Source organism: Corylus avellana, chromosome 6 (assembly GCF_965113065.1).
Source record: "Corylus avellana chromosome 6, dhCorAvel1.hap1.2, whole genome shotgun sequence".
NCBI lineage: Eukaryota > Viridiplantae > Streptophyta > Magnoliopsida > Fagales > Betulaceae > Corylus > Corylus avellana.
The window spans coordinates 12,187,006-12,248,678 of NC_142495.1; the positions used below are offsets into that span (position 1 = coordinate 12,187,006).

General features: G+C 36.4%; 1 protein-coding gene and 5 pseudogenes across 2 annotated transcripts; 3 read left to right on the forward strand and 3 right to left on the reverse strand.

Annotated features, from left to right (window-relative positions):
- Positions 1-12,234: 12,234 nt before the first annotated feature.
- Positions 12,235-15,917, reverse strand: LOC132188608 (coniferyl alcohol acyltransferase-like). Its single transcript, XM_059603119.2, has 2 exons — positions 15,495-15,917; positions 12,235-13,200 (listed from the first exon to the last, which is right to left on the reverse strand). Exons 1-2 carry the CDS (start codon positions 15,915-15,917, stop codon positions 12,235-12,237), a joined length of 1,389 nt encoding a protein of 462 aa, XP_059459102.2.
- Positions 15,918-20,852: 4,935 nt separating this feature from the next.
- LOC148584887 (receptor-like protein 54) lies at positions 20,853-22,198 on the forward strand (annotated as a pseudogene).
- A 7,638-nt stretch (positions 22,199-29,836) lies between these two features.
- LOC148584888 (receptor-like protein 43) lies at positions 29,837-31,769 on the forward strand (annotated as a pseudogene).
- A 914-nt stretch (positions 31,770-32,683) lies between these two features.
- Positions 32,684-43,141, forward strand: LOC148584889 (receptor-like protein 54; annotated as a pseudogene).
- A 6,985-nt stretch (positions 43,142-50,126) lies between these two features.
- LOC132187880 (coniferyl alcohol acyltransferase pseudogene) lies at positions 50,127-53,546 on the reverse strand (annotated as a pseudogene). Its single transcript, XR_015912685.1, has 2 exons — positions 53,124-53,546; positions 50,127-51,089 (listed from the first exon to the last, which is right to left on the reverse strand). The product of XR_015912685.1 is annotated as a coniferyl alcohol acyltransferase pseudogene (transcript).
- A 428-nt stretch (positions 53,547-53,974) lies between these two features.
- Positions 53,975-59,107, reverse strand: LOC132187881 (coniferyl alcohol acyltransferase pseudogene; annotated as a pseudogene).
- Positions 59,108-61,673: the final 2,566 nt, after the last annotated feature.

A 61,673-nucleotide genomic window follows, 5' to 3' on the forward strand; every position in this document is an offset into this window, starting at 1 on the left:
TTAGCAATTTAGTGATACGTGGAAGGTGACGTTTTTAGCCCAAAAAACGTCATTATTGAATTAGTAACATTCGAATAGTAACTTAAAAAGAAAAAAAAAGAAAAAAAAAGACTATTTATAAAGATTGGATTCCAAAATATTGCAGACGTGTGAATAGTAAAAATGTCGCTAAAAGACGACATTTTTGCCCACACGTCACCTTTTAGAAGGTGGCATTTTCACTATTCACATGTCACCTTTGAGAATGTGACATGTGAACAGTGCATGTCACCTTCTAGAACGTGGAAGGTGACGTTTTCACTATTCACAAGTCGCTACCATTTAAAAAATTATATAAAAAAATAATTTTTACAAAAAAAAAAAAAAATTATAATATACATATATATGAAACAAGAAAATCAAATTAATTTTATTTTATTTTTAAAAAAAAATTCAAAAAAAAAATTAAATAAAAAAATTAGAGCCTCATTGGGGGCGGGGGGTGGCCAGAAAGTGTAATACTCCGACTTTTTAAATCGTTTTAAAAAGAGTTTTAATCCCTTAGTCAACGAGCTAATAGCCTTAGAAATCAGCCTTAAACAAAAAACCCTAAGCCATCTCAGCATAACCCATAGCGCTCACACTAAGCCATAAAGCCTTGAAGTGAAACCCAAACCTATTATTTCTGACTGTACGTACGCCCAAGGAACCGGACGTACGCTCTTGTTTTTAGTAGAGGACATACGCCAGGGTTACTGGATGTATGCTACTGTTTTTAGTAGAGGACATACGCAGGGGGACCACTCGGACGTATACTTACAATAGTATAATGGGGACCACCTGGATGTACGATGACAATAGTACAATAGGGACCACCCAGATGTACGCTGCTTTTTGGAAAACCCTTGGATAATACCTGGTCATACGATGAACCCTTTTACCCAATATGTAATAGTACCGGATGTACGTCCCAATAGTACCGAACGTCCGCTACTTTTCAAAGTAGTTGGTAGCGTCCTCAGCTTTTCTAGCCTATAAATACCGACCCCCTTCAACCCATTCTTACACCCCAGACTCTCTAAGAAACCTCTTTGTGAGAGATTTGTGAGTTTGACTTGAGAGAGAGAAGGAAGAAGATTGGTGTTCTTGCCCCCTCCCGAGGTAAACCCTTACCCGTTTTACACTCTCAATATCGTTCTTATTGCTTTATTAGTGTTGTGAGTTTTCAAAATATGTCATTTCCTTACAAAACAAGAAATGTTTTGAAAATAGTTTCAAAAGCTTCTTTGATTCTTTATATTGCATGATGTTGAGTTTTCTTACGTTGCATGTGTCTGTTTATTAGCCTAGGAGGAGATGTAGAAGCCTATAGATTTTATAGAAGCCCTAAAATACAATTTGAATCTTATTGCCGAATTTCCTAAACTCACTGATCGGACGTACGCTCTCGAGCCCGTACATACGGTCAGGAAACCAGGCATCTGTCCTTAAGCATCACTCTCGTGTATTTTCAAGTATAGCGATCCTTTTAATGGATAAAGCTTAGTATCTTACTCTTAAGGGTCCTCTAGAACTGTGCATGACGACATGTCGTATTTCGTTATAGCATGATTTAGCTATGTTGGAGGATTCGAGCGAGCGTACGAGGTAAGTAAACACTTACGAATACCATCTTAAAAATGTGGGATATATCAGTTGACTGATACGAGTATTAGTAGCCCATTTCTGCGTTATAAGTAAGAGAACGGTTTTGTTTGTTAAAACTCTCTTCTTTCTGTTTTTTATTTTTCATTTTCAAAATAAAAATGGAAAAAATACACTTTAGCTCCCCAAAGTTTTACCCGATTTTCAATTTAGCTTCCAATGTTTAAAACTTAGCAATGTACCTCAACAAAATATAAAACATTCATAATATGGACCATCCGTTAGTAATTTGCATATAATTTGATGGAAAATTTCTCAACTTCGAGGTATATGCATTTTTTTATCTAAACTTTCCAAAATTGCCACTTTTTTTTTGAAAGAATTCCCAAAATGCCCCCAATTAAATAAACCAAAATCTTAAATAAATAAATAAATAAAATTGGTGTTGGCCATAGCCACCGTTTTGGCCGTTTGGGGGTGGCCAGGCTATGGCCACCCCCCATGGCCTATGGGGGTGGTTTAGCCACCCGCAAGAGGCTAAATAGGAGTGGTCGAAACTACTCCCAAATGGCCAAAGGGGTGGCCGAAAGGCCGGATTGGGGGTGGTTTGGTCACCCGCAAGGGACCAAATGGGGTTGCTCAGCCACCCCTAAATGGCCCAAGGCCAAGGGGATGGCTTTTGGTTTTTTATTTTATTTTATTTTTCCTTAAAAAATACTTTCAATAATTTTCCTAAGAGAAAACAAAATTATTGATGGATGGGACACATTGCGAATTTTTTTTTTTATATATATATTTTGTTGGGGTACATTGCAAATTTTTAGCCATTGGAGGCTAAATTGAAAATCAGGTAAAACTTTTGGGGGGTATAGTGTAATTTTTCCAAATAAAAAAATTAACCAACAACTCAAAATACAAAAAAGATCACAGAAAATTTAAAACTGTTTTCATTTTTATGTCACATCATAAAAAATACATTAATTCTATGTTTTTTTTCGTTGTAGAATATTTTTTGAAAAATGTTTTCTCTATTTTTTGGTGTTTTGTATGAGCGAAAATCCTGGTCAAACCGAAAAATTTCTAGTTGACCTAGAAAACCTTCTTTAAGCTGTGTAAAATGGTTTTCACTTTTTTTTTTTTTGTAAACTATTTTCCTAGTTTGAGCTTGTCTGTAACACATCGCCTTTAAGTAACAAGGCATAAGTGAAAATATCTAATTTTACACGTGATGTTACTGTTGGGGATTGTGCCATAAATCCTAATGATTTTATATTGACATTCAAATGTTTGTAATGAATATATGTTTTATTCATTGATTAAATGATTTGAGCATATGTTATATGAAATGTCTTTTATATGCCTATTACTAGAAGGTTTATCATATATATATATATATTGATGAAAATAAGATCTCATTTCATAGCTTAAAAGTTGGCCCCTCAACCCAAATTTGCCTATCTGGAATAGATAACGCTAACGTAGCAATTCTATGTGCAACGACATTGGCCTCTTGTGGGATGTGATCAACCCTCCATTCTTGCATTGTCTGCAACTTCTGTGTGGTATCATTCAACACATGTCTCAGCCTACCCCCATGACATTTTCCCTTATGTAAGGACCGAACCACCATGAGGGCATCTCTCTCCAATATCACATTCCGCAAGCCCAGATAGTGGCACAGATCTGTTGCATAACAAGTCGCAAGCGTCTCCGCCCCCTCTGGATCAGTTGTTGCGACCTTGGAGTCAGAGAGCACAGCTACCACCCTTCCTGCATGGTCCCGAGCCACCACCCCTATGCCCACTCTACTTTTTCGTGCATTAAGAGATGCATCCCAATTAACCTTAATGTAATCGACATGAGGTTTCTTCCATGCGGATGCTGCCCGTGTACAACTCTAAGCCTTGTAAGGTTGCGTACACAATGTCATAGCCGTTTCAAAATAGTCTATTTTCTCTTTAACACATATGATCACCATACAAGGATGAGTTAACTCACCCCCATAAACCACCATATTCCTCTGGAGCCAAAGTTGTCTCGCCACAATTGCACACATTTGCACTCCTGTTTCGGTTAGAGTGTTTAGGATGTTTCCAAAGATACTTAAGAAATGATCCTCGGCACTTGGCAGCTTTTGGACTCTTCTACCGCATTCCAACCACACATCTTTAGCTGAAGGGCCGGTCCGCAGTATGTGGCCAGGGGTTTCTTCTTCTCTCCCGCAAAGAGGACACAATGAATCCGTAGAAACTTGTCTTTTAAAGAGATTAGCTTTTGTGGGCAGTATGTTTTGGCATGCCTTCCACACAAAAGTTGACTGGATTTGGACCCCTTAAATTCTAAACCTTCTGCCATACATCCTTAACCAGCTTTCCACTCGAACATGAACCTTTGTTCCTGTCCCAAAGGTTGACCGCTAGGTGGTATGCGCTGCGAACGGAGAACTTCCCATTCCGTGTACCCTACCATATAATGGTATCTAATTGTGCACGAGGACTTGGAATTAGGCTACAAATTTTCTCAACTTCTTCGAGGCTAAATAATTCTCTGGGTAATGGCACCTTCCACCATTTAAGATCCTCATCCATGAGACTACTCACTCTGGCGTCAGTTGGAAGAGAGATGTTAGGAGTTTGGATCATAAAAGTTGATGGAGAGGGGATCCACCGATCGCCCTATATCTTGATATCTTGCCCATTCCCAACTATCCACTTAATACATTCTTTAAGGAGCTCTTTAGCCTTCAACAAATTCCGCCAGGCATATGAGGGTCGGTGGCCCAAAGAAGAATCTAAAAAAGAGCCATTAGGGTAGTACTTTGCCTTCAAGATTTTCGCCATAAGAGTGTTAGGGTTCCTTCGTAACGTCCAACCTTGTTTTGCTAATATCGCTTAATTGAAACACTCGATGTCCCGAAACCCTAAACCTCATTTCCCATTAGCCAACCCCATTCGGTTCCACCCCATCCAAGCTATCCTGGAAAGATTATCCTTATGCCCCCACCAAAACCTTGACATCATAGAGTTAATCTTTTGACACAAAGTTTTTGGCAATTGAAAAATACTCATAGCATAGGTGGGAATAGCCTGTACAATTTCTTTGATGAGAATCTCCTTCCCCGCTTGAGACAGGAATTTCTCCTTCCATCCGCTCAATCGATCCTAATTCCTCCCTTCAATGTGCTTGAACGTTGATTTTTTGATGAACCTACCAACACCGGGAGCCCAAGATATTTTTCATACGACTGAGGAGAATTCACACCCACCACTGTTTTGATATATTCCCTAGTCTCACGGGTAGTGTTTTTATTAAAAAAGAGTGAGATTTTCTCCTTATTTAGTTTTTGCCTTGATGCTTTTTCATAAAATTTTAGAATCTCCTGCAACCGGGTCCACTCCTCTACGTTTGCCCTGCAAAAAAAAAAAAAAAAACTGTCATCTGCAAAAAATAGATGACTGAGTCGATCTCCTCCCCTTGAGATAGATAACCATGTAATCTTCTTTTTCGCCTCCGCCAAACTCAACATATGACTTAGGCCTTCTGCACATATAATGAATAAATAGGGGGATAGTGGGTCGCCTTGATGAATTCCCCTTGGTGGAATAATGTTCCTGTGAGGTTGCCCGTTGACCAAAACTGAATAAGAAACCGTTTGGACATAAGTCATAGTCAACTCAATCCATCGATCTGCAAACCCCAACCGACGCATTATCCTCTCAAGAAAACTCCCCTTCACCCTATCATTCGCCTTGCTCATATCAAGCTTAAGTGCCATAAATCCCTTCCATTCTTTCGTCCGCCCATTCATCAAATGTAATGCCTCAAACGCCACCGAGATGTTATCCAAAATGAGCCTACTTGGAATGAAAGCACTTTGGAAATGAGATATAATGGAAGGCAACACCCTCTTAAGTTTGTTAGCTGCCTCTTTTGCAATTATTTTATACAACACATTACAAAGGCTTATAGGGCAAAAATCAGAGACAATGCTATGTTTTTTCCTCTTGGAAATAAGAGTGATATAAGTACTATTTATGCCAGAATGAAAAACCTCATCATTGAGAAATCCCAACACTGCGTTACTAACCTTAGAGCAGATCGTTGTTCAAGAGGTTAGGAAAAAGCTTGCTGCAAATCCATTTGGTCTTGGAGATTTTAGCAGAGCCATTTGGGCTAGTGCTAATTCAATTTTGTCCACCGTGAAAACAACCACTAAGGCTGCATTCATATCTTCAGTCACCTTAGGTTGGAAACCTTCCAGACATTCCTCAATACCCTCCAAACCATCCGACATAAATAAGTGTTGAAAATATTGGACAAAAGCCTGGCTAACCGCCTCCTCGTCTCTCCATGCTACCCCTGCAGTATCTGTTATCACGTCAATTCTGTTTGAACTTCGTCTCTGGCTAGCCCATGCGTGGAAGAATGGTGTGTTTCAATCCCCTTTGTCATACCAATTAATCTTGGCCATTTGCTTCTATTTTAGATCTTCTTGTTCAAGTAAAGAATCAATCTCTTGTTGGATTCCTCTGATCATTGCTATGTTCCCTGGATTTTCGTTATGTTGGTGAAATTCAAGCTGGGAGGTTTTTTGCTTTAAGAGTTGAGTATGATTGCCGAACTTGCCCCTACTCTACTTGGTAAGCATGCTTCCACAATTCCTCAATTTTACCTGAACCAACGTCAAACTGTTTGTATTACAGTCCATTGTCTTCCATGCTTCACTTACGATTTGAGGATATTCGGCATCTACCAACCAACTTGCTTCAATCTTGAATCCCCTTTGGTGAGCACCTTTGTCCGTCCATGTCTCAGCAAATTGGATTACAAGAGGTTATAATCAGAGGAGTAGGCTACTTGGACCTGCACTTCCACCTCCTTAAACTTCGCACACCATTGTTTGTTGGCATGTGCCCTATCAAGCCTCTCTTTTGTGAAACCAACGTCTTCCCTTGAGTTTGACCAAGTATATCTAGACCCAGTGAAACCAAGATCTCCTAGTTGGCACACCTCAAGCACTTCTCTGAATTTTGCCATTTGACCCTCCCATCTCACTGCACCGCCCCATTTTTTCGAAGCTGTGACCACCTTGTTGAAGTCTCCCATGCAGAGCCATGGGGCTGGGGAAACATTTTTTAGATGTTTCAATAAGTCCTATGCTTCTTGTCTCTTTTTCGTTTTAAGATGCCCATAGAAGCATGTTAGCTTCCACTCAAAACCCCCATTCAAGGATAGAACTCTTGCGTTTATCTGACGTCTGGTAAAATTTTGAACATGAAGATCACACTCCTCCTTCCAAAATAGGGCTAATCCACCACTTCTACCAACGAGATCAACCGTAAATAATCCATGAAAACCAAGTGTTATTCTCAATTTTTCCATTTTATTATGTTGACTTTTTGTTTGAATGAGAAACAGAAAGTTGGGCTTCTCTTCCTTCATAAGAATTTGTAGGTCATGAACTGCCTTCGGGTTCCCAAGCCCTTGGCAATTCCAACTGATAAGAATCATGACTGTTGGCAGGGCTGCTTCGCAGCCTCCACCAATCCCATGCTTTTCGGTGCATGCAACCCATCCTCTAGTCGAACCTTCTTCTGCCTATCCTCCAAGCCTCTAGTTTCCATCCTTGGGCTAACTGCTTCCCTAAGACTGTTACGTGCTTTTCTTTTCCAGGTGCGAATATTGTTCCTTTCCTGTCGATTAGCCATAGTCATGATACTATGCCCCACATCAGTTTTGGCACTCTAGTTTTTTCTTTTTCAGCCCACTTCCCAGCTCGCATTGACCAGTCCTTGTTTGTATGTGCTTCTTGCATCAATGGGCCCCTTTCCATCTCTATGTGCATGGGCCTTTTGGGGACCTTTAAATTTCACATTGGACTTATTGCCAACTTGCGCTAGCTTTCTCTTCTGTCCTTCAACTTTTCCTTCTTGAGACACCTCTTCCTTTACAGCCTTCTTTCCACTATTAGTTCTGACCATTACATTCGCATCATCATTCAACGGATTTGCCATATTCTTTCCATTTGTTTTCCACTCTAGATTGGCTGAAAAAGATTCCTCAGTATCCCATTCCTTTTGTTATTATGCATGTAAAATGTCCTAGGATAATATTGAATATGCCTGTGGGTGTGAGTAACATGGTTGTTACACAAGGTCTTAATCCATAATTTTTGTAATCCTTAAACCTATAACGTTCGCAATTGTTAAATGGAACTGGGGCATTTCATTTTGAAAAAGATTATTACATATCGAATCTTGGTGATCTATCTTGATCAAGTGAATCAGTGACTTCAGATTGAGGTGTTAACACCCTAACGGTGTGTTTGGCAAAGGGCTTGAAAAAGGAAGTGAGCCGGAACTGTAGCAGATTTGATTGATGTGAGAGAAAAAGTAAGAATGTTTTGTGTGAAAAAGTGAAAAAAATTTGTTTTGTAGTGATTTTTTTTTATTTTAATAATAATAAAAAGTGATTGATATGATGTAAAAAGTAAGAATGTTAGGGTTGATTTTGAGATGATTTTTTTAGATTTTTGGGTCCGGTTCGGCCCACTCCTTTGCCAAACACAGCCTAAGGTACTGAACAGACCAATGAGTTGTCTTTCTTCAAAGATACTGTTTATAAGAAAAAGAGGTAGACAAGTAAGTGGCAATATCCTTGGCCTTAATTTTGCTATGAAATATTTCATGGAAGGATCATAAGTCAATGTTAAGTAAGTCAAAATGATTAATTGTTTAATCAAAAATATTTATTGGAGTGCAGTTACAATTATTTAGTGGAATTAATTGTGATTAAAATATTGTTGCATAAAAAATGTCATGAAGACTTGGTTACATGCATATTTAATCCAATAATATTTTTTCCTTTAGGTCCCTCACTAGGCTGATGTAATTTAACCAAAGTTAGGTTTTCTTATTTATTTGGTACATGTTTTAATTATTTAAAACATGGGTTAGAGAGATATAGTGCATTAATGCATATATATATATATATATATATATATATATATATATATCTGAGAATTGGGCTTTAGATAAAACTCAAAGGTCCAAGGAGTTATTGGAACACATAAAGCCGAAGAAAATTCCCTTACTCTATGTGTTGGTGGCTAGAGGGATTGTGCTGGGATAAAACCTATGGCCCAAATCCCTACGGGAGACACATGAGGCCAAGGAAAATATCCATGGCCCCATGCGTCACTTATAGCTTGAGGGGAGGCTAGGGTTTTTTCCCCCTAGCCGTCCCCCTCTCCTAGTTTGACTAGGATTTGCTTTTCCCTAGTTCTAATTAAATTAGAACTACCACTTGTCCTACATTGGTTATTTCTACACCTCTACTAGCATGCTAAGCCTATAAATAAAGAAGATGCTAAGCTATCAAATGACTCATCAAGTTCCCTTGATAACTAATTTTCAAAAACACTATGAGAATTATTAGTTTTTGTGTTAACTCACAAAGAACAAAAGTTTAAAATTTGGAAAGCCAAGTAAGAGTCTACACTCTCTTTGTTATTATCAGTCATTGGTGAGACGATCTAGAGGTCTCATGATCCCTAAGATCTATCGTGCTCTTGGAGAAAGCAGGAATAACTTGTTATTGGAGAAAGAAGAATCAAAATTATTTTGCCCAAATCTAGGTGTGACTGTTGTTATCCAAGTAAGTGTTCTCCACTCTTGTGATTTAATTTTAAATAGTAACGGTTCTTCACATGTTCTTCATAAAGAGTTTGTGGGCATGAGAATTTGATTTTTTCACTGCACAAATATCCGATTTGCAATCCTATTTCCAGTAATTACTACATCAGAGATAATAGATCTTGCAGCGATGTAATTTTTTTCTTTAAAAATGTGTATCTCTCACCTAACACTTAAGAGCTGGTGTATAAAATTTTATTTAAATAAATATTAACATTGTGCTCTTACATGATAAATGTATACTAGCGCATTAAGTAAGCATATGTGTTACAGGTAGCACATTAGCAAATATATATAAACAAATAATTTTTTTTTTTTTTTTTTTAAAAAGAAAAACATAACATTTCATTCAATAATACCACGAGCATAAAAATCTTACTTCATAAAGCAAAGTTCTGAAGCAACCATAGCATAAAGCTACAAGATTATCAGGTTTAATACAAGATTCGAGACCATGACTAAAATCAGATTTAATACTAGATTTGTGATAGAGAGACTCGACCAAATGCATGGATAGCAATTATTCCTCGACCCTGAGGACAGAAAGACTATCATGCCGAAACTCTTCCTCCTCGACCCGAAGGTTAGGATAATGATCACATCCACAACCCAAAGGTCTGGCCAAACTAATTAACCCGAAGGCTACATAGATCGAGTGAGAGAGGAAAGAGCCTTATTACAAGCCAAACAAAACAGGGAAATTAAACAATACAGGGAAAAAACACATGCCAAAACACAAATACATCTTAAAGAAGCTACAAAACAGAGAAATAAAATAAGAAAAGATATATCACACTCCGATCACGCACATGCCAGGAACTGAAAACCAAAGGGGCGTTGGAAGCTCATTGCGGCGGGGACGCGTCGACAAGCCCAACAGTGGACGGTGGGCGGGGAACAGGCGCGGAGAAGACCGGCAAAGCAAGACCTGAAAACAACCACAAACAAGAAAAAAAAAGTGAAAAAATAAGAAGGAACCACCAAAACAAGGAAAAAACAAGAAAAATGAGCACAAAGTGGGAAGACGGTAGCCGGAAGGGAACCGGACTTGTGCAACCTGGAAACCGCTGCATAAGGGGAGTGGGAGCTCGACGCAGTGGTGACGCATGAAAGAAAACCCTAATAGCGGGCAGCGAAGTGGCGACACAGGTCGGCGGCGACCATAGACAAAATCCGAACCCACAAAGAGCCAAAACAAGGCCAAGGAGCCCACTGCAGGAAATGAAGGCGGGGAAGAAAAGCAGCCGGGAAGGGGCAAAACGGAGAAAAACAGAGGGGGAAAGGAGCGGCAAGGAAGGGAAAGAGAGGAGGCACCGGGGCTAGGGCATCAGGTAAATAACTAGTACCGGAGCGATGAGGACAAGGGGAGGAGGGAGGCAGCCAAACAGCTAACCCTTCTCCTCTGTGTGGTTGAAGGGTTTCGCTTTTCTCTCTGGCAGCTGGAGAGAAAAGAGACGGCTAGGGTTTCTTACTTAATTTTTACATAACAATGAAAGAAAATACATTGTAAAGGAAACACATATACATAGCAAAAGATATACTAAACAGTAAACATGGTTGTCTATCAAAAAAAGGAGGCAATATTCTCAAAAAAAAAAAAAAAAGGAGGCAATAAGCAGGATCGGCATTTGGATCCCGTAACACCTATGCAGTGCCAATTAGGCAATTGCTTAATGCCCCCAATAAAAATAAGGCCCCAAATAACTATTGTATAATTAAGTTTCCTTTTATAGTAATAATAATAATAATAATTAGAGCCTCAATTATGATAAAAAGTTAGTCATTTGTCTTTAATTAAGGCCTTAATTATGGTAAGAAAATAATATTATGACAAAAAAGTTAGTAAGTGCTCTTTAATTAAGGCCTTAATTACGGTAAACATAAATGTAAAGAATTAAATTCCAAGATATTAAGACTTTAAAGGAAAGAGAAAATTGGAAAGTTACATTAATTGCACTCCTAAAACAGTTACTAGGCTCATAGTTTTAGAATAAAGTAAATTTCATTTTTGCAAATTAAATTTTACACTAAAAAAAAAAAATTATATGTAGCTCAACACAAATATGACATCTGTTGAAATTAAATGTCTTCTAACAAATGAATTTTGCAAGTCATTTGGCAAAAAAAGAAAAAAAAAATTAAGGGCAAAAGTAAAAAAAAAAAAGAGATTTAAAATTAAAACTATTTAATTAAATATTTAAATGAAAAAAGGTTCTACGTAAATTTGTTGCCTAAAGTCTCAAAATCTATTAAGTCGACTCTACCCTGTGTGATTGCTAGATTAGAATAGGCAGATAGATAGATGAGTTCACAGTTCAATAAGTATAAAAATCACCGAGTTACACAAAAACATCCTTAAAGATATCTTTATGGTAACGTCTACGTCAAAAAAAAAAAAAAAAAAACGTAGTGACCCCAAAGCAGAAGAGAGTCGCTCCATGGAAGGGAAGGCTTTTTTGTACTTGCCCATAGTAAGATATTCGCATATAAAGGAAAGAGCAAAAAATGGGAACTATTAATTCCATTTGTGATACCCTTATTTTTAAGGTTGGACACATGTAAATAGTGACTTGTTACTAAACTTTAGTCTGGAGGCATGACATGTCAAAAATGTTTGGTCAAGAAGAAAGGAATTTTTTGTAGTGTACAGTGAATAGTTACAAAACTATTCACCTAGCCAATTTAGGTAGAATAGAAGCCTATTTATATTCAACATGGTCCTCTTATAAATAAGAGTATGTTATATTGTAATATTACTCAAATAAATAAGAACTTAATCTAGTCTTATGGCTTGATCTTGTGGAGGTAGATAATAGACCGAACCACGTAAATTTATATGTCACTATCCGCTTTATTATTTCCACATTATTATTTCTTTCATAATACACAATGATCGACATAGGCATCCAGTTTGGATTTAATCAAAGTTGAGATAAGTAGATGTCAAGGGTCTAAGAAAATGGGCAGCCTCAGCCTCTATCAACTCCACCTGCCCTTTCAACAGGTGCATGTACACCACCCAGTCTCCATTCCCGGTCGGGCTCGGCATCGGCATCACATACCCGGCGTCGCCGCCCCAAGGAAAATGGTACGACCCAAAACCCGGCATACCCCACCCAAAATCCACCTTACACATCGGGAACCTCTGCCCGGACGACACCACAAAAGCCGGTCCATCTTCGCTCCCGTTACAATATATCTTTGCCAAACCAGGCACCGGACGGTGAGCCTCCACCCAATCTATGAGCCCCAAGAAATGCTCCTTCGTCACCGCACCTTCCAAGAATTCATGAACTTTATCCGCCACCCACTCCAATGGCTTTTCATTAAGCTCATCCACCTGCTTGGCGCCGTAGGGTATGGAGAGCACATTTCCAAAGTAAGAGCCTAAGAGTGAAGCTTTATGTTCATCTCCATCGGTCAACCTTGTCCTGCCGTCAACAACAACGCCCATTTTAGTTATCTTTTTGTCTGCATTTTGAGTAACAGCCCACTTGGCAACCATCTTCCACAAGAATGCACTGAAAGACTCTAGTTTGGTCCGCCTCCGGCAGCCCTTGGTGCTGGCTAGAGATTGCAGCCGTCTGAGTTGTTCGGCCGTAATATAGTATATGCGGCTGATGAGATGGTCGGAATCAGGTTCTGGATGTTTGAGAGGTGGCAGTATGGTTACGGGGACGTACATATCGTCCAAAGAGGGATGAACGGAGACGGGGCGTCGTGGGTTGAGTAAAGATCGACGAAAAGAAGGTGGAGTAGAGATTAGCTTTGAATGAGCCATCTCAGCCCATGAGACAAGAAACATGTTGGCTGAGTAGGCGTCTGCTACTCGGTGGTCAAACGAGCACGCCACAACCAACCCACCACATCTGAGCTCAGTAGCCTGCAAAATGTTTCATACATCATGATCAGGAAAAAAAAAAAAAAAATGGAACGTAGGTTTGGTGGGTGCCATAATTGTTAACCAATTATAAATGTCGTTATAAATTAGTTGTTATTGTAATATTGAGCTTTTCATCTAATTATAACTAACGGTGTATATAGTTTCAAAAACAAAAAAAAGCAAAACAAAAAAAGCAAAAAAAACTAACGGTTTATAGGATTTAAAGTAGTCCATCATGCTCGAAAATCGAAATAACGAAAAACGATTTGGGTGAAAAAAAAAAAAAAAAAAAAATTAAAACAAAACAATATGTATGTGGCCCCACCTTCTTTTTCCATTTGTTGTTCTTTTCTATTAATTTTCGCTATATGTCAAGAAGTAAAAAGGATCTTCTGAAGTTTAGGGGCACTATAGTCATTTTGATTTCTTGTGTGTGAACATGGATCAACAATTCCTATCAGCTACCCCCACTTTCGGATTATATTTTTATTTTCATACAAAATTTAATAAATTATTTTTGATGTGAAAGAATTTTTAATAAATTATTGAAAAAACTACACTTTACCCCTCAAGGTTTTACCCGATTTGCAATTTGACCTTAAATATTTAAAAATTTATAATGTACCCCAATAAAGTATTAAAAATTTGTAATGTAACAATTCCGTTAACCATTTCTGTCCAATTTCACGGAAAATTGCTCAAGTGTAAGGCACTTGCATTTTTTAGTTTAAAATTGCCCTCATGTATTTTAAGAAATTTAAAAAATGCCTCCAATTCAATAAGCTAAAATCAAGAAAAAAAAAAAATAATAATTAGGGGTGATTTCAGCCACCCTCATTTGGCCCCATAAAAATGATCGGCCACCCCCCATGGGCCAAGGAGTGGCTTGCCACCCCCAATTCGGCGATTTAGGGTGGTCGAGTCACCCCCTTTGGCCAACTAGGGGTGGTCAAGCCACCCCCTTTGACCATCTGGGGGGTGGTTTTGGCCACCCCCATTTGACCACTTGGAGTGGTCGGCCACTGCAATCCAGCTGTTTGGGGGTGGTTGACCCATTCCCTTTGGCCAAAGTGTTTGCGAGTGGCCAAAGCAACCCTTATTTGGCCCCTTAAGGCTGGTTAGCCACCCCCCATGAGGTGTGGGGGTGGCTTGATCACCAAGCCACACACAATCCGGTCTAACCATTTATTTAATTAAGGTCATTTTAGTTTAATAATAACTATTTATTTTCTTAAAGAAATACTAATTCCACAAACTAAACTAAGCATAAAAATATGGAACTATAGAAAACGAGAAAACGCTTATACTAAGCTATTTTACAAGAAACATGGCCTCTTTTGCGAATGCATTTATTTTATGAAATAATTTAGGAAAAATTACACTTTATCCCTACGAAGTTTCACCCAATTTTTAATTTGACCTCTAATGTTTAAAAATTTGTAATGTACTCCAACAAAGTATCAAAAATTTATAATGTGACCCATCCATTAATAATTTCCATTTTCTTTTATGGAAATGATGAAAAATACTTAATTGCCCCTATATTTTTTTAAAAAAATAAAAAAAAAAAAACAAAAAACTTTACTATTAATAAATACTTATTACTAAATAAATAGTTATTTCTTTAAGAATTGGTATTTTTGTCTTATTATTATGCACCCCCATGGCCCTTTGGCGGTGGCTCGACCACCCCCAGACCGGCCACCCCTAAGGTCAAACTAAGTGTGGCCGGCTACCCCCTGGGGGTGGTTTGGCCACGCCCATAGAATTTTTCAAATTGGAAGTGGTGATTCGGTTTTTTTCAAAATCTGAGGTATTAGTTTTATCATGTTTTAAAACCTACGGAGAAAATTAAAAAACCTCAAAATCCAGTACCAAAAAAGTTATTAGCCCTATATTTTGTGATAATAAATAAAATATTAATTTTAAAAAAAATTAAAACATATCCTGATAAATTGGTTTTTCTTTTTAGTTTTTTTTTTTCAAACTAAACGGGACCTTATCTTGTTGTCAATGTCAACGATACTTTAGTTTGCGTGCAAAACCCTGATGCAAGATATTCTACAAACAATTCTTTCTACTCTCTACTACTAATGTTTCTGTCCATAACTCCGTTTCTTGCGTCTCTATCATAGGACATAGGATGCACATATGGTCTACCATCTACACCAAAAAAAAAACAAAAAACAAAAAACAAAACAAAACTAGAGGGAGATTTTGTGTTTGTGTGGCACATGATGAAATATATATATATATATATATATATATATAGTGTGTGTGTGTCTGTGTCAGACCTGGACAGCGAAAACTCCGTGCTTCTTCTTTGGCACAAACTTGCCTTCAATGGTGTCATCAGGGTTATACAAGTTGATGTCTCTAAGCTCTACCTCTGCAAAAGCTTCGACAAAGTCCACCCCATGGTTGTTGCAGAGAATCTCAGGCTCACCAACAGAGTTGTGCACCACCTCACCAGCAAACACATAATGGGATACCAGAACTTGTGCCAAGGCCTTCTTCAGAACGCCAGCCATGGAATCAAACGCCAGGTTGTGCACGTTTTTCTTGTAACAGAAAAACACACCCACATCCACAGGAGGAAGAAGCAAGTCGAGGTTGGATAGTGGAAGCCAATGCCCTTGCAATGGAAACACCGCAGTCACCACCTCCCTCTTGCTGACACTCACGATGAACTGGTCTCTCCCTCCTCCTTCACCCATTGTTTTGTTAACTATATGATTCAAGTTTTAGTGGATGTTTGAGAGAAAGTTAGAGGGAGTAATTGATATATATGTGCATGTGTTAGATATGGGGAAGTGTATATATAATAATAGGCGCAAATATGAGTTTTACTTTTCTTTTTTTTTTTTTTTTTTTTTTTTTTTTTTTTTTTTTTTTTCGAGTGAGGAGAGAGGAAAGTGAAATTACAAGACAAATGATAAAATGGGTCAAATAAATGATCTGACCTATCAAGCGAATCGGTACGGCTAAAGGACTGTTAAATATGGCAACGTTTTGTAAATTGAACAAAACCTCAAAGGGTTGCTAATACGACCATCAGTAGTCGATAAACAAGAACAGACCCAACCAACAATAATTGAAAAAGAGAGAGAAAATACTCTGTCAAAAATGGAAAAGGAGGCCAACACAAAAAATTAGCCAAAAAAATGAAACAGAGAACAAAAAATTACAAGAAAAAAAATAAAGAGACAATAAATAATGGGACAGTAGCACTGACGGTATACAAGGTGGAGGAAGGCGGCCTGACTCAATGTGTTAAAGATATAGTTGCAACAACCCCTAGTAAAGGTTAGCCTGTGAACTTTTTTTCTCTCCTATTAAATTACATAATTGGGTAGAGGAATGCCACCCGTATAAAATATTTTACCAAAAATGTTAAGGGTAATTACCTTTTGCACTCATGAACTACACCTTGGCACTTTCTCCCTATAAACTACTAACTATGACCTTTGACTCCATCAAACTACCATCTTATGACAAAAAGTCCTATTCTGTTAGTTAAAGGGGTTAAAATTGATGGTTAACGGTCATGTGCAAGTTATGTGCCATTTTAAATTTTTTTCTTCCACTTTTGCCCTCACTTCCAACCGAGAAAATGACGCTTATACCCTCTTAAACATATTTACTTTATTTGAAGTGAGGGCAAAAGTGGAAGAAAAAATTTTTAAATGGCATATGACTTGCACATAACCGTTGACTGTCAATTTTAACCCTTTTGACTGACGGAATGTGGCTCTTTGTCATAAGATGATAGTTTGATGGGATCAGGTGTCATAGTTGGTAGTTTATGGGGAAAAAATGTTAAGGCACTGTAATTCATAGGGGCAAAAGGTAATTACTCCAAAATGTTAAACATTTCCTCTTGGCATTCTCCCATTTTTTTCATACCTTTTTTTTAAAAATTAATAAAACAAAACAAAATGTATGTGCCCACGTCCTTTTCCAATTTTCCTTTTGCTCCTTTCTCTTAATATAAGACGAAATAAAAGGGATATTCTGTAGTTTAGGGGCACTATAGTCATTTAGATTTCTTGTGGGTGAGCATCGGTCAACGTCCAATCACCTACCCCATTTTCGGATTATCTGAGTTTTCATTAAACATGTTTCTTACATGCCAAATATTTGTGTTTGGGAGTCACGTGAAACATACGTGAAATGCTTGTATTTTTGAGGCGTAGATATTATATAAGACATATGTGTTTTTAGGGAAAGATATTTGTATTTGTGTATCACATGAAACATATGTAGTGAATATATTTGTGAAGCGTAGTGATGCAAGAGAATAATAATATGTGGATTTATTATTTATACTTTAGTTTTCATTTTTTAATAAGGATTAACTTTTTCTTTTCCTATTAGGATTTATTCTCATATAGAAAAAATTAGGTTTGGTTTTTCTTTTTCTTGTTAATTTAGGAGCTGCTTAGCCTATATTAATGCATCTAGTTTTTGTTATTTTTCAGTCGAGTTTGAACTATCAATTAAATTTAAGTCTTTGAGAGTTATTTCTCTGTTTGCTTATTTGAAACAATTAGAATGTTTCTCTTCCCTATTTGTTATTTCTCTCTCCTTTTTTTTTTTTTTTTTTTTTTTTTTTTTTGAATTCCCTTTTTCAATATTCAATTCTTAGTTTTTGCTCATATCATAAGCTGTCAGAACAATCTCAATTATGTCCTGTGTAACGTAAGTATACTATCTAAGAGATATTTTTTCAAGAGAAAAAGAAAATTAGAGGAAGATATTTGTGTTTGCGTGTCGCATGAAACATATGTACGGGATGTATTTGTAATGCGTATGTATACTACTGATAATAGCTTAAAAGTGTTAATTTTCTCTTTTAAAGAAAGTATTATCAAACATTATTTTATACTTAACTCTTGTATTTTATACCTAATTGTGAAATATTTGTTAATCACTAATCTTGAGCTTAAACGAAGTATTAATACAAGAAATTATCTATAGTAAGAATTCTTAATATTTCTAGGAAAAGGAATGATTGAAAAAAAAAAAAAAAAAAAAAAAGTGAGAGACAGAAGGGTGAATTCTAAAGTCAACAAATAAGTGGGCCAACCTTTCTGATATTTCGAGGAGGAGTATAGCAAGGGTTTTGGGTCCAAGAGGAGGTTGGGTTTATCATGGATGTGGCCGACTTTCTATGAAAAAAACAAAAAATTCGGCCCCAGTTACAAGAAGAAAAGGAAGAAGCGCCGCGGAAGACAGATGGAGAAAAATTGACGTCCGGAGAGCCTTTTCTGAACTTTTGGGTACAGTTTGTCTTCAGAGTTTTCGTTTTTCTTTCAGGGTAGCAACAGACAATCTGCTAGTTTTTATTTATTTACTTTTAATTATTATTTTAATGCACACTTTAATTATAAAATAGATTATAAATCTCTAGTTAGAGTTAGAAGTCAAGCCTATTATTTTTATTACGTGTTCTTTAGACTATTTATTGTTTTTCATAAATTAATAATTGAATGTTAGAGATAATTTTAATTTGAAAGTAACTTCATGAGAACAATTATTATTATTATTTTTTAATTTGTTATTATTTTTGATCTGGTCAGGGCAACCATGGATGTTCGATCACAACTAGGCCAATAAACGAGCTGAGCTGAGCTCGGTATTGGAAATCCAAGATCGGCTCGCTTTAGAAGGCATATAAATGAGCCGAGCTCGAGCTAAGTTGGGAAACCCTTGCTCGAACTTGGCTCGTTGGGAAGGTTTAGCAGCTTGGGATCACCACAAGGTTAGTTTCGAGTCAAGCTGAGCCCTTGAGTGGCTCGAGCTCGAGTTATAAAAGAGAATTTCAAGAAGTTGATTTCGAGCCCGAGCCCGAGCTCAGTTAACAAGCCATGCAAGCTATAAACAAGTAGCTCAACTCGATTAAGGCTCATTAAGATTGATATTGATAAAATCACTAAATCAGGTAACTTAAAATTATAGTTGATTGACAACAATTGCAGAAAAACCTAAAATTACATACTTTAAGGACAATTATACCAGGGCCATGATTCTTGAAGCATTTACAAATTACAAGCAACTTCAAATTAAAGAAAAAAACTTAAGGAAAAAAATATAAAAAAAAAGGCCTTCAAACTAACAGCCGTTTGCAATAGAGCTCCATAATATTCAAAAGGTACTAAAGTAGCCCATTAAACTACTAAAGTGTGTCAAAAAAGTCCAATCTTTTTTTTTTTTTTTTTTTATTCCTATAATATGCCTAATCTTTTAAAAACTAAAAATAATAATAATAATAAAGAGGAAAATACACTTTACCCCCATAAACTATTCACCCATTTGTACTTTAACGTCCAATGTTTAAAAAATGACACTTGACCCCCTCAAAGTTTAACACAGTGACAAAAAAACTCATTCGTTTATTTTGGCCGTCACTTTGGACAGAAACATAGTCATGTGCGTGGCATGTGACACTTTTCAACCAAAAAGTTCGAAAATGCCTTCTGGGGATAAAGTGTAAACATAAATTACTTCAGGGGGGTAAAGTGTAAACATAAAAAACGAAAAACAAAAAACCAAAAAAAAAATAATACTTAAAATAAAAAATAATATTTTAATATATTTTAATAGGTGGGACATGTGGTATGAGGATAGCCCTAGGGACGGTTTGGGGTGGCCGAAACCACTCCTAAAGGACAAAATGGGGTGGCCTAGCCACCCCATAATTTTTTCAATTTTTTTAGGGTTTATGTTTTTTGACTGTTTTTTTAATTAATTTTATTTTTTTAGGACATGTGGTGCCAAATTGGCATTTTTTTATGACATGTGGTGCCAGATATTTTTAGGACATGTGGCATTTTTTTGGGGGTGACACGTGGCAGTCCGTTAGTTTGAGCTAACAGAATGTGAAAGAAGTATCAAGTTGGTCTTTTCCCGTAACTCAGGTACCATCTGTTGTACGATTTGTAATATAGGTGAGAAAAAAAAAAAAAAAAGTGCGAACCTTAGTACTAAAAAGGTAATTAACTCGAGTTTTTTTTTTTTTTTTGTTTTAGTTTAGCTTTTCTTTTCATTTTTTAAAGAAGCTTCTATTTTTTAATTTTTTAATTTATTTTTTTGTTTTTTATGTTTACACTCTACTCCCTCGAAGTAATTTATGTTTACATTTTACCCCCTGAGGGCATTTTCGAACTTTTTGGTTGAAAAGTGTCACGTGCCCACACACATGACTAGATTTCCGTCCAAAGTGACAGTCAAAATAAATAGATGGGTTTTTTTGTTGCAGCTTAATGTGATTCCGACCATGAGAAAACTTATATTTCCCGATCTTCCCCACAACAGCTTGGCTTCTAGCAAGTTGAAAACATTTCCTCACTTCTAGATAAATGAATCCATATTATCAAATCTAGACCTTTCAGACAACCAACTTGATGGAGAGATACCCAATTGGATTTGGGAACTTCCTTATCTTAACTTTTTGAATCTTTCTTATAACTACCTGGAGACTCTAGATTTTCATTTACTCAACATGTCTTTTGTGAGTAGCATAGACCTTCACTCCAACCAACTCTAAAGGCAACTCTCAGTTTTTCCAAAAGGTGCTCAATACATAGATTTCTCAATGAATAATTTCAGCTTAGTAATACCAGTTAGTATTGGTTTCCCTTCTTTCCCTGGATCAATATGCAATGCTACAAATCTTATTGCTCTAGATTTGTCTCACAGTTTCTTGAGTGGCACGGTTCCCCAGTGTTTAATTGAGATGAGTAAGACTGTAGGGGTGCTGAATTTAAGGAGAAACAACCTCACTAGCACAATTCCTAATATGTTTCCAAGCAATTGTAGCTTACAAACTATAAAACTCAATGAAAACCAACTAGAAGGAAAGCTACCAAAATCTCTGGCAAATTGCATCTTTGGAATTTTTAGACCTTGGGAACAACCAAATCAAGGATGCCTTCCCATGTTACTTGAAGAACATATCCATGTTACACGTCCTTATTTTGTGATCTAACAAATTTTATGGGCCCATTGATTGTCCAGGACCTAATGCCTCTTGGCCGATGCTTCAAATTGTAGACATAGCTTCAAACAATTTCACTAGTATGCTTCCAATAAAATACTTATCTAATTGGAAGGCAATAACAGATGATAAAAGTGATGCTCAATCTCAACTCAAAACAAACTCAATCTCAGCTCGATCACCTTGTTTTGAAGGTGATACATCAGCCATGTATATTTGAAGAGGAATATATATTTCTTATCAAGATGTTGTAACTATTACGATGAAAGATCTAGAGGTGGAGCTGGCGAAGATCCTAACTATCTTCACCTCCCTTGACTTTTCATGCAACAATTTTGATGGACATATACCTGAAGAAGTGGGAGAACTCAAATTATTATATATCCTCAACTTGTCTCATAATGCTTTCACGGGCCAAATCCCAGGATCTTTAAGAAAATTGACTTATCTTGAGTCACTAGACTTGTCAAGCAACGAGCTTTCTGGTGAGATTCCTGACCAACTTGCAGATGGTTTGATTTTCCTATCAGTTCTTAACCTTTCGTTCAATCAATAGGTGGGAAAGATTCCACATGTCAAGCAATTTGCTACATTCTTTGAAAATTCCTATGAAGGAAACATAGGATTATGTGGCTTTCCTTTAAAAGAAAAATGCACGCATGAAGAGCCAAGATCATCACCTCCGACATCTAAAGAATCTCATTTGAATTCTAGGAATGCAATTGATTGGAACTTCTTAAGTGTTGAATTGGGATTTGTTTTTGGCTTTGGGATTTTTATTGGGCCTCTTATGTTTTGGAAGAAGTGGAGGATATGCTACTATAAACATGATGATGACATTTTTTTCAAGATGTTCCCTCAGTTATACATTAGAATAGAAAATCACCAAAGACGAGCACACAGGAATCAAGGACAGCGAGCACATAGAAATCAAGGACGGAGGCATTAGTGATTGATATGAGGAGCAATGCAGTCATGTTTGATTCTTTCTTTTTTGTTTCAATATAAAGTTATATATATATATATATATATATATATATATATATATATATATATATATATATGTTGTTACCGTGCACAACAATGATGAATAATATAAAATCGAAAAGAAAGAGATCAAGAGAGAGTTGAGACATAGATTTATATGATTCGGCAATGTGCCTACGTCCACAGGAGAGAGTGCGGCTATATTTTTCTATTAAATGATTTAGGGTTACAATATAACATATTTATAGGAAAACCCTAACTATAAGTACTTTGAAAAATCCCAAAATACCCCCCACAACTTATTTGTCCCCAGGCCCACATAAACTAATTACACCCAATGGGCCAGTAGTAGAATATGAGCCACTTCTTCCAACAATCTCCACCTTGGCAAGTATTCACCTCTTTGAAGATAATCAAGTATTGGGCCTAAGCCTGGAACTAATAGGTTTGGGGATACCGCCTTCTCTCCTCTCCTTTCTAGCACTTAGAGACATTTGTCAAGTCCAAGCAGTGCTTGAACTTGTATGCGGTAACATGCTTCGTCAACCTGTCCGTTGCATTCTCAGAATTGTGAATCTTCTCAAGTAACAATTCACCTGTAGTAACCAATTCCCTAATCTTGTGAAACCTCACATCAATGTGTTTGGTTCTAGCATAATACACTTGGTTCTTTGCCAAGTAAATGGCACTCTGACTGTCACAATACAGCGGAACTCCACCTTGCTGAATACCCAGCTCCTTGACTAACACTGTAAGCCACAGAGCTTCCTTTGCAACCTCAGCCGCCGCCATGTACTCCATCTCAGTCGTTGACATCGCAACCGTAGATTGGATCATAGACCTCCAACATATGGGTCCTCCTACAAGAGTGAACACATACCTCGTGGTCGACCTCCTATCATCCAAATCCCTTGCTTAATCTGCATCCACATATCCGATAACTGACAAATCACTTTTCTGTCTGACAAAAGTGATGCCATACTTTGTAGTACCTTTCAAGTATCTTAAAATCCATTTGACTGCATCCCAGTGCTGTCTCCCTGGATTCGCCATGTACTTGCTCACCACACTAGTTGCATGAGCCAAATCTGACCTGGTACATACCATAGCATACATTAGACACCCCACTGCACTGGCATATGGGACCTTAGACATGCCTTCAGTTTCTTCAACTATCTTTGGACACTGTGAGGTAGACAAACGGAAATGATTCGCCAAAGGTGTGCTTACCGGTTTCTCATTCTCCATGCTAAACCTCTCCAACACCTTCTTCACATAGCCGGCTTGAGATAGCCACCCAAGAATCTCCATCCCAAGAATTTTCTTGGCTGCGCCCAAATCCTTCATGTCAAATTCTCTACTCAACAAAACTTTTAGTTTGTTAACCTCCACTATACTCTTAGTTGCAATAAGCATATCATCCATGTACAGTAACAGAAAAATAAATGAGTTATCATCATGGCTCCTCACATACACATAACAGTCATACTCACGTCTCCTATAGCCAATTCTGATCATATAGGAGTCAAACCGCTTATACCACTGCCTTGGAGACTGCTTCAGCCCATAAAGTGACTTATTCAATTTACAGACCAAGTGCTCCTGTCCAGGTTGAATAAACCCTTCTGGCTGCTCCATGTAAATCTGCTCCTCCAAATCACCATGGAGAAAAGCTATCTTCACATCCATTTGCTTCAATGCCATGCCATAATGAGCTACCAACGCTAATACTGCTCTGATGGAAGTATGTCTGACCACTAGGAAAAATATTTCCTCATAATCAACCCCTTTCTACTGTGAATAATAACCCTTTGCTACTAGGCGGGCCTTGAACTTTTCTCCCCCTTTTTTTGATACTACTTCCTTTTTCTTGAACACCCATTTGCACCTTATTGCCCTTTTCCTCTTTGGAAGCTCCACCAAATCACACGTCTGGTTTTTATGCAGAGACTCTATCTCTTTCGCCATAGCACCCACCCATTTGCTCTTCTCTTAGCTATTGACAGCCTCTTGAAAAGTAATAGGATCTCCGCTGCTGATGACAAGAGCATAAGAAACCATGTCTTCAAAACCATACCTGGTTGGTGTCCTGACAGTGTGTTTAGGCCTGCCTGTGGCTGTAGTGTGATGCTCCTTAACTCCTGAAGTAGGGGTCTCTGTACCCTGAGAAGTGTTCTCCTGCACAGGAGTCTCTAACTCCACCTACACCACCTGCTTATCACTGCTACTGCTTTCTAGCACCTGCTTCTCTTTACCCTAAGTACTCTTCAACATGAAATTTTCATCAAATACCACGTCTCTACTAATCACTGCCTTGTTTGCCTTCGGATCCCAAAACTTGTAAGCCTTAACCCCTTTCCCATATCTGAGAAAGACACATTGTCTAGACTTTGGATCAAGCTTTGATCGTTCTTCATTAGGTATGTGCACATAGGCTAGACAACCAAATACTCTTAAACCAGAGTAATCTACCTCATTACCTGTCCACACCTCCTTTGCAACTTTCCCATCTAGTGCTACCCTCGGTGACCTGTTGATCAAGTAGCATGCCATACTTACTGCATCTACCCAAAAAATCTTTGCAAGTCTAGCATTCAACCTGAGACATCGTGCTCTCTCTGCAATAGACCTATTGATCATTTCCGCCACACCATTTTGTTGTGGTGTCTTACGTACTGTGAAATATCTATTTATACCATGCTGCTCACAGAAATGTTTGAACTTCTCATTTGTATACTCAATTCCATTATCTGTCCTGAGGCACTTAACCTTCTTCCCAGTCTGGTTCCCCACTTCAACTTTCCACAATTTGAACTTGGCAAACGTTTCTGATTTGTGCCGCATGAAGTACACCCAAACCTTTCTGAAAAATCATCAATAAAGATCATGAAATACATATGTCCTCCCCATGACGCTGCCCTCGCTGGTTCCCAAACATCAGAATGAACATAGTTAAGAATGCCATTTGTCTTATGTGTGGCTGTCTTGAATTGTACTCAATTCTGCTTTCCCAGAACACAGAATTTACAGAATTCAAGCTTGCACGTTTTAACACCATTCAACAAATTTATCTTATGAAGCTCTAACATGCCTTGCTCACTCATATGACCCAACCGCATGTGCCACAAAACAATACAATCAGACTCAGACTCCACAGAGGCGACTCCACCTACAACTGTACTTCCTAACAGTTTATAGATATTCTTTAAACTTTTCTGCCCCTTCATCACTACCATCGCACCCTTAGTCACATTCATTAATCCACCTTCAGACTTATAACTATAATCGTTTGAGTCTAAGGTTCCTAATGAAATCAGATTTTTTTCCACTTCTGGTACATGTCTAACATCACATAACTTTCTAATCACACCATCAAACATCTTAATCCTGATATTACTTATACCAGTAATTTTACAATGTGCACAATTACCCATAGTAACTATACCAAAATTAACTAACCTGTAGGTGTCAAACCAATCTCTGTTGGATGTCACGTATACTGAGTTCAAAATCCAAGAATCCACATGATGCTCTGAATTTGATGCAACAGAAAGCATATCACCATCAGCATCGTCTGAATTGTCTTCCACTACGTTCGCAGATTTTGAGGACCTTCATTCTCGTCGTCCTTTTTCTTCGTCCAGTCTGGACAATCCCACTTCATGTGCCCTTTCTTTTCGCACTTATAACAGATGATGTCCTTCCTCCTCCTGCACTGTGACCGAGAATTCTTGCCATGCAAACCACCCTTGTTAATGCTTCTTCCACGCTCTTGGTTACCCTTTACAACTAGCCCTTCTCCTTGAGAACTTTCATCATTGATTTTTTTCCTATGATGAAAAGCCAACAGGGCTCCTATAACGTCCTCTAACTCCATGGACTCTTTCCCCCATGTCAGAGTTGTAACTAAATTCTCATATGTAGGAGAAGTTGGGAATGAATTCAATAGCATCAACGCCTTGTCTTCGTCTTCGAACTTCACATCAACCCTCTTCAGATCTCCGATTATCTGATTGAATGCGTTGATGTGTTGGCTTAGATCCGAGCCTTCCACCATCTTCAAGCCGTGCAACCACTGCTTTAGATAGAGCTTGTTCGTCAACGACTTTGACATGTACCGACTCTCTAGTTTCAACCAAACTGCTGCCTGACATTCTTCGTCCATGACATGATACATCACGTCATCTCCTAGACAAAGCCGAATAGTAGCCACCGCTTTTGCCTCATGTTCCTTCAAATCTATGTCTGCCATCCATTCTGGTTTTGTCCCATATAACGCCTTCACCATCCCTTGTTGCACCAACAAATCATTGACACGTCTCTGCCATAACCCGAAATTACCGAATCCATCGAACTTCATCACGTTGAATTTCGCAGAAGATGTGCCAATCCAAGCCATTGTATAACTTGGCTATGATACCAATTGTTGTTACCGTGCACAACAATGATGAATAATATAGAATCGAAAAGAGAGATCAAGAGAAAGTTGGGACCAAAATTTACGTGGTTTGGCAATATGTCTATGTCTACAAGAGAGAGTGCGGCTATATTTTTCTATTCAATGATTTAGGGTTACAATATAACATATTTATAGGAAAACCGTAATTATAAGTACTTTGAAAACCCCAAAACACCCCCCATAACTTATTTGTTCCCAGTCCCACATAAACTAATTACACCCAATGGGCTAGTAGTAGAATATGAGCCACTTGCTCCAACAATATATATATATATATATATATCCAGGCTATTGGATGTGAATGTTGTCTTAATTGAGTTTGTAATTATCAATCTCTCTCTCTCTCTCTCTCTCTCTATAGATATATATATGTGTATATATATTATTGAAATACCTTTCTAATACTAGATTAATTTGCAGGTGACTTAGGAGACGGTCATGGGATGGTGGAAGTCAAACTAGATAACTCATGCTGTCATACTGGCCTTGGTTACAAGTATCTAGTAGTAGTCGACTTTTACTATAAGATTTGTAATATTACTCTACGCTCATCCATCAAATGCGTAATTCTAGTGGCCGGTTACATAAAACGTTCATTGGGATGCCACTTTTGTATCTCACTGAGTAGTATATATATATATATATATATATATATATATATATATATATATGTATGTATTCTATTTTTGTTTTTCACTGATCAGTTGTATGCTTCTTCATAAAGATGATGTTTTTTCAAACACTTTGACATTCTTGTGTTTCTTAATTTTAAGTCCTCAAGTGTTCTTGAGAATCTTTATAAAAAACAAAATCGAGAGATCAAAATTAAGAATGCATTATATTGTTACAATTCTTTTAGCGTAAAATTAAGAGAAACCATATTCTTTCACATAATCTCAAGTTGTGAACCATAAATAATGTTCATCCCATAAAAGCCAATATGCAAGAATTTCTTCTACACAAGCGGTGAGGAGTTTTGATTACATAAATTCCAAAGATGCTCATGCATTGATCATGAGAGCGTAGAGAATGTTAAATATGAACCTACTTTCATATATAATTAATTAGATTTAATTTTTGTTAGTCCTTTAGAAATCAAACTAATCAAGACTTAAATATGATAAAAATTGAATTATCGTGATAAATATATACCTTAATATATAGTTTTAGAAAGATTTACTATTGTTACTGAAGAGTAGCCTGAGTAGGCGTGTGTTGGTAGAGCCGCTAAAGATTTCAGTCAAATGACTCAAATCGACAATGGTAATTCTTGCACATAACGTAGCATATTAATTATGATATTTCTTCAGATCATTTTTTTTTTCCGATTTTATTTATTTATTTATGTTGTGAGGGGCTTTCTATTTTTTGATTGTCATTAAGATGGCACGGGCGAGGACGAAGGCAAGAAGCTCCTAATTCCCTCAATATGAACTTCTTTGCCAATTCCTTTCTATTATCATTGGCAATATTGCTGTGGACAAAATTTTCCTATCCATTGGATTGGAATAAAATTTCTTAATTTAGTTTATTAAACTGACATTAATTTTTAGAGAATGCTAAAAATATATGTAAAACACAAAAATTGTAACATATTATCATAGCCTCATCATTATTTCAACATAAGGAAAAACTCATCAGGCTTCAAAGTGAGTTGTGTTTTTCATTAGAAACTTTCGGTGGTTGCATCATTTCTGCAAGCATAAAGAGTAATGATATAAGGAGGATTATAGTTCTCCTAAATGTGATGTGGCATTTAAAATTACCAAGAAATCAAAATTTAATAATGATTATCTCATATTCAATGGTAATTTTAAAAACCACGTCACATTTGGAAGGACTCTAGAAAGACTCTAATCCTTCTTATATCTAAACTCATTTGATATTTTGGTTTTGAAAACAGTTTTAGACTTGAGTTGTTTTGAGATTATTGAGAATTTGTAACGTTAAAATAATGGCGGAAGTTGTGGAAAAGTAGAATCGTAATGGTAAGCAGTGTTGAGTGGGGAGACAAATATTCTCTTAATTCCAACTCATCATTCATTAACAATAATTAAGCATTAATTAAATTTTGATTTACAAGTCAAGCAAACCGTAAACCTCGATCAAGCCTCGTCTTCTCCGTAAAGAAATAGTGAAGTCTATATATATGAAGTTTCAAGTGGTGATGAAATTAAGAAGAATTAATCTTCATGATCCAAGAAAAAAAAAGTCCATTGAATTAGGTATATTAATATTACCTAAAAATATTTTATGTGTAATTCTAGCGGTTACATAAAACGTTCACAATACCGACTTCATTGGGATGTTACTTTTGTATCTCACTGATCAGTGGTATGAATGTATTCTGTTTTTGTATTTCACCGAGTTGTATGCTTCTTCATAAAGATGATGCTATCAGACACTCACTTTGACATTCCTTGCATTTTCACGTTCTGGCAGCCATTGACGACGTTGTAGAACATTTGGGTGTTTAGGGAGGTAAATCCACTCAACAGGATGTTGATTGTTGTTGGCTGGAGTTGTAAAATTCCAGCGTCTGCTTGCCTACACACAAGAAAAAGATTCAATCATTATATTACAATCAAAAAAGATGAGCAATATTATATGAATTAACAAGGAACGTGATCCAGGCTTTGGGACCGCTTATTCAATTAAATATGTTTAAGAAAATCCAGCTTCCAAGCACCAATCTGCACTATCACCTTAATTTATACTTTCTGTTGCTTTTTCAGAAGTCACCAGCAAAAGATAAAGCAAATTAAACCATTATTATTTTATGTTTTCCAACCAAAATGTGTCCACTGCTTTCTGAGAAGTCAAGCAAATTAACCGTAAATCAAGCCTCGTTAAGGCTATTGCTCTTAGTGCTGTCTCCCTCTGCTCTATAATAAATAACGATTCTAGTTTACGTACACTCATACACTCGAAGATCAACTACCATCATTGTTTGTTCCAGTTGAAGCAAAGCCTTTGCTACCTTTTATTTAACACTTTCTCAGTTTCCAAAATGTAATGTACTCTTCGCTCTTACACTCTTCAACCCATCACTAATTTCATTAACTCTTTCTTCAACTCATTATATATTGCGTGGGTGTCTTTTGTTGCAGCTTCCAATGAGAATTCCACTCTTTTCATGGCTTTTCTTTATCCCCATGATATTCTTACTTTCCTTCTGCTTCAGTATCTTTATGGTGCGCGGCCAATGCAATGACGATCAACAATCCCTGTTGCTCCAATTTAAGAGTAACCTCGTATTTGACAATGCTTCATCCACAAAACTAGTGCACTGGAATCAAAGTGTTGATTGCTGTTTATGGGAAGGTGTAAGCTGCGAGGGCACCCAACTCTTTAGTCTTAACCTGGCCAACGAATCCATCTCGGGTGAACTTCACAATTCATACAATGACTTTAGCTTACATTATCTCAATAAGCTGAGTTTGGCTCATTACAAGTTGAAAACATTTCCTGGCTTCTTGATCAATCTATACAAATTAATTTTTCTAGACATTTCAGACAACCAGATTCATGGAGAGATACTCAATTGGCTCTGGGAAGGTTCTTTTCTTTATTCCTTGAATCTTTCTTATAACTATTTGGAGACTCTAGTTTTGACTTCACTCAGCAAATCTGGTGTGACCCTCCTAGACCTTGGCTCCAACCAGCTCGATCCAAGGGAAATTCTCAGTTTTCCCAGAACAAGCTCAATACTTGGATTTCTCAAGGAATAACTTTAGCTCTGTCATACCAGCTAGTATTGGCAACTTCCTTACTAACACTTATTTCTTCTCTCTTTCGAGTAATAAATTATATAGGAGTATTCCTAGATCAATATGCAATGCTACAAAGCTTATTGTTCTAGATTTATCTGATGGAGTGGCACAGTTCCTCAATGCTTATTTAAGCTGAGTGAGGTTGATCAAGAGATGTCAAAGCCAAGTTTAGGGGTGCTAAATCTAAGCAAAAACAACCTCACTGGCACAATTTCTAATATGTTTCCAAGTAATTCTGGCTTACAAACTTTAAATCTCAATGGAAACCAACTAGAAGGAAAGCTACCGAAATCTCTCTTGCCAGATGCACATCTTTCGAGTTTTAAACCTTAGGAACAACCACATCGAAGATGCCTTCCCATGTTTCTTGAAGAATATATCCATGTTGCACATCCTTATTCTGCGATCTAACAAATTTTATGAGCCCATTGATTGTCAAGGGCCCAATGCCTCCTGGCCAGAGCTTCAAATTATAGATCTCACAGCAAACAATTTCACTAGTAAGTTTCTAAAAAAATACTTTTTAGATTGGAAGGCAATAACAGATGATAAAATTGAGGTCAAATATGTGCTTAATCACCTCAACTTTAAGCAAAGACAAGGTTGGCCCAAAGATGGTGACGTTTTCCAACCCGAGGTAATTGCTAAGGATCTTATGTTTGTGATAGACATTTATTATTAAGATGTGATAATTGTTACCATGAAAGGCCTAGAGGCAAAGCTGGTGAAGATCCTAACTATCTTAACTACCCTTGACTTTTCATGTAACAATTTTGAGTGTCCTATACTAGGAGAAATCGGAGAACTCAAATTGGTACTTATCCTCAACTTGTCTCACAATGTTTTCATGGGCCAAATCCCACAATCTTTAGGAAAATTGACTTATTTTGAGTCACTAAACTTGTCAAACAACAATTTTACTGGTGAGATTCCTCTCCAACTTGCAGATGGTCTAATTTTTCTGTCAGTTCTCAACTTTTCATTCAATCAATTGGTGGGACAGATTCCACAGATCAAGCAAGTTGCTACGTTCCCGAAAACTTCCTATGAAGGGAACAGAGGATTATGTGGCTCTCCTTTGAAAGAAAAATGCACACATGAAAAGCCGAGATCTTCTCCTCCAACATCTGAAGAAACTCATTCGAATTATAGGAATGCAATTATCTGGAACTTCTTAAGTGTTGAATTGGGATTTGTTTTTAGGTTTGGGATTGTTATTGGGCCTCTTATATTTTAGAAGAGGTGGAGGATATGCTACTACAAACATGTTGATGACATTTTTTTCAAGATTTTTCCTCAGCCATACATTAGAATAGAAAATCGTCAAAGACGAGCACACATAAATCAATGACATAGGCATTAGTGATAGATACGAGGAGCTTTACAATCAGGTTTGACCTTTTTTTATTTATTTTTATTTATTTTATGTTTATATATATATATATATATATATATATATATATATATATATATATATATATATAAATATATATATATATTAGTGAAATACTTTTCTAATATTAGATTTGCAAGTGACTTATGAGACGCTCGATCATGGGAACAATTAGACTCTTAAGGAACAATTGCTTTCTAATTGTCTTGATAACATGCCATGCGACATTTATTTGTGTAACATTTTTCAACTATTTTGATGCCTAAAATCGGCACAAATTTTGTAACATAAGTCCGGGCACCGAAGTTAGTCACGTGGAACCATCATTGCGGCTGGGACTTCAACGGAAGTGCGTGCAATTCTTCTTCTGGTTCTGCAGAGAGACTTTTGAACCATTATTGTGGTTTTGGAAATGACGCAGCTTCTAACCAAAATGCGTCCGTTTGATTTTGAGAAGTCAAGCAATCAGCAGTAGCTCCTCACACTTTACGTGGTTTAAGTAGCGGCTCTTAGTACTCCACAGGAAAACTCATCTAATATCAAGTTTTTGCTGATTATTGTTCTCTACATCTTCCTCTTAACTAAATATTGTTTCAGTTTACACTTAGTCACTCGGAGATCAACTATGTTCGTTGTTCGTTCCAGTTGAAGCAAAGCCTTTGCTACAGCTGCTTCTTCTTCTACACTTTCAGTTGCCAAATCTGAGTGGATTTCTGTCAGCCAACGTACACATCAGCTACCTTTAGGCCCAAAATGTAATGTTCTTCTGACTCTCTTACTCTGTTTGAACTTTGAACCCATCAGTAATTTCATTAACTCTTCTTCAACTCATTATATATTGTACGTGTGGGTGTCTCTTGTTACAGCCTCCAATGAGAATTCCACTCTTTTCGTGGCTTTTCTTGATGCCCATGATATGCCTACTTTTTCCCAGTTTCTGTATCTATGTGGTGTCGGGACAGTGTCTCGGCGATCAGCAAGCCTTGTTGCTCCAATTGAAGAACAACATCAAATTTGATAGGGATTTGTCCACAAAACTGGTGCATTAATTATTGGAATCAAAGTGCTGATTGCTGTTCATGGAAAGGTGTAACCTGCAGCCAAGGACGTGTTATCGGTCTTGACCTGAGCAGTGAATCAATCTACCGTGGATTTGATAATTCAAGCAGTCTTTTCAGTCTTCAGTATCTTCGGCACTTGAATTTGGCTTATAACAACCTTTCCTACCAGATTCCATCCCAATTAGACAAGCTCTCAAACTTGAGTTATTTGAACCTGTCAAATGCTGGCTTTACGGGGCAGATTCCAATTGCCAATTGTTACTTTTGATTTATCTACTTATTATTACAATAGCGAAATTCCTTCACTGAAACTTGTGTCGGATTTCTAGGCAATAAATTAGGAGATTATATTATTTGCAATAAATTATGAATAAAATCTGAACTTACTATTTCAGATTTTGGTAGTTTTTGTTCCCTGTTTTCTAGCCTAGAGATTTGCTGATTTGATTTGATTTGATTTGCTAATTTTGTGGCCTTCCTGATTTGGTGGTCTTCCTCTACTATTTATCTTGTAATCGTCTTTCTTGAAATAATAAGAATGATTATTATTCTTCTAAAAAAAACCTTCATGGTATCAGAGCTTCATGCTCTTTTTCTATTTCTTCTTTCTTCTGATGATATCATATAAGTCAGCGATGACCGGCGCCCAAAGAAATCCCACCAGCTCTTCCGATACCACTTCAGAAACCATTCCGCCCAATCCCACTATTCCTCCCACGCCTGTATCTGCAGATTACTATTCCCAAAATTCAGCCCTTTATCTCACGGTTACAAAACTCAATGGGTACAACTATCTCGAGTGGGCTCAGTCCATGAAATTGGCGATCGATGGCAGAGGCAAAATTGGGCTTTGACTGGCGAAATACCGAAACCTGCTACTGGTGATCCTAATAAAAAAAATGGCAGTCCGAAAATTCTCTTATTATTGCGTGGCTCATCAATTCCACGGAACCTGCCATTGGAAAACCTCATCTATTTCTTCCCATTGCTTAAGATGTCTGGGAGGCCGTTCGAGATCTTTATTCAGATCGGGAGAATTCCTCTCAAATATTTGAGTTGAAAACTCGACTCTGGAAATCCAAGCAGAATGGTCGTGATGCCACTACTTACTACAACGAATTGGTAATGTTATGGCAGGAACTTGATCAGTGTTATGATGATGATTGGGAGAATTCGAACGACTACGCTTGCCATAAGAAGAGAGAGGAAAACGACAAGGTTTACATGTTTTTAGCCGGTCTTAATCGGAGTTTGGACGAGGTCAGAGGCCGCATTCTTGGCAGGAAGCCATTGCCCTCTATTCGGGAAGTTTTTTCTGAAGTTAGACGTGAGGAGTCAAGGAGAAAAATCATGTTGCTCAACACCGAACCTGGTTTCAACCTGGAACCTGAGAGCTCTGCTTTTGTGTGAAGAGGTGTTGATTCTGACAACGTTGGGCGTAAGAAACCGTGGTGCGAGCATTGCAAAAAACCGTGGCATATGAAGGAGACGTGTTGGAAGCTTCATGGTAAACCAGCAAATTGGAAGCCAAAACCCAAACGTGGCAATCGCGCCTACCAAGCCACTGACGAAGAGACTCAGGAGCCTTCTATCAACTCGGATGTAGTCCCTTTTACCAAGGAGCAATTAGAGCACTTGTACAAATTGTTTCAATCTCCAAAACTATCCTTAACTCCGTCTTGTTCTTTGGTACAGAAGGGTAACTCTCTTGCTACTGCATTTTTAGGTGTTATTCCTAACTCTGCTCTTTCTTGGATAATTGATTCCATCGCAACTGATCATATGACTGGTTGCTCCAAATTGTTCTCATCCTATAGTTCGTGTGTAGGCAATAAAAAGGTCAAAATTGCAGATGGTTCACTCTCGGTAATTGCTGGGATAGGAACTATCAAACTCACTTCGTTCTTAACCCTCCATGATGTGCTCCACATTCCCAATTTGTCTTGTAATTTGCTGTCCATCAGTAAAATTACCTCTGATCATCAGTGTCAAGCTAATTTCTACTCTTCTTATTGTGAATTTCAGAAATTGACCACGGGGAGGATGATTGGCAGTGCTAAGGAAAAAGACGGACTCTATTATTTTGACGATGGACCTAACTCAAGTAGACGATGTCAAAGTACTTGCTTAAATTCTGTTTCTGTTTCTAAAGATAATAATATTATGTTATGGCATTATAGGTTAGGCCATCCTAGTTTTTCAGTATTTAAAATACTTGTTTCCCAGTTTATTTTAGAATAAAAGTCCATCTTCTTTTCAATGTGAAGTTTGTCAGTTTGCTAAACATCATTGTGCATCCTTTTTCACCCAACCCTACAAACCAACTACACCATTTACTATGATTCATAGTGATATTTAGGGCCCATGTAGAACATCTACGTATTCTGGAAAAAAATGGTTTGTGACCTTTATTGATGATCACACGAGATTAAGTTGGGTTTATTTGATGAAGGAAAAATCTGAAGTGGAAACAATTTTCAAAAATTTTTACACCATGGTACAAACACAATTTCAAAAAAAATGTTCAAATATTGCAGAGTGATAATGGTCGAGAATATTTCAAAAACATTTTGAGCCAATTCTTTCTTGAAAAAGGAATTGTTCATCAAAGCTCTTATGTCGACACTCCGCAACAAAATGGTTTGGCCGAAAGAAAAAACAAACACTTATTGGAAGTAGCTCGGGCATTGCTTTTTACCAATCAGGTACCTAAATATCTTTGGGGTGAAGCCATTCTAACGGCTATATAACTCTTAAATAGAACGCCTAATAAGGTTTTAAGCTTTGAAACACCTTTTGATGTTTTTCATAAGTTTTATCCAACAAATCAGCTTTCTTCTTCTTTACCACTAAAGATATTTGGTTGTACCGCTTTTGTTCATATTCATAGTCATAATGGAGGAAAACTTGAACCCCGAAATGTGTGTTTGTTGGTTTTGCTCCCACTCAAAAGGGGTATAAATGCTTTGAACCCATTTCCAAAAAAATGTTTGTTACCATGGATGTTACATTTTTTTAATTACATCCCTATTTCACGTCTCATCTTCAAGGGGGGAACCAAAACAAAGATTCGGTTGTTTTTCATAATTTTTTCCAAACTGAAAACTCGCAAAATGATCCTTCTCCACCTTTGATTATCCAACCTGAAAACCCAAGCTTTATTATACCAGAAGATAGTGAGTCGAGTTTTTTTGATATTGAAAAGGCAGGTCTTCCTACAATGCCATCTCATGATGTTCATGATCTTATAACGACTAACAAAGGAGAAACATGAAAAAAAACTACAGCATTGGTACCATTTGACATTGTCTACTCGCGACAGAGGACAACTCAAAAGAAAGGGTCTTCCAATCCTTTGAGTTGCCCAGAATCCATAAATCCTCCAGGTAATGTCCTCACTGAGCCTTTACCTCATGTTCAGCCCATTTCATCTTTGAGTTCTAACTCCTCTAGTTCTAATCCTGAGTTCGATGATTCTAAACTTCCCATTTCTGTCCAAAAGGGTGTGAGGTCTTGCACCCAACATCCATTGCCCAATTATATGTTATATGAAAATCTCTCACCTGTTTTTTGTGCTTTTACCTCACAATTGTCTTGTATGGAGATTCCAAATACTGTGCAGGATGCTCTGAAAGTTCCTGAGTGGAAGGAGGCTGTCTTCGAGGACATGAAAGCTCTTGAAAAAAATGGCATGTGGGAGTTAGTTGATCCACCAAGAGGAAAGACAACTGTAGGATGCAAATGGGTGTTTACAATCAAGTATAAATCTGATGGCTCTCTAGAACGGTATAAAGCTCGATTGGTTGCCAAGGGATTCACTCAGACCTATGGCATTGATTACTTGGAGACATTTGCCCCAGTCGCAAAGCTAAACTCTATAAGAGTTCTTTTGTCATTTGCAGCTAATCATGACTGGCCTCTGCAACAGTTGGACGTAAAAAATGCATTTCTCAATGGAGACCTAGAGGAAGAAGTGTTCATGGATGCACCTCCAGGATTTGGTGAAAAGTTTGGCACAAAGGTGTGTAAACTAAAGAAGTCTTTATATGGGTTAAAACAGTTACCAAGAGCCTGGTTTGAGAAATTCACTCAGTTTGTTAAAAGTCAGAGGTATACTCAAGGGCAAGGTGATCATGCGATGTTTATAAGACATTCATAGGATGGGAAGATAGCGATACTTATTGTGTATGTAGACGATATAATTCTCACTAGAGATGACATACTTAAGATGAACCGATTGAAGACTTCCCTCTCATCAACATTTGAGATCAAGGACTTAGGATCTCTAAGGTATTTCCTTGGAATGGAGGTTGCTGGTCGAGGAAAGGGATCGTTGTCTCCCAACGGAAGTATGTCCTCGACCTCCTTAAGGAGACTGGGATGAGTGGTTGTAGGCCAGCAGACACTCCAATCGATCCCAATCAGAAACTTGGAGATGACAAGTAAGGTGATCCAGTGAATACAACTCGGTATCAAAAGTTGGTGGGAAAGTTAATTTACTTATCACACACATGGCCCAATATTGCTTTTGCTGTGAGTTTGGTAAGCCAGTTTATGCACTCACCCTACAAGAAACATCTTGAAGCAGTTTATCAAATTCTTAGATACTTGAAAAGTACACCAGGCAAAGGTTTACTCTTCCAGAAGACCACACAGCAAAACATAGAGGCATACACTGATGCAGATTGGGCAGGCTCAGTTATTGACAAGAGATCCACGTCAGGATACTGTACTTATGTCTGGGGAAATTTGGTCACATGGCGAAGCAAAAAACAGAATGTGGTTGCAAGGAGTAGTGCTGAGGCAGAATATAGGGCTATGGCTAATGGAGTTTGTGAGATGCTATGGGTAAAGAGAATTCTTGAAGAGCTGTGGATGCCGGTGAACATGCCAATGAAGTTGTATTGTGACAACAAAGCTGCCATAAGTATTGCTCAAAATCCAGTACAACATGATCACGCGAAGCATGTAGAGCTTCGTAAGCAAGTTGGGCATGATAAATATCTACGCTCCAACTTGAGGGGGGGTGTCGGAATTCTAGGCAATAAATTAGGAGATTATATTATTTGCAATAAATTAGGAATAAAATATGAAATTACTATTTTAGATTTCGGTAGTTTTTGTTCCCTGTTTTCTAGCCTAGAGATTTGCTGATTTGATTTGATTTGATTTGCTGATTTTGTGGCCTTCCTCTACTATTTATCTTGTATTCATCTCTCTTGAAATAATAAGAATGATTATTCTTCTTCTAAAAAAAACCTTCAACTTGAGAATCCAAATCTAAATATGCTGGTTCAGAACCTTTCAGAGCGTATGGAACTTCATCTTGATGGTGTTAAGTTATCAGCAAAAAAGAAAGAATGGTGTCAAGCATTATCATCTTCACTGTCAAATCTGAGAGTGTTGAGCTTCTCAAGTTGTCGTCTTTCGGGGCCTCTTGATTCCTCATTACTCAATCTTCAGTTTCTCTCAATTGTTCGTCTTGATTATAACAATTTTTCTACTCCAGTTCCAAAATCTTTTGCAAATTTCAAAAATTTGACATCCTTGAGTTTCTCTTCTTCTCGTTTGAATGGAAATTTTCCAAAAAAGATCTTCCAGATTCCATCACTGCAAACACTTACTTATCAGGTAATGACGTATTTCAGGGTTCATTGCCAAATTTCCTTCGAATGGATCTCTTTGAATGTTGTTGCTTAGAAGGACAAACTTTTCGGGGACATTGCCACATTCTATTGGCAACTTGAAAATGATGTTCGAAATACGTCTTTTTGATTGCAATTTCAATGGATTAATCCCTAAGTCAATGGCAAGCCTCACACAATTGCTTTATTTAGACATGTCAAACAATAACTTCGACGGATCAACTCCATCGTTTAGCATGGGTAATAATTTGACTGCAATAAATCTTTCCAATAATGATTGAACAGGTCATATTACTTCCACTCAGTGGGAAGAACTTCTGAATCTGGAGGTTCTAGACTTGAGTTACAATTCATTGGAAGGCAATATTCCAATTTCTCTATTCTCCATTCCATCATTGCAGAAATTACAACTTTTCAACAACTTATTTTCTGGTCAACTCATTGAATTTTCAACTATTTGTTCTTACCTATTGGACACCCTTGATTTGGGCCACAACAACTTAGAAGGTTCAATATCCATGTCTGTCTTTGAACTTCGAGGTCTTGAGGAGCTCGATCTTTCTTGGAACAACTTAAGCGGCTCCCTACAGCTTAATGTGATTCGGACCATGAGAAGCCTTTTTGTTCTTGATCTTTCCCACAACAGCTTGGTGATTGAATATAATGGAAGTAATTCTTCATTATCTACCTTTCCTCCAATTATCACATTAAGCTTGGCTTTTAATAAGTTGAACACATTTCCTCACTCATTGATAAATCAATCCACACTATGTAATCTAGACCTTTCAGGCAACCAGGTTCACAGAGACATAACCAATTGGATGTGGAAACTTCCTTATCTTTATTCATTGAATCTTTCTTATAACTATCTGGAAACTATGTCTTTACTCAACATGCCTTCTTTAGCAATCCTAGACCTTCTCTCCAACCAACTCCAAGGGAAACTCTTAGTTTTCCCAGAATATGCTAAATACTTGGATTTCTCGAGGAATAATTTCAGCTTTGTCATACCAGCTAGCATTGGTAATTCCCTTTCTTTAACTTCTTTCCTATCTCTTTCAAGCAATAAATTACATGGGAATATCCCTCAATCAATATGCAATGCTACATATCTTCGTGTTCTTGATTTGTCTAATAATTTCTTGAGTGGTATGATTCCCCAATGCGTATTTAAGTTGAGTGAGACTCAGGAGGGGTTGAATATAACTTTAGGGGTGCTGAATCTAAGGAGAAACTACTTCACTGGTTTAATTTCTAATACTTTTCCAAGACATTGTGGCTTACAAACTTTAAATCTCAATGGAAACCAATTAGAGGGAAAGCTACCAAAATCTCTGGCCAAATGCACATATTTGGAAGTTTTAGACGTTGGGAATAACCACATTGAGGATGCCTTCCCATGTTACTTGAAGAACATGTCCATGTTGCACGTCCTTATTCTACGATCTAACAAATTTGTTGGGCCCATTGATTGTTCAAGGTCTAATGCCTCTTGGCCGATGCTTCAAATTGTAGACCTAGCAGGAAACAATTTCACTGGTAAGCTTCCAATAAAATACTTTTCTGATTGGAAGGCAATAACAAATGATAAAAATGAGGCCCAATCTCATCTCAATCACCTCCAATTTGAAGATGAGTCCGAGAATATTTATTATCAAGATGTGATAACTTGTAACATCCCCAACCCGTTAAGGCTAGATTTGTCACTTTTTCTTTTAAAACATAAGCTTTGCAAAGATGTATAAGGTTTATCAAAGTGTTTATTACAAATTATTGGAAAAATTAATTTTGCCCCCATTCTGGCCTTCTATTCCAGCATGCTCTTTACCTGAAACAAGAAATAAAACTGATGAGCCCCAATGGGGGCCTAGTAAGTGAAATCCACAACCATAAGCAGTTTTACTCCTTGTCTCGTTTTGAAAATTGGAACTCATAACTACATACGTTCCCAGTATATTTTTAAGAAAACAGAAAGCACATAAAATATATTATCATCAATAAAAATGTCGATAGTCTTTATCTCATACTAGGGCCCATGTATATTGTTACCCACGTATACTAGGGTTGCGCGGTCCTTGCGACCTGGGATGAGATACTGTGGCCACAGCCTTGCCCCTTTGGCCAGCCGATTAACTCTGGGTGCACTCAGCATGGCAAAAAAAAAACACTATGATAGAACCAACTTTTGGCAGAGCCTCTTTCAGTGGTTGCGCCTCCATCCTTAGCATTGGTACCGAGCATCTTTCTTGTTTCTCTTGGGGCCAAAAATACTCTCCTCCATACATGTGCCCTCAGTTTATAACTTTTTTCTCATTTCTTGTACTTCTCTTGATACATTGTAGGGCATCATGTTGGAGCGTTTATTATCATTTTCTCAAAATTCTCGTTATCAACATCACTATTTTCAAAATGTTTCTTTTTCTCAAACTTGTCATGCATGCAGCATAATTCCATAATATAAACAAAATGATCATTTGCAATTTGAGGCATAATTTCATAAATAGCATGTCATGATAATTTTTCTGTAAGGTATAGTAAATTCACTTACCTCGATAAAGATGCTAGAGAGACTGACCAGCACGGTCACACACCTGAATTAATACAACTTAATTATGATAGCCTTAAATTAATAAAAAGCTAACCCTAGAACCCCTAGGCTTCCACTTCTACCCCTCAAATGATTCTAAAGGTAACAATAGATTCCTAGACTTTTTCCCGAATACGAGGATTATAAGTGTGGATTATACACATAATTCTTTGAAAAACACTTTGGTTCCTAAGTAACTATTCTTGGCTTCTTACAAGACAAGTGAACGCTAGTTGATAAATTCCAAGGCAAATAAAAGGATATATATATATATAAACATGGGTTCTTTAAAAGGTGACATGAGAAAGGTCATGAACATGGTGGTTGACAAGCCAAAAGCAATAAAAATATATTTATATATTTATATGAAATATTGATTTCTTAAAGGTATGCGAAAGAAAGCACGAGTTGCAATTTGTTGTACTAACGTAGAGACATATCCTATATAGTATTCTCAATATTAGGCATGGTCTAGGTTTTCATCTACAATGCAAAGCACAAGTATGAACAACAATTATACTTGCATATTTAATTGAAAACATAAAAGAAATCAACAAAGGGGAATAAAATAATTTACCTCAAGTGGAAATGAAAGTTGGAGAAGATGACTCAAAGCTTTGAGAGCTTTGTGTAGTATGTTGTATTGGAGAAAGGTAGAGAGAAAGAGAAGTGATGCTTGGGTAGTGGGGTACGGCTAATGTGAAAAGTGGCTAGGGTTTTGTCTTGTTCCTATTTATTTGGGTGCTAGGAAGAGCAAAGAGAAAGAGACGTAGGGTATGTACGTGTGTTTTCAATCTCAAGGAGGCTAGGGTTTTGTCTTATTCTCCCAACTACCCTTCTAGGCTTTGGAGGTAGTGAGGTGAATATATTTACTTTAATTAATAATAATAATACCAAAATAAGTAGAGGCAATTTCTCTTGTAATACGTAAATTGCTAGAAGGTGATTTAATTCAAAACCGATTTTCTCTCTTAATGGTTCTTAAAGCAATAACATAATTACTAAAGTATAAAATCATAAAAATATCCCATTATAGATACGTAAATTACCTTAATGCTACCCAATTTTGTTTATTGGGATGAGGATGTAATGGAGGCTAGGTTCAAGACAAGAGGATTAGAGAAATCAATGCAGTTTACCGAGTTTCCTTAAAAGTAATATTTTTAAAATTTAAACTTGGAGCCTTTAAGATGCATAGGTGGCTAGGGCTTTTGTAAGTAGGGTTTTTGTAAAAATTTCCTTATAAAGAAAAATCACTTTAAAACATAATTTTGTTGATATATGAGTATTCGAGCTCATGACAGATTTATGAGATTAGCCCATACTAAACCGTTAAGCCAACCTTGTCATTTGAGATAAAAACCTTTAAATCAATATATATTTTATATATAGATATATAGCTTGGCCCAAAGCAAACAATATCATACCACTTGGATCAGGGGTGTTACATATGGTATCAGAGTCATAGCCCAGCCTAAGATGGGGGGAGTGTGCACAAACTCATGAAGGTCACCAGCGAGGACGCAGGGTCGTAAGAGAGGCGATTGTGACGTCCGACATTGCCTGGGCATCGAAAAGATGACGTGTTTATATAGAATATACTCTCTCTAAATGGTATGAGACCTTTTGAGAGTAAACTCGATAATAAAACCGTGCGGGCTTGGCCCAAAGCGGACAATATCATACTACTTGGATCAGGGGTATTACATAACTGTTACCATCAAAGGCCTAGAGGTAGAGCTAGTGAAGATCCTATCTATCTTCAACTCTCTTGACTTTTCATGGAACAATTTTGGGGAGCTTATACCTGAAGAAATAGGAGAACTCAAATCACTATATACTCTCAACTTGTCGCATAACACTTTTATGGGTCAAATCCCCCCATCTCTTGGCAAATTGAGTCAGCCTGAGTCATTAGACCTATCAAACAATGAACTTATTGGTGAGATCCCTGTTCAACTTGCAAATGGTCTTATTTTTCTTATCGGTTCTCATCCTTTCATTCAATCAATTGGTAGGACAGATTCCATAGATTAAGCAATTTGCTACATTTTCGGAAACTTCCTACGAAGTGAACATAGGACTATGTGGCCTTCCGTTGAGAGAAAAATCCACACATGAAGAGTCGGGATCATCACCTCCACAGCCCATGGGGGTGGTTTGGTCACCCCCAAGGAACCAAATGGGGGTGGCTCAAATGGCCCAAGGGGGTGGCTACGGACACCCCCAATGTTTTTGGTTTTTTATTTTATTTTATCTTTCCTTATAAAATATAGGAACAATTAGGTATTTTCAATAATTTCCTTAAGAGAAAACGAAAATTATTGATGGATGGGTCACATTGCATTTTTTTTTTTTTTTTTGGGTACATTGCAAATTTTTAAATATTGAAGGAAAAATTGAAAATCAGGTAAAACTTTTGGGGGGTATAGTGTAATTTTTCCAAATAAAAAAATTAACAAACAACTCAAAATACAAAAAAATCACAAAAAATATAAAATTGATTTCATTTTTAAGTCACATCGTCAACAATACATTAAGGCTATGTCTTTTTCAATGTAGAATATTTTCTGAAAAATGTTTTCCTTGTTTTTTGGTGTTTTGTATGAGCGAAAAACTTGGTCAAACAGAAAAATTTCCAGTTGACCAAGAAAACCTTCTTTAAGCTGTGTAAAATGGTTTTCATTTTTTTTTTTTTTTTTGTAAACTATTTTCCGAGTTTGAGCTTGTCTATAACACATCGCCTTTAAATAACAAGGTGTGAGTGAAAATATCTAATTTCACACGTGATGTTACTGTTTGGGATTGTGCCATAAATCCCAATGATTTTATATTGACATTCAAATGTTTGTAATGAATATATGTTTTATTCATTGATTAAATGATTTGAGCATATGTCATATGAAATGTCTTTTATATGCCTATTACTAGAAGGTTTATCATATTTATTATGCATGTAAAATGTCATAGGATAATATTGAATATGCCTATGGGTGTGAATAACATGGTTATTGCACAAGGTCTTAATCCATAATCTTTGTAATCCTTAAACCTATAATGTTCCCAATTGTTAAATGGAACTGGGGCATTTCATTTTGAGAAAGATTATTACACATCGAATCTTGGTGATCTATCTTGATCAAGTGAATCAGTGACTTCAGATTGAGGTGTTGAGACCCTAACGGTGTGTTTGGCAAAGGGCTTGAAAAACGAAGTGGGCCGGAGCTGTAGCAGATTTGATTGATGTGAGAGAAAAAAGTAAGAATGTTTTGTATGAAAAAATGAAAAAAAAAAATTTTGTAGTTATTTTTTTATTTGAATAATAATAAAAAAGTGATTGATGTGATGTAAAAACTAAGAATGTTGGGGTTGATTTTGAGATGAATTTTTAAGATTTTTGGGTCCGGTCCGGCCCATTCCTTTGCCAAACACAGCCTAAGGTACTGAACAGACCAATGAGTTGTCTTTTCTCAAAAATACCGTTTATAAGGAAAATGGGTAGAGAAGTAAGTGACAGTATCCTTGACCTTAATTTTGCTATGAAATATTTCATGCAGGGATCATAAGTCAATGTTAAGTAAGTCAAAATAATTAAAATATTGTTGCGTAAAAAATGTCAAGAAGACTTGGTTACAGACATATTTAATCCAATAATATTTTTTCCTTTAAGTCTCTCACCAAGCTAATGTAATTTAACCAAAGTTAGGTTTTCTTATTTATTTGCTACATGTTTTAATTATTTAAAACATGGGTTAGAGAGATATAGTACATATATATATATAAGAATTGGGCTTTAGATAAAAGTAAAAGGTCCAAGGAGTTAGTGGAACACATAAAGCCGAAGAAAATTCCCTTACTTATGTGTTGGTGGCTAGAGGGATTGTGCTGGGATGAAACCTATGGCCCAAATCCCTACAGGAGACACATGAGGCCAGGGAAAATATCCCTGGCCCCATGCGTCACTTATAGTTAGAGGGGAGGCTAGGGTTTTTTCCCCCTAGCCGTCCCCCTCTCCTAGTTTAACTAGGATTTGCTTTTCCCTAGTTCTAATTACCACTTGTCCTACATTGGTTATTTCTAAACCTCTACCAGCATGCTAAGCCTACAAATAGAGAAGATCTTAAGCTGTCAAATGGCTCATCAAGTTCCCTTGATAACTAATTTTCAAAAATACTATGAGAATTATTAGTTCTTGTGTTAACTCACAAAGAACAATAAGTTTAAGATTTGAAGAGCCAAGTAAGAGTTTACACTCTCTTTGTTATTATCAGTTATTGGTGAGAAGATCTAGAAGTCTCATGATCCCTAAGATCTGTCGTGCTCTTGGAGAAGGAAGGAATAACTTGTTATTGGAGAAAGAAGAATCAAAATTATTTTGCCCAAATCTAGGTGTAACCGTTGATATCCAAGTAAGTGTTCTTCGTTCTTGTGATTTAATTTTAAATTGTAACGGTTCTTCACATATTCTTCATAAAGAGTTTGTGGGCATGAGAATTTGATTTTTCCGCTACACAAATATCCGATTTGCAATCCTATTTCCAGTAATTATAGCTACATCAGAGATAATAGATCTTGCAGTGATATAATATTTTCTTTAAAAATGTGTATTCCTCACCAAACACTTAAGAGATACTATATAAAATTTTATTTAAATAAATATTAATATTGTGCTCTTACATGATAAATGTACACTAGCACATTAAGTAAGCATATGTGTTACAGGTAGCACATTAGCAAATATATATAAACAAATAATTTTTACATAACAAAGAAAGAAAATACATTGTAAAGGAAACACATATACATAGCAAAAGATATACTAAACAGTAACCATGGTCGTCTATCAAAAAAAGGAGGCAATAAGCATGATCGGCATATGGATTCTCTAACACCTATGCAGTGCCAATTAGGCAATTGCTTAAGGCCCCCAATAAAAATAAGGCTCCAAATATATATAGTATAATTAAGTTTTCTTTTATAAAAAACATAAATTAAAAAATTAAAAAAAAAACAATTAGAGCCTCAATTGTGATAAAAGTTAGTCACTTGTCTTTAATTAAGGCCTCAATTATGGTAAAAAATAATATTATGACAAAAAAGTTAGTAAGTGCTCTTTAATTAAGGCCCCAATTATGGTAAACATAAATGTAAAGAATTAAATCCCAAGATATTAAGACTTTAAAGGAAAGAGAAAATTTGGAAGTTACATTAATTGCACACCTAAAGTAGTTACTAAGCTCATAGTTTTTTTTTGATAAAGTGATCTCTTTCTTGAAAACTCAAGTAGGGAGTACAGGTCCCCAAGGGTAGCTCAATCGACTGTGGACCACGCCTTATGAAGCAGTGGTTACTAGTTCGAATCCCCCCTCCCCCTTCCCTTGTATGGACATGTCAAAAAAAAAAAAAAAGTAGGGAGTACAGATTTCTCAGAAACAATAAGTTTCTGGATACAAGTGGGTGGATCAGAGAACCACAACTCATCCTTGTTTTAAACGTATAACATCAATTATGTGTCCCTTTTTACTCCAATCCCAATCCTGCTCATTAGAGTTCACCGCTTCCACTATTAATTTTGCATCTCCCACGAATTTGATCCATTCATACCCAAGCTCACAGCAAATTTTAGTTGCTTCCATAGCAGCAAGGGCTTCGACATCAGTGGGTTCCAAACATCCCCGCCTGTAAAAACATTTCGTAGCAAGTATATCCCCTTCATGGTTACGTATTATCACTCTCATACCCCAACTCCCACGTGTATGATCAATCGAAGCGTCCCAGTTGGCCATGATCCAGCCTATGGGAGGAGCCGTCCACTGAACCTGTCGACGTACTGCTCGTGTTGTGACTTCCACTGCATGCCCCGCTTTGTAGTCTAACCGGGCTGACTGCATATGACGAACAACCTCTTCCGAGTGCTAGAGTCTACCACCATACGCCAAATCATTCCGCCTTAACCAAAGCCTCCTTGCTATACCCACAAACTGCAGAAACTCCTCATCATCACAGCGCTTTATCATCTTCTCAACTAAGCTCATAGTTTAAGAATAAAGTAAATTTCATTTTTGTAAATTAAATTTTACACTTAAAAAAAAAATTATATGTAGCTCAACACAAAATATGACATCCGTTGAAATTAAATGTCTTTTAACAAAAATGAATTTTGCAAGTCATTTGAAAAAAAAAAAAAAAAAAAAAATTAAGGGCAAAAGTAAAAAAGAATGATTTAAAATTAAAATGATTTAATTAAATATTTAAATGAAAAAAAGGTCCTACTTAAATTTGTTGCCTAAGGCCTCAAAATCTATTAAGTCGACTCTGCACCTATGTGATTGTTAGATTACTACAAAAGAATAGGCAGATAGATAGATGAGTTCACAGTTAAATAAGTATAAAAATCACCGAGTTACACAAAAACATCCTTAAAGATATCTTTATGGTAACATCTACGTCAAAAAAAAAAAACAAACAAACAAACGTAGGAACCCCATTTGAGGCCAATACTGAAGCAGAAGAGAGTTGCTCCATGGAAGGCAAGGCTTTATGCACTTGCCCATAGTAAGAAAGTCGCATATAAAGGAAAGAGCAAAGAATGGGAACAACTTTTGAGGTTGTTTAGATCATCGAAGTCAAGGGGCTGGGGCTCCATGGGAATATCCCGCCAAACATGGAATTAATGGATTGTCAATGGGTTCCTAATTTGATCTGAGACTCCATCTAAAAAGGTCAACGTTATCAAAGGTCACCTGAAACTGAGGGCGACTCACTATACTCGGTCATGGTACCAAGAGAAATAGCAGCAAACAGTGGCGGGCCTACAAAAATCCTAAAAAAAAAAGTTTACACCCCAAATTTTTGAGGTTTTTAAGCCCTCTTCCTCTTTCAGTCCCTAGTATTTTTCTTTCTTCTTATTCTTCTTCTTCTTCATTTTCTTAGAGAAAATAAAAAGAAAAGAAATATATAGCAGATCTTGAATGAGAATTCTGAATCTGATTTTCTTTTTTTCTCCTGCTTCTTCTTTTGGTTGGCTTCTCTCTTCTTCAATTGATTATTCTTAGACTTGCATTTGATTCACTCTCTCAATACCTTTTTCTGGACATGAATTTGAAGAAGAAATGTGAAAGGCTTTTGTTTAAATGTGAGAAGTAAAAAATAAGGAGAAGATGCTAATAGGCGTGGGTCTCAAGAGTGCTAGCTGGTGCGTCAGTCCCAAACCCATAAGTCCATAGCATTAAATTTCACTCTCTCGAAGTCTCTCATCTCTCCAAGACCCACTTTCCTTTTCTTTTCTTTTCTTTTGTTTTTGTTTTTATTTTTTTCAACCCACATAGGTGGCATTTCAACCACTTAAACTAATCTTCTTTTCTTATTAGTATGTTTTTGTTCTATTTCTCACACACACACAAAAAAAAAAAAAAAAAGAGTATGTTTTTGCTCTAGAAAAGATATTAGATGTTATTGATAGATAATTAAATATTAGAAGTAATTAATTGAAATACAATATTGTGTTTTAAATAAATATTTATATATGTTAGTTTTTGGGTAATCAGAGTAATGTTATAAGTAAGATTCATATGGTTCTCTTATTTTCAAAAGTATATAGATTTTTTTTTTTTTGACATGAAAAGTATATAGATTTTAAAATTACTATTAAATTTGGAATGAATCACTATTAATTTTTTATATAATACATCACATTTGGGGATAAAATAGAGGTATAGTCTTACTATAGTGTTACTTGATCAAATAAACAATATTAAAATATAACATTATATTATATTAATTAATTATTAATCACACTCTCTGCCCTAAAAAAAAAAAAAAAATCCTAGGTCCGCCACCGGCAGCAAAGAATGAGTCGAATGGGTTTGGAAATGAGAAATTTTCATGCTTTGAAGTGTTCCAATTGAAAGGAATTTTTCATATTTTCCCAAATCAGTACATTTTATCCGAAGTGGAAACCATCACGTGTTACCTTTGCGTGTTATCTTCGTATCTTTGTGCAGAAGGAGCCACCTGTGCCTTTCAATTTGTGGATCGAATAAATTATTATATCAATTAATTAGAGCAAACAGATTCCATTTCCAGTGATATAATTTGTCAACGTAAATCATATTAATTAATACTTCTATTCACATTTACTTTGAACTCACTACAATTAAATTCTCACAAATTTATGATAATATACAAATGCCATTGGACTACAAATCTTTTTCTATGGCTTCTGTCACTTAGCCACTTAGGAATTTGGATCTTCTCATTCTTATATTTTAAAATTTGAGTTCTTTATTTTATTTAACGGTTTAAACAAATATAAAATTTGTGCTATTGAGTCATATTAATTTTGAAATGACTCAAATTTTAGAATATGAGAATTTTATATTTAAAAATATATGAAAATCTCATATTTTAAAAAATATGAGGGGATCTCAATCCATCATCTAGTAGCCCAAACCATGTTATTGTTTTTTTTGTTTTGTTTTTGTTTTTGTTTTTGTTTTTTTTTTTTTTTTTTTTTTTTTTTGTTACTGTTACACGTACAGCTCTATTCAAAGTACAAACATTTTGTGTAACCTTAATTTTTTGGACTACTGATTTACTAATTTTGTACCGTCGAAAATTTATCTCATTTCAAAATTAATATGACTTATAGAATTACTAATAAATTTGTGACAAATCATTCTCATGATAACTTTAAAACGTCATTTCACATTACTCATATTTTATTGCATTCCAAACTGAGAAAAGGGTATAATATGTTAGAGTATATCATGGAGTTTAAAAATAATAGTAACTGACTTATAGTTCAAGAGTATTAGTGAGTTACACTTGAAGACTATTACTGAGTTAAAGTGAATGGTTAAAGATTATCACTTAGCTAACCTAACTAGAGTAGAAGTCTATTTGTATTCAACATTATTTTTTTATAAATAGCAGCATGTTATATTCTAATATCACTTAGATAAATAAGAGCTTAATGTAACCTTATGGCTCGATATGATCGACATAGGCATCCAGTTTGGATTTAATAAAAGTTTAGATAAGTAGATGTCAAGGGTCTAAGAAAATGGGCAGCCTCAACCTCTATCAACTCCACTTGCCCTTTCAACAGGTGCATGTACACCACCCAATCTCCGTTCCCGGTCGGGCTCGGCATCGGCATCACATACCCGGCATCCCCGCCCCACGGAAAATGGTACGACCCAAAACCCGGCATACCCCACCCAAAATCCACCTTACACGCTGGGAACCTTTGCCCGGACAACACCACAAAAGCCGGTCCGTCTTCGCTCCCGTTACAATATATCTTTGCCAAACCAGGCACCGGACGGTGAGCCTCCACCCAATCTATGAGCCCCAAGAAATGCTCCTTCGTCACCGCACCTTCCAAGAATTCATGAACTTTATCCGCCACCCACTCCAATGGCTTTTCATTAAGCTCGTCCACTTGCTCGGCGCCGTAGGGTATGGAGAGCACGTTTCCAAAGTAAGAGCCCATGAGTGAAGCTTTATGTTCATCTCCTTCAATCAACCTTGTCCTTCCGTCAACAACAACGCCCATTTTAGTCATCTTTTTGTCTGCACTTTGAGCAATAGCCGACCTGGCAACCATCTTCCACAAGAATGCACTGAAAGACTCTAGTTTGGTTCTCCGGCAGCCCTTGGTGCTGGCTAGAGATTGTAGTTGGCTGACTTGTTCGGCCGTAATATAATATATACGGCTGATGAGATGATCGGAATCAGGCTGTGGATGTTTGGGAGGTGGTAGTTTGGTTACGGGGATGTACATATCATCCAAGGAGGGATGAATGGAGCCAGGGCGTCGCGGGTTGAGTAAAGATCGGCGAAAAGATGGTGGAGTAGAGATTGGTTTAGACTGAGCCACCTCAGCCCATGAGACAAGAAACATGTTGGCCGAGTAGGCGTCTGCTACTCGGTGGTCAAACGAGCACGCCACCACCAACCCACCGCACCTGAGCTCAGTAGCCTGCAACATGGTTCATAGTAGTAGTACATCGATCATGCTTAGAAAAAAAAAAAAAAAAAAAAAAAAAAATATTCACAGGAAACTTAAACCTGCGATTTTTCCCAAGAACATGCCGGGAAAATCAATGTAAAAATCAAAATCCAAAGAAACAAATTTGAAAGTGCGAAAATCTCTCTCTCTCTCCTTGTTCTAGAAAACTCGATGAAGAAGAGAGGAAAATGAAAATGAATATTAAATGAGTGGCCAGCTAACTGAGAGAGAGAGAGAGAGATTTTCACCGCAAACCAATTGTTGTGACCTCACGGAGCGCTGGTTTGGGTTGCGAGGCGAGGCCGACGCTCGCAGGGTGTTGGTTCACCGGCGAGGCGAGGCCGGAGCTAGCAGGGCGAGGTCGGAGCTCGCGAGGCTCTGTTTTTTATTAATTTTTTTTCTCAAAACGACGTCGTTTTGTGGGCATTTTTTTAATTGATTTTTTTTTTCCAAAATGGTATTTTAGTAACCTAATCTTCCAAAACGACGTCGTATTGAATTTTCCATCATATTTGATGGTGATAATTAACAGAGTGGCTAAATTGCAACTGGTTAGTAGTTTGGAGGGCTACTTTATTACTTTTTAAACATTGGGGGAGCTAAATCGCAAATGGCTAGTAGTTTGAGGGGCTAAATTATATTTTTCTTTCATCGTAATTGATAGTTTGTGGGGTAAATTGTTATTAGGGTGGTAGTTTGAGGTGGTTAAGTCAACTTTATCAAAAGAAAAAAAAAATGTTGTGGATTTCTTTGTGTGTGAACATCAATCGGTACAGGAGCCATCAGCCATTTGACATGTATGGTGTTAAGATGACATAGATTGCCCTCCTTACCTTTACTATCCAATTTTTGATGCTTTAATTAGTTTAGTATTTGTACCGCCCCCACCAAATATAACGCGGTATTTTGCATAATTTTTGTAGGATTAATAACTTTTTTGATACTTAGGTTTTGAAGTTTTTTAATTTTCTCCTAGGTTTTAAAACATGACAAAACTAGTATCTTCGATTTTGAAAAAGACCGAATCTCCACCTCTAGTTTGAAAAATTCTATGTGGGTGGGCGAACCACCCCCAGGGGATGGCCGGCCACCCCAAGTTTGACCTTAGCCATCCCCAAGGCTGGTCGGGGGTGGTTCAGCCACCCCCAAGGACAAAAAAGGGGTGGTCGAAACCACTCCCATGGCCCTTGGGGGTGGCCGAGCTCGGCCACCCCCAGACCGGCCTTGAGGACCCCCAAGCTCAAACTAGGGGTGGCTTGCCACCCAAAGCCACCCCTAGTGGTGGTTTGGCCACCCCGACATAATTTTTCAAACTGGAGGTGGTGATTTAGTCTTTTCCAAAATTTGAGGTATTAGTTTTGTCATGTTTTAAAACTTAGTGAGAAAAATTAGAAAACCTCAAAATTCAGGTACCAAAAAAATTATTAACCCTAATTTATATATATATAGTAAATTATTTCAAAAAAGAAAAGCATAAATTTAGGCCATGTATCTCGCTTTCGGTAACTCCAAACTTTTAGTTTGTTGTCCATTATACTTTACAAGCTCTCCCTACTCTTTACACTTTACTAAGAGCATTCTTTTTAAACTTAGATTTTAAAAAAAAAAAAAATTGAAAAAACTTACAAAACAAGTCATTTAACAAGCTCTCTACTTCATTTCAAATTTAACTTTGATCAACAAGGCTCTCCAAATACCAAGTGTCGAAAGGTGAAAGTTATTCAGCTTTTTAATCTTATATATACTCATTTTCATTATTTCACATCTGCCAAGAACAAAATAATAATAATAATAATAATAATATTTAACTAAAGTAGAGGAATATATAGTGAGTATGATATTTGGTTCATTTTAAAAGTGATTCTTCAAATTTAAAAAAAGTGAGTTTTTTTTTTTTTTTTCTTCTTTCTTCTTTCTTCAATTAAAATTTAACTTTTATTTAAAGAGATCAATATGAATGTTTCTGTCCATAAGTAAGTCAGTACTAGTGTTTGTGTGTCAAACCTGGACAGCGAAAACTCCGTGCTTCTTCTTCGGCACAAGCTTGCCTTCAATGGTGTCATCAGGGTTATACAAGTTGAGGTCTCTAAGCTCTACCTCAGCAAAAGCTTCAACAAACTCCACCCCACGGTTGTTGCAGAGAATTTCAGGCTCACCAACAGAATTCTGCACCACCTCGCCAGCAAACGCATAATGGGATACCAGAACTTGCGCCAAGGCCTTCTTCAGAACGCTGGCCATGGATTCAAAAGTCAGGTTGTGCACGTTTTTCTCATAACAGAAAAACACACCCACGTCAACAGGAGGAAGAAGCAAGTCGAGGTTGGATAGTGGAAGCCAATACTCTTGCAATGGAAGCACCGCAGCCACCACCTCCCTCTTGCTGACACTCAAGATGAACTGGTCCCCCACTCCTCCTGCACCCATTGTCTTGTTAACTATCTGATTCAAGTTTTGGTGGATGTTTGAGAGAAAGTTAGAGGGAATAATTGGTATATGGGTGATGGGTTAGATAGGGAGATGGGGAAGTGTATATATAGGGGAAAATATGAGAGTCAAATATAATTATAGTAAAGGTTAGCGTGTGAGATATAGTTGCGCCAACTCCTTAGACCTTTTCTTCTCTCCTGTTAATTAATTACATATTTGGGTATCATTGGTAGTACGAATTTTTGTCATCAATCGTAAAAAACAATGACAAACCATGTGGATATATACATAGCCATCAATTTCCAAACAACTTCCTGTTTCGCATGTGAGCTAAAGGCTATATGAGTCACAGAATCTTAACATGGAGGATACATGTTAATAAAGTATAGACCCACGAATGAGGCTGGCTTGGAAGCGAACAAAATTCATGTTTCTTGTATGTCTAGTTGGTGCATGTCTAGTTGGACCCGTGTGGAGAGCACATTTCCAAAGTAAGAGCCTAAGAGTGAAGCTTTATGTTCATCTCCATCAGTCAACCTTGTCCTGCCGTCAACAACAACGCCCATTTTAGTTATCTTTTTGTCTGCATTTTGAGTAACAGCCAACTTGGCAACCATCTTCCACAAGAATGCACTGAAAGACTCTAGTTTGGTCCTCCGGCAGCCCTTGGTGCTGGCTAGAGATTGCAGCCGGCTGAGTTGTTCGGCCGTAATATAGTATATGCGGCTGATGAGATGATCGTAATCAGGTTCTGGATGTTTGGGAGGTGGCAGTTTTGTTACGGGGACGTACATATCGTCCAAAGATGGATGAATGGAACCAGGGCGTCGAGGGTTGAGTAAAGATGGGCGAAAAGAAGGTGAAGTAGAGATTGGTTTAGAAAGAGCCAACTCAGCCCACGAGACAAGAAACATATTGGCTGAGTAGGCGTCTGCTACTCGGTGGTCAAACGAGCACGCCACCACCAACCCACCGCATCTGAGCCCAGTAGCCTGCAAAATGTTTCATACATCATGCTCAGGAAAAAAAAAATGGAACGTACGTTTGGTGGGTGCCATAATTGTTAACCAATTATAAATGTCGTTATAAATTTGTGGTTATTGTAATATTGAGCTTTTCATCTAATTATAACCAACGGTGTATAGATTTTCAAAAAAAAAAAAAAAAAAAAAAAAAATTAACGGTTTATTGGATTCAAAGTAATCCATCATGCTTGAAAATCTAAATAGCGAAAAACGATTTGGGTGAAAAATAAATAAATAAATAAAAATAAAACAAAACAATATGTATGTGGCCCCACCTTCTTTTTCTATTTGGTTGTTCTTTTCTATTAATTTTTGCAACATGTCACGAAGTAAAAAGGATCTTCTGAAGTTTAGGGGCACTATAGTATTTTGATTTCTTGTGTGTGAACATGATCAGCAATTCCTCTCAGTTACCCCCACTTTCGGATTATATTTTTATTTTCATATAAAATTTAATAATTTATTTTTGATGTGAAAGAATTTTTAATAAATTATTGGGAAAATTACAATGTACTCCCCAAAGGTTTTATCCGATTTGCAATTTGACCTCAAATATTTAAAAACTCGCAATGTACTCCAACAAAGTATCAAAAATTTGCAATGTCTCCATTAACCATTTCCGTCCAATTTAATAAAAAAATTGCTCAAGTGCGAGGCACATGCATTTTTTAGTCTAAAATTGCCCCCATGTATTTTAAAAAATTTCAAAACTACCCCCAATTCAATAAACTAAAATCAAAAAAGAAAAAAAACTTAGGGGTGATTTCAGCCACCCTCATTTGGCCCCTTAGAAATGGTCAACCACCCCCCATGGGCCACGGAGTTTCTCGCCACCCCAAATCCGGCAGTTTAGGGGTGATCGAGCCACCCCCTTTAGCCATCTGGAACTGGTTTTGGCCACTTCCATTTGGCCACTTGGGGTGGTCAGTCATTGCAATCGAGCCGTTTGGGGGTGACTGTTGTGCAAATTTTTTTAACTCGAAAGTGCACGAATCGATTGTAGTTTAATGGATTGTAAGTGCGAGGTCAATCCCACAGAGAATTGTATTATTGAAATAGCAATTTAAAATCTAAATTAATTAAACCCTAATCTAGTTCTAAATTTTTGAGAGATTTTTTTGTTTGAATGAAAAAGCAAAAGCATGAGCAATTTAAAGTGATTGAAATCTTATGACGAATCACTAAGATTTCGGAATCCGCACTCACAAATTCATAACAACATAATTTCATGATCTATAATATTCCCCAAAGTTCTCACATATAAATCTTAAGTTTGTTTTACTATTGCTTCAAAGAATTAATCAAAATATCCCATATATCCATTCATAACCCAAATCACAAAAGAAATCAAATATTCGATCAAATCATTAACTGTATCCGTAAATCACAAGAAAATATCCAATCTTTATCAAAACATCAATTGTATCCAGAGAATAAATCACAGGGGAAATCCAATTTTTAACAAAGAAAACCAAGCAATCAATTATATTGAATAATCTTAAATCATCAAGTATATCCTTGAATCACAAAAGATATCCAATAATTATTCAATCCAATTGATTAGAAGTAAAACAATAAAGCAATTAAACCATTAAGTTGGGAAATATTACATACATGAAACAAAGTTGCTAATCATAAGTAATGCTTCATCTTCAACCTTAGTTAAAAGTTTAGCCTCTCATGTTATTGAAAGACAAAACAAGATTGATTGAATTCATAATGTAAAATTGAGTACTTACAAACAAGAATTACAAAGTTGAGATCTAAAAGCTAGAAAAACCTTAAACTCCCTTCTTTCTCCTCTGCAATATTGAAATTCGTAGCCTCTCTAATTAATCTGACAATTCCCTATTTAAAGACTTAAAACTTAGGGTTTTACAAGTTGAAATCGGATAAAATTCGTCCAGGTTTGTACCCTTTAACTGCGGGATGATTTTGGAATAGTAAACTTCCGAATTAGAAAAATCCTATTTCACAATGAATTGTAATATTTTGAGTTAGCTTTCTAATGCCGCTTGAATCACCTCAATTATGTGAGCAAAAAGTTATAGTCAAAATACTGAGACGTGTTCAGAATTTGAATTTGAATCTAATCCGAAATTTTATCCAATCTGATCTTTTATCCAATTTAATCTGATTTAACCTTTTTCTTGGATTTGATTAAACTTAATCACATCATCTAGGTCTTCTCAAAGTATGCTTTCTTCCAAACTTTGCATTTTTTTCTTTAAAGCTGTAGTTTTTCTTTAATGACCTACAAAAACTAAAAACACAAAACTAATACAAAATATTAAATAACGACACAGCTAAAAAATTAATTAATGTAAATAAAGGGGTCTAAGTATGCAATATTTGGCACTTATCAATGACCGACCCATCCCCTTATTTGGCGGGTGGCCAAAGTGCCCTTATTTGGCCCCTTAGGGGTGGTTAGCCACCCACAATCCGGTCTAACCATTTATTTAATTAAGGTCATTTTAGTTTAGTAATAACTATTTATTTTCTTAAAGAAATACTAAGTCTGCAAACTAAACTAAGCATAAAAATATGGAACTATAGAAAACGAGAAAACGCTTATACTAAGCTATTTTACAAGAAACATGGCCTCTTTTGCGAATGCATTTATTTTATGAAATAATTTAGGGAAAATTACGCTTTATCCCTACAAAGTTTGACCCGATTTTCAATTTGACCTCTAATGTTTAAAAATTTGTAATGTACCCAAACAAAGTATCAAAACTTTGCAATGTAACCCATCCATTAATAATTTTCGTTTTTTTTTTATGAAAATGATGGAAAATACTTAATTGACCTTATATTTTTTTTAAAAAAAAAAAACAAAAACAAAAAACTTTACTATTAATAAATACTTATTACTAAATAAATAGTTATTTCTTTAAGAATTGGTATTTTTGTCTTATTTTGATGTGTTGTCACTAAACTAATGACCCTAAAAAAGTTTCAATAAGACAAAAATATCCTTATAAATTAGAATGAAAAAATAAAAATAAAAGAAAAAAATTTGAAAAATAAATTTTAGTTTTTTTAAAAAATATTCTTATAAATTGGTTCTTTTATTTTTAAAATTTTAAAATTTTGGAAAAAATAAAAAATAAACTATCACTTGTAAATTGGATTCCGTTATTTATTTATTATTTTTATTTTTATTTTTTCTATATTATTTTTTAAAAAATTAATTATTTAAAAAAATCATTATAAATTGGATTTTTTTCTTCGTTTTATTTTTATTTTTATTTTAAATTTCTATATTTTATTATAACAAATAAAATATTAATTAAAAAAAAAATTAAAACATATCCTTATAAATTGGTTTTTCGTTTTAGTTTTTTTTTTCAAACTAAACGGGACCTTATCTTGTTGTTAATGTCAACGATACTTTTAGTTTGCGTGCAAAACTCTGATGCAAGATATTCTACAAACATTTCTTTCTACTCTCTACGACTAATGTTTCCGTCCATAACTCCTTTTCTTGCGTCTCTATCATAGGACATAGGATGCACATATAGTCTACCATCAATACCAAAAAAAAATAATAATAATAAGGGAAACTTCATTAAAGACCCCCGAACTTCCACCCATTTTGAAATACTCCCCTAAACTTTAAAATCTCTCAATTTAGTCTCCCAAACTTTCAATTGCTCTCAATTTAGACCCCTCCGTCAAATTTTAAACGTTACATTACGTTATACCCCCGACTTTTGTATAAAATTTCAACTTCCAAAACATTTTTTATTTTAAAAAAAATAAAAAGCAGAGATATTTTGGTCTTTTTTTTGTATTTTTAACGGCTAAAATTGACGGAGAGGTCCAAATTGAGAGCAATTGAAAGTTCATGGGACTAAATTGAGATATTTTAAAGTTTAGGAGGTATTTCAAAATGGGTGGAAGTTCGGGGGTTCCCAAAAAAAAAAAAAAAACTAAAGGGAGATTTTGTGTTCGTGTGGCACATGATGAAACATATATATATGTGTCAGACCTGCACAGCGAAAACTCCGTGCTTCTTCTCTGGCACAAGCTTGCCTTCAATGGTGTCATCAGGGTTATACAAGTTGATGTCTCTACGCTCTACCTCTGCAAAAGCTTCGACAAAGTCCACCCCACGGTTGTTGCAGAGAATCTTAGGCTCACCAACAGAGTTGTGCACCACCTCACCAGCAAACACATAATGGGATACCAGAACTTGTGCCAAGGCCTTCTTCAGAACGCTCACCCCACGGTTGTTGCAGAGAATCTCAGGCTCACCAATAGAGTTGTGCACCACCTCACCAGCAAACGCATAATGGGATACCAGAACTTGTGCCAAGGCCTTCTTCAGAATGCTGGTCATGGATTCAAACGTCAGGTTGCACACGTTTTTATTGAAACAAAAAACACACCCACGTCCACAGGAGGAAGGAGCAAGTCGCGATTGGATAGTGGAAGCCAATGCCCCTGCAATGGAAGCACCACGGCCACCACCTCCCTCTTGCTGACATTCACGATGAACTGGGCTCCCCCTCCTCCTTCCCCCATTGTTTTGTTAACTATATGATTCAAGTTTTGGTGGATGTTTGAGAGAAAGTTAGAGGGAGAAATTAATATATATATATGTGCATGTGTTAGATATGGGGAAGTGTATATACGCAGGTGGCGGATTTAAGAATTCGTATTAGAAGGGGCGGAACTAAATAATAATTTATAGTAGGGGTGAGAGAAAGAGGAATAAGGGTTAGAGTCGAGAAAACTAAAAAAATTACTCTTAAAAAAAATTCAAAAATTTTTGGAGGGGCCGGCCCTGCCCGCCCCCCTTTATATCCACCACTTTATAATAGGCGCAAATATGAGAGTGTTTTTTTTTTTTTTTTTTTTTCATGTGAGGAGAGAGGAAAGTGAAATTACAAGACAAACGATAAAATGAGTCAAATAAATGATCCGGCCCAACAAGAACAAACCCGACCAACAATAATTGAAAAAGAGATAAAATACTCTGTCAAAAATAGATAAGGAGCCCAACACAAAAAATTAGCCAAAAAAAATCAAACACTGAACAGATCAAATTACAAGAAAAAATAAAGAGATCGAAAACAAATAATGGGACAGTAGCACCGACATTATACAAGGCGGAGGAAGGGGGCCTGACTCGGTGTGTGAAAGATATAGTTGCAACAACCCCTAGTAAAGGTTAGCCTGTGTCTACGAGATATAGTTGCAACAACCCCACAATTTTTATAACTTTTTTTTTTTCTCTCCCGTTAAATTACATAATTGGGTAGAGAAGTGCCACCCGTACAAAATATTTTACCAAAAATGTTAAGCATTTCCTCTTGGCATTCTCCCTTTTTTTTTCATACTTTTTTTTTAAAAAAAAAAAAAAAATTAATAAAACAAAACAAAGTGTATGTGCCCCACCTCCTTTTTCCAATTTTCCTTTTGTCCCTTTCTCTTAATATAAGAAGAAATAAAAGGGATCTTCTGAAGTTTAGGGGCACTATAGTCATTTAGATTTCTTCTGGGTGTAGGGTGAGCATCGGTCAACGTCCAATTACGATTATCTGAGTTTGCGTTAAACATGTTTCTAACATGCCAAATATTTGTGTTTGGGAGTCGATGATGTATTTGTGAAGCGTAGATATATTATATAAGACATGTTTTTTTAGGGAAAGATATTTGTATTTGTGAATCACATGAAACATATGTAGCGTAGTGATGCACGAGAATAATAATAATAATAATAATAAAGTGGATTTATTATTTATATTTTAGTTTTCATTTTTTAATGAGGATTATTAGAATTAATTGTTCTCAAATAGAAAAGATTAGGTTTGATTTTTTTTTTTTTAATTTTTTATTTAATTTAGGAGGTGCTTAGCCTATATAAAAGTATCTAATCTTTGTTATTTTTTAATCGAGTTTGAACTATCAATTAAATTTAAGTCTTTGAAAGTTATTTTTTTATTTGCTTATTTTGGGCAATTAAAGTGTTTTTATTCCCTATTTGTTATTTCTCTTTTTTCTGAATTCCATTTTTCAATTTTCAATTCTTAGTATTTACTCGTATCATACGCTGTCAAAACAATTTTAATTATGTCCGACATCACGTAGGTATGCTATCTAAGAGATATTTTTCAAGACAAAAAGAAAACTAGAGGAAGATATTTGTGTTTGCGTGTCACATGAAACATATGTAGGGGATGGGATGTATTTGTAATGTGTATGTATACTATTGATAATAGCTTAAAACTGTTAACTTTCTCAGTTAAAGAAAGTATTATCAAACATTATTTTATACTTAACTCTTGTATTTTATACCTAATTGTGAAATTTTTGTTAAACAAAAAATTCGGCTAGTTAGAAGAAGAAAAAGGAGAAGCGTCGCAAAAGAGAGATGGAGAAAAATTGACATCCGGAGAGCCGCCGTTCTGAACATTTGGGGACAATTTTTCTTCAGAGTTTTCGTTTTGTTTCAGGGCAGCAACAGAAAATCTGCTAGTTTTTATTTATTTACTTTTAATTATTATTTTAATGCACACTTTGATTATAAAATTTATTAGTTATGAGTTACTAAATCTCAAGTTAGAGCTAGAAGTCAAGCCTATTATTTTTATTACGTGTTCTTTAGACTATTTGTTGTTTTTCATAGATTAATAATTGAATGTTAGAGATAATTTTAATTTGAAAGTAGTTTCATGAGAACATTTTTTTTTTTAATTTATTATTATTTTTGATCTGGGCAGGGCAACCATGGATGTTCGATCACAACTAGGCCTATAAATGAGCCGAGCCGAGTTGGGTATTGGAAATCCAAGATCGGCTCGTTTTAGAAGGCATATAAATGAGCTGAGCTCGAGCCAAGTTGGAAAACCCTTGCTCGAACTTGGCTCGTTGGGAAGGTTTAGTAGCTTGGGATCGTCACAAGGTTAGTTTCGAGCCGAGCCGAACCCTCGAGTGGCTCAACTTAGCTCGAGCTCGAGTTACAAACGAGATTTTCAAAAAGTTGATTTCAAGCTCGAGCTCAGTTAACAAGCCATGCGAGCCTTAAACAGGTAGCTCGGCTCAATTAAGGCCCATATTGATAAAAATCACTAAATCGGGTAACCTA

Bases quoted from the DNA above. Each gene is read 5' to 3' on its own strand.
- LOC132188608 (XM_059603119.2), bottom strand. From the start codon at position 15,917: ATGGGTGAAGGAGGAGGGAGAGACCAGTTCATCGTGAGTGTCAGCAAG. The intron at 13,201-15,494 runs GTCTGACACAGA...AACATTTTGCAG, and splicing joins ACGGAGTTTTCGCTGTCCAG to GCTACTGAGCTCAGATGTGG.